This window comes from Cryptomeria japonica, chromosome 7 (assembly GCF_030272615.1).
Source record: "Cryptomeria japonica chromosome 7, Sugi_1.0, whole genome shotgun sequence".
Classification (NCBI taxonomy): domain Eukaryota; kingdom Viridiplantae; phylum Streptophyta; class Pinopsida; order Cupressales; family Cupressaceae; genus Cryptomeria; species Cryptomeria japonica.
The window spans coordinates 488,359,364-488,431,452 of NC_081411.1; the positions used below are offsets into that span (position 1 = coordinate 488,359,364).

The 72,089-nt window shown below is 37.9% G+C and overlaps 1 protein-coding gene across 2 annotated transcripts; it reads left to right on the plus strand.

Moving 5' to 3' along the window:
- Positions 1–1,537: 1,537 nt before the first annotated feature.
- On the plus strand, positions 1,538–58,845 carry LOC131065755 (uncharacterized). Of its 2 annotated transcripts, XM_058000387.2 has the most exons (10): positions 1,538–1,865; positions 1,955–2,080; positions 12,523–12,620; positions 57,251–57,364; positions 57,524–57,579; positions 57,806–57,846; positions 57,949–58,005; positions 58,102–58,188; positions 58,389–58,502; positions 58,629–58,845. In XM_058000387.2, exons 1-10 carry the CDS (start codon positions 1,698–1,700, stop codon positions 58,689–58,691), a joined length of 924 nt encoding a protein of 307 aa, XP_057856370.1. In that variant the 5' UTR covers positions 1,538–1,697; the 3' UTR covers positions 58,692–58,845. The 2 variants fall into 2 exon arrangements, with proteins under 2 accessions (XP_057856370.1, XP_057856369.1); XM_058000386.2 differs by having other exon boundaries at positions 1,539–1,865; positions 57,806–58,005; positions 58,629–58,839.
- The last annotated feature ends 13,244 nt before the right edge of the window (positions 58,846–72,089 follow it).

Below are 72,089 nucleotides of genomic sequence, written 5' to 3' on the forward strand. Positions count from 1 at the left end.
ACAATAACTCCTCTAGGTGATTTCGTATTCCAATATTTGTGTGAAAGTGGATCTTGGTCTTGGTATTGTTGGTTCCATTTTCATCCAAAACAGGTAGGTTTCACCTTCTAAAAGTGCCAATACCAATCTATAGGTAAGTTGAAGGTTCCATTTTGAAGCCTACAAGATTTAAATGGAATACCTATTGATAAGTTAGAGGAATAGCTAAACAACACTAGTAGAAAGGGAGTCCAATTGGCTAATTATGTAATAAAGTTACTTCTATATGTGGATGATGTCATGCTAATTGCTAAAACAACAAATAGCTTGAGGAAACACTTGAAGATGCGTGAAGCCTTTTGTCAAGAAGTAGGGATGCAAGTGAATACTAACAAAATCAACGTGACGATCTTCTCTTTGAGAATAAATAAAAAGATACAAAATAACTTATTTTTTGAAGGCAGTTCGTTGGAAGTGGTGAATGAGTATCAATATCTTGGGCTCAATTTTCACAACAAGCTTAAATAGGAAATGTGTAGAGTAAAAAGAATTCAAGGAGGATGAAAAGCATTGTACTCACTGCAAAATAAGTGTAGAAATGCAAAGCTATGGGATTGGAAAAACAAGATAATGCTTTTCGGTTTGCTGGTCACTCTGGTGATTCTATATTGATGTGAAATTTGGGGTAGATGTATGTCAGATCAGAAATGGAGGCAACTAGAAAGAATTCAAAAACATCTAATCATAAGTAGTTTCAACATAAAATCTGTTGTCGCATATGAGATTCTATTGGCGAAAATTGGGACCTATCATTTGGAGGCTTTAGCGATGGTTCATTTGATCTTGTTATCTAAAGAAGACTCCAAATATTGAAAAACATCGTTGGCCTAAGTTGATTATGGAGGAAAGACTAGATAGAAGGAAGAACGTATGGATGAAACAAAATGACAAATGGGTGAAAAAATGGAACATGAGTATACAAGAATGCCTAGACACCAATGAAGAAATGCAAAAAATTGTGAAGGAAAAATTCAAGAGTATGGACAAAACAAAATAGACATAAAAGCATCTATTATATCACAAAATTCAACCCCATAGGAGACCATGATGAAAAAGCCTACATAGGTGTGAATATTAAATGGAAAGAAAAAATGCTAATGACTTAGTTAAGAACCAACTCTCATTACTTGAGGTGTGAAATAGGTAGATGGATGATATCTAAAGAAGAATAAGAAAGGAGAATATGCCTCTTTTGCAACATAAGAGTAGTAGAGACGGAGCGATATTTTGTCATAGAATGTCCAACATACAATGACATTTGTGCTAGTTATAGAAACATTTTGAAAATAAACAATTTAAACACTTTATTTGAAGAAACAAAACTCAAAAAACAACAAACTTATTGATCGAAATTCCTTAAAAAAAACGAATCTAAAAAAAAATTACATATTATTTAAAATCTTGATACCCTATTTTTTTTTGAAGTCCCATAAACTGCTTTGGCCTCCTTATTAAAATCTTCCATTTCATTTCATTTCTATAAAATGTAAATAATAACATACGCGCGAAAATGTAAAGCATACTTGGCCGTATTAAAGACAGCCCAAAGCCACCACCCTGCAACTACACCACTCATCAATTTGTAGAGGGAACGACGAACCGGTTTAGGGGTTTGGGTTCTACCGTATGGCAGGGAAATCCAAATGCAGGACAAGTAGATGGAAAGGTTCGCTTGGTTGAGTACTCAGAAACGTTGGATTCAACAATGGAAAGGGTGCGAGAAAGTTAAGTGGATATTTGAAGGATTTGCTTCCTTTGATATTGATGAAAGAGACCAAACCCTCTTGTTTGATACAACACTGGCACTCCCTCATCCAGCCCAACTGGTACGTTTGCACTCTGTATGTATGTCCATCGCTTATTTGTTCTTTAATTGGCTTTCACACTTGATGCCCGCTTGTGATTTGGGTTTTAGGCATTACGTGTGGGACTTGTCATGGAAGGGCGGCAGCAGCAGCAGCAGGAGGACTTTTGCAGTGGAATGGAAAAGCTGCTTCTCTCATTTGACAATTCCAATCCCTTTGTGTTAGAAATTCCACAAGTATTCCCTCAAATCTTACTTGGAATTATTGATCTCATTTCCTTTAAACTTCATTCTATTACAAGAACCTCTGGAAATATAAATGTCAAAAGTGAATTTTTATTCGATTCCGTTTATATGCATTGACACAGTAAGCTGAAAATGTAAATAAAATTCAATTACACGGATTCAAAACCCGAAAATATGGAAAATTATGGCAAATTAAAAAATGAAAAAGTGTAAAGCAAATGGCAGAGTTGATTTGTTTTTCGAGAAAAAACGGGAAAAGAAAAGGGGTATAACCCGCATTATAAATGGGTGTTCTTATTCCCTTTTCCTGAAAATCCTGGTTTTTTTAAAAATACCCAGCGAAAGAAAAAAATGGTGTGCCAGTTTGCCCCGTCATGCCTTGACGACCTGTCTATACGTTTGCTCCTGAGTAACTGCGTTCCTTTGGCCGTTATTTTACTTCTGTAATTCATACAATGTGAGATGTGAGTAAGCTTTTTTCGGCTTCAATTCATGTGACCTCACATGGCATTGCTCAATAAGCCATGGACATTGCTCATTCTAAACTTCAATGGGTGTGTGCTGGCCAAAATCTCTAATTTTACTAGAATCTTTTCATTCATTATCATGGACTGAAAATTCCATGCTTTTTAAATCCTATACTGTCGGACATAAATAAATGAATAAGAAGCAGATGGAAAAAACAAATAAAACTGCACTATTACAAAGCAACTTTATGAATGTGGAGAAAACTCTGAAGAAAACCATTCAAAGGCATGTTGCAGTGATTCAGTAGAGGATTTTTTGCCTAGATATGATGGAGGTCCATTCTCTGGGAAATCATCGAGCTTAGGTTCCTTCCAAGATGCATTCTTCAAGACTACAGGGAAATATATAGAAGCTTTTGAAGAGCATCATAAAGATAGGATCCATGGAACAACCTACAAATCTTAGTTTGAGGGCTTCTTCGTAATCAATTCATAAGTTGGTGTTTTCTATTGAGAAAAGCTTTCACCTATCCCATTTGGAAGATGGTTTTTATTTGGAAATGTGAGGTTATGAGGATTTTGCTTTCACCTATAGATTTGGTAATCACCTGTATTTTCAAGATCGAAATGAATGGTCCTTATTAGCCCAGTATTGGGATCATTTCATTCTGAATGACATTCTTATTAGTCCTTTTGTGCAAGTGTTTTTTGTTCTTCTTCTGCCCACAGGTTTTTTTTCTCTTCCTTTTGACTGTTCATCATATCTGAACAAAACCTAAAAAACAATTAAAAAGCAAATGTAGTGAAACGTTATCAAAATTTTGATATGAGAATATTAATTAGTTTTTCTCTCCTTTTTCTAGTGTATATTTTGCTCTATTCCAGCTTAGACGGGGCCTGCAGTTCAAGCCCCAGAGATCCAAGTCTGTACGTTTGAGGTCCCAAGAACTTTGATGGATCTGAATGAGGAGTTATATGGAAAAGGGGCTTCCATTGCAAAATAAATGGGTTGCAATTGCAGTGGATTGGGAGCCTTTGGGTGGGGCATTCGAACCTCAGGGTGGGGCATAGACATTCACGTAGCAATTACAGGCTCCCTTTCTGACCATAAAGATAACTTAGGATCTAATCTCCCTCCATTTTTACTTTATTCTGAAAGGTTCAAGGTGCTCCGAGAGATAGCAGTGCACACAAAGGCAAGAGACATCTCTGCGTATCCAACCACAAATTGTGTAAGAACCTACCAAGGGTTCTCAACTCCGACAACGGGGGTTTAGTTGAACCTGTTGCGTTTTATGTTTTGTATTTTGCAATTTCTAACAACAAGGCTAGTTTTAAACAAATAGTATGCAAAAAGCAACATTGGAAAGAGCTGGAAATTAATTGAACTTCATAAAAATTAGGATTATCAAACCCTTATTACATCCAATTTGCATAAACACCTTCAATAAAGAAATCAGACAAGACCAGGAAGATTTATTGTCGAATACTTCAGATTTAAGAAACCTCTTATTTATCCTTGCTGCCGTACAACAGCAAATAATAACAGCAAAATTATTTATCAGTCCAAACTATCTGGAATGGTGAGTTTAGCAGCTCAAACTGAAGCTACCAGCTAGGCGTCTCCTTTAGGATTTATTTCAGAATTTTTGGACTCCTCCTTCAACAAAATCGTACCCTTTCAAGGAAGAAAGGTACGGCAGATCTGCAGGCTGTACATGCACAAAAACCCCAGCTGTAAACACACTTATTTCTGCCTCTATTCTGACTCTGTGGCTGCAATTAATCCTTTGCATAAAAATTAATAAAACCCTTTCTAATCTGCCCACTCTTGGTTTCTGGATAAAACCAACTGAAAGCAAAATCAACTGATATTTCACAGCCTCCAATGCTGCTGCACAGAAATCTACCGTTTTCCTGTACCGATACCTTCAGATCATCTGCAGGAAGAAACTCCTGCTGAAACCCTCAAGCCAAAGTCTCCTCAGAGCAAACTCAATATCAAATCTTCACATCCCGAAAAGAAGACCTAAAAACTTCTTTTATCTCTTCCCTTTAGGGTTTGGCGCTATTCCCAAGAAAAGTACGATTTGGCAATAAAAGATGTTTTTAACTTTTAATATTTATTTTTGACTATTGAAGCTTCAAAAATAAATCTCTTTTTAGTTTAATATAAAAGTGGTCCCATCCGATGAGAAATAGACCCTCACTTAAGTTATAACTTAAAGTGACTTTAAAATATTAAAACATTAAAGTTTGCCATTTAATATTTAATTAAAGTAATTAAATATTAATCTTTCTAAGTATCCATCAGAATTGTCTGCCGTCAGGACTGGAGATTGCCAAGCCATACTCTGCCACTGCCCAACCCACTGGCTAAAAATAGTGGGATTGCTAAAAATAGAAAGTGTCTCAAATGGAGTCCTAAAGACCTCAAATGAAAGCTAGTCCTGTAATGCTCACTCTGAAGATGAAGAATCAATCTCCGGGAGACCCTCTAACCAACCTCATCAGCCTACGAGGGTCAGTGATTGGCTAATCTACTTAGCTGACAGATGTCAACTAGAAGGGGACATCACAGTCCACCCCTCCTGAAATTGCTTGTCCTCAAGAAATCTCAATTCCGGATGCTGTAAAATTTCCTCGCTCTCCCAAGTAGCATCCTCTACCGGCAAATCCTTCCATTTCACCAAGTACTCTGTGATAGTACGTCTTTTGAAATTCCTCTCCCTGAACTCAATGATAGCCTCAGGTACAAGTATCAACTTCCCCTCATCATCCAGGGGTGGTAAAACTGTAGACAGAACAATTCGGTGTCCCAACGCCTTTTTGAGACGTGACACGTTAAACACATTGTGTACTTTGCCATCTATCGGTAAATCCAACTCATAAGCCACCTCACCTATACGCTTGGCCACTCTGAAAGGGCCATAATATCGTGGCTTGAGCTTCTCTGCTCCACTCCTCTTGAGAGTAGACTGCCGATATGACTGCAACATCAAATACACCATGTCTCCTACCTCAAATGACCTCTCTGTCCTCTTCTGATCAGCATATTGCTTTTGCTGATTCTGTGCCTTCGCTATATTCTCCTTAAGAGTCTTCACAATGTCCTGCCTCTCCTGTAGCATGTCTCCCGCACTAGGCACCCTACTGTCACTCAGCAATAAATCCATGAAACTAGGAGGCTCATGCCCATACAGTGCTGTAAATGGTGTCATCTGAATGGACATGTGGTGTGTGGTATTGTAACAATACTCATAGAGGTAAATCCACTTCACCCACGCCTTTTGCTGCCCTGAAATATAGTTCCTGAGGTATCCCTCCACCCATTTATTAACTATCTCAGTCAAACCATCAGTCTGAGGGTGGTAACTGGTGCTCGATGTAAGCTCGGTCCCACAGAGTTTGAAAAGCTTCTGCCAAAAGTGGCTCAAAAACCAAGTATCCCTATCACTGACAATAGTCCGAGGCAAGCCATGTAGACTGAATACCTCTCTGAAGAACAACTCTGCTACGTGAATAGTTGAATAAGTGGTGGTAATCAGATAGAAGTGGGCATACTTCGTCAAACGATCCACAACCACAAATATGCAATCACGTCCCTGTGCTCTCGGCAACCCTGTGATGAAATCCATAGATAGACATTCCCATTTCCTGTCAGGAATTGAAAGTGGCTGAAGTAAACCAACAGGGTATGTATGCTCCTGTTTATTCTACTGACAAACATGGCACTCTCTAACATACTGTAGAACATTTGCCTTGAGCCCTTTCCAAGTGAAGCGCTCACGAACCTGTCCGTAGGTTTTGAAAAACCTGGGATGTCTAGCGATCGGTTCATCATGAAAGAACCGCAGTACCCTACTCCTCAACTCTGATCCTGGGATCGAGTACACTCTCCCCTTGTAAATGATCAAGTCATTTACAACTGTATACCTGCTGTCCACTACTGATCCCTCTATTACACCTGGAACCCAGCTATCTTTGGCATACTCTGCCAATATAATATGCTGCCAATCCTCTGCTATCTGGACCATAGAACTCAGGTGGGGACGACGTGACAAGGCATCTGCAACTACATTCTGCGTGCCTTTGATATAGGAAATATCAAAGTTATAAGCCTGAAGTTTGCTGACCCACTTTTGTTGCCTGTCATTTAAGTCACGCTGCCCAAGGAAATGTCTCAAACTATTGTGGTCAGTTTTAATTCAGAACTTGCTGCCCACTAAGTACTATCTAAACTTGGCCAGTGCATGCATTATGGCCAACATTTCCTTATCATAAATGCTGTAAATCCTCTCAGGTCCACGGAGTTTCCTACTCTCATATGCAATAGGGTGCTTGTCCTGCATAAGCACCGCCCCAATGCCCTCACTAGAGGCATCACATTGTAACTCAAATGACTTCGAGAAGTCAGGTGTAGCAAGTAGTGGATATGAAGTCGTGAGCTCCTTGAACCTATCAAAACACTCCTGGGCCTCAGGATTCCATAAGAAGGCACCCTTCTTCATCAAGTCTGTCAAAGGTGCTGCATGGCGTGAATAACCGTTAACAAAACGGCAATAGAAACCACATAGGCCCAAGAACCCACGCAACTGAGTAAGGTTCACTGGAGTAGGCCAATCTACAATAGCACAGATCTTCTCTGGATCCATCCGCACTCCCTCTGCATTGATAATATGGCCCAAGTACAATAACTCAGTCATTCCAAGGTCACATTTGTATTCCTTGGCATACAAGGACTCCCTACCCAGAATGCTCAAAACTGTATCTAAGTGACTGAGGTGCTCCTCCCAAGTACGAGTGTAAGCCAGTATATCATCAAAGAACACCAATACTGATTTCCTCAACTGATGTCTGAAGACTTTGTTCATTGTGGACTGGAAAGTAGCAGGTGCATTGGTTAGCCCAAATGGCATAACCACAAACTCAAAATGTTCATAATGACAACGAAAAACAGTCTTTTCAATATCCTGCTCACGGACACTAATCTGGTGATAGCCTGATCTCAAATCAATCTTTGAAAAATAACAGGCACTATGTAACTCATCTATGAGCTCATCAATACGTGGAATGCGATATCTGCTTTTGATAGTTTGCTTATTAAGGACCCTGTAATCAATACACATCCGCAATGTGCCATCCTTCTTCTTCACCAAAACAACTGAAGAAGCAAAGGGGGAATTACTAGGCCGAATATGTCCCATAGCCAGAAGCTCCTGTATGGTTTTCTCTATTTCATCTTTCAGGCGCTTCGGATGTCTGTATGGAGTAATCATTACTGGCTTCGCACCCTCCTCTAGCTCAATGATGTGCTCAAAACCCCTATTTGGTGGCCTCCTTGATGATATGTCGCTGAAAACCTTGTTATGTTTGGTTCTCAGTATCTGAATGTCAGGATGATATTCAACTTTCTGAGCATCCTGTTGTATAGGCATAATCATACACTCTGCTGCCCACTCAGTTTGATCTTGGCGTACAAGCCTCTCCATCCGCCTGAGTGTAATCATCCTAAAGTTGCTATCCTTAATAGCTTTCAGCACATGTGTCTTTTCATCAACAGTGAAAGACATCTCCATCTCCTGCAAGTCAAGTGTAAACTTGCCTAGTTCATGCAACCACCTCATTCCAAGGACCAAATCTGTATCACCCATCTAAACCACATAGAAATCAGTTTTGAACTCATAATTGTTTACACACAATGGGAGTTGTGTAATCGTCCTGTTACTCTTTAAAGTGTAACCATCTGCCACCCTCACACGGATGCCCTCAAACTCCTCTGTTTGGATTCCTCTCTTCTCAACTAACCTGGCATCAATAAAGTTATGTGTGGCTCCGGTATCCAGTAGGGTAATAACTTTTTGACCAACAAGTACTCCTCTCATTCTGAATGACCCTTCCTGCTGAATACTAGTGAGAAGTGCCTCCTTAAGGTGTTCATCTCCTTCTGCATCCATCTTGTCAAGTCTCGGAGGACCTTGTGTGTCATTTTCAGCCCCTAAATCATCATAACCAGCAGGCTGACCGTCTTGATCAGATTCTGAATCTTCATAATATGCCCACATTACTCTGTTTGCCTTGCCCTTAGGCCTCAACGGACAGTCATGGTTGGCATCATATGGACCTTTGCAAAAAAAACATAGTTTTTTCTGCCTCAAATTGTTAAGTGTCTCACGATCGGGGGGGGGGGGGGGGCTACCGTCTTCCCTTTGTAAGCATTTCTAAAGTCTGATTTTTCCTTCCCTTTGCTGTAATTCTTACTATCTTTGAAAGACGTTGATCCTTTTGACCCAAATTTATTCTGTGTGGCTGTCACATCCATACTTCGTGCATTTTTAATGGCAAGTAGAAGTGTTGGGGGATCAAATGCTTTGACCCAACCTCTCAAAGGCTCCATGAGTCCCTCTATAAACAAGACTACTAACCGCTGATTTGACATGTTATTTACCATGCATGATAATTTCAAAAACTCTTAAACATACACCTCCAAGTTCCCTGTTTGTTTCAACTGTGCTAACTCACGAAAGTAAGACTCTGGATCTTTCTTATCAAACCTCTCCACTAACAAATCAACAAACTCCTGATAGGTGGTAATCTCATCATGTTGGAGAGTGATGAGTCCATTATGCCACCACTCATGTGCAGTACCGTCCAATTGTAAGGTTGCAAACTTAATTGCATCCCTTTCAATCATGGGTCTCAGTGTGAAGTATGTATCTAGTTTATGGATCTGGGACCTAGCTGTAACTGCACCGCTGCCATCATAATAAGGAAGAGTGAGCTTGCTTGTGGCAAACTCAAGATCTCTATGTTGGAAACGAGGCCTCCTCTCTTGCCTGTTTCTCTCTACCTCCCGTTTTTGCCTCATGAACTGATCAAAATTCAGATTCTGCCTAACATCAGGTGGAAGAAGACTCCACTCATCATGTACAGTCATGACATTATCAACAAAGACAGGCTTTGCCTTAGCTCTAGCAACATCCTCAAGTTCCTCTACTAAGAAATTAGGCCTTGAAGGCCTGTCAACTGTGTGCGTAGCTGCCTTGTGAGGTCTAGGAATATTGGCTACACTCCTATTATCCTCTGGTTCCTGATTGTTTCGGTTTGGAGGATTCATACGCTCCATCATGGTGGTGAGTGCCTGTAAAGCCTGAGCAACCTGCTGCTGCCCCGTAGCCATAGTCCTAAAAAATTCTCTTGTCTCCTCATCCTCAGCTCTGTGGCCTTTGGGTGGGCTGCCTATATGCCTATCACCCATAGTGTCTGACTGCCTGTTAAGACTGTGTTCTCCTTCAAGGAGGGCTCTTCTGCGTGTGTAATACCTGTGTGAACCCGCTTCTTGTGACTGCATGTAACTTGCAAACTCTTAGGATGGCAGGATTTAGCTCTGATACCACTGTAAGAACCTACCAAGGGTTCTCAACTTAGACAACGGAGGTTTAGTTGAACCTGTTGCATTTTATGTTTTGTATTTTGCAATTTCTAACAACAAGGCTAGTTTTGAACAAATAGTATGCAAAAAGCAACATTGGAAAGAGCTGGAAATTAATTGAACTTCATAAAAATTAGGATTATCAAACCCTTATTACATCCAATTGGCATAAACACCTTCAATAAAGAAATCAAACAAGACCAGGAAGATTTATTGTCAAATACCTCAGATTTAAGAAACCCCTTATTTGTCCTTGCTGCCGTACAACAACAAATAATAACAGCAAAATTATTTATCAGTCCAAACTACCCGTAATGGTGAGTTTAGCAGCTCAAACTGAAGCTACCAGCTAGGTGTCTCCTTTAGGATTTATTTCAGAATTTTTGGACTCCTCCTTCAAGAAAATCGTACCCTTTCAAGGAAGAAAGGTACAACAGATCTGCAGGTTGTACATGCACAAAAACCCCAGCTGTAAACACACTTATTTCTGCCTCTGTTCTGACTCTATGGCTGCAATCAATCCTTTGCATAAAAATTAATAAAACCTTTTCTAATCTGCCCACTCTTGGTTTCTGGATAAAACCAACTGAAAGCAAAATCAACTGATATTTCACAGCCTCTAATGCTGCTGCACAGAAATCCACCGTTTTCCTGTACCGATACCTTCAGATCATCTGCAGGAAGAAACCCCTGCTGAAACCCTCAAGCCAAAGTCTCCTCAGAGCAAACTCAATATCAAATTTTCACATCCTGAAAAGAAGACCTAAAAACTTCTTTTATCTCTTCCCTTCAGGGTTTGGCGCTATTCCCTAGAAAAGTATGATTTGGCAATAAATGATGTTTTTAACTTTTAATATTTATTTCTGACTATTGAAGCTACAAAAATAAATCTCTTGTTAGTTTAATATAAAAGTGGCCCCATCCGATGAGAAATAGACCCTCACTTAAGTTATAACTTAAAGGGACTTAAAAATATTAAAACATTAAAGTTTGCCATTTAATATTTAATTAAAGTAATTAAATATTAATATCTCTCTAAGTATCCATCAGAATTGCCTGCTGTCAGAACTGGAGACTGCCAAGCCATACTCTGCCACTGCCCAACCCACTGGCAAAAAATAGCAGGACTGCTAAAAATAGAAAGTGTCTCAAACAGAGTCCTGGAGACCTCAAATGAAAGCCAGTCCTGTAATGCTCACTCTGAAGATGACGAATCAATCTCCGGGAGACCCTCTAACCAACCTCATTAGCCTACGAGGGTCAGTGATAGGCTAATCTACTTAGCTGACAGATGTCAACTAGAAGGGGACATCACAAATTGATACAACTTAGGTGAGCAGCATAACCTCTAGCTATCGTTGATGAAGAGAGCCTTCAGAGTTAGCATGTAGGCAGTGATATTTGTGACACATCAGGAACTTCACAGTCTTGAATGAGACCAGGGAATATAGGGAAAGTATTTAGACAAGCACAAACAATTTGATTAAGCTCTGGAAGTAGACAAGCTATCCTACACTAGTTGCGAGTTCACAGACAATTGTTGGAGAGGATGGAGATGACAAGGACCCATACAAAAGAATGATAAGTTAGGTGGGATCTTATTAAATACTTGAGGCTCAGAAAGTGAAAGGCTAGCATCCTCCTCTACCCTCAATATTACAAAAGCTTCATCCACAACAGCTATTCCATCTGCTACTACCACAATTTCGGTACACACGACTGTTGTCTTTTCCTCCTTCCACTCTTCTACACAGATTTGTTCCACTTTCACTTCCTCTACTATAGCCACACACTGATTCTTCTTCATCCAAAACTCCCAATTTTTTTCTTCCAACCCATTCAAGATTGTGTTGTCCTTGACATTTTCTTCATATATGCTACTAGATGCCACTGCTCTGTTTTCTGTCACCTCCTTTATAAACATTCCAATTCTACCATTCTTTTCCTCTCATTAAACCACACCTGCACCCATTTTTTCAAACTCACAACCCATTTGCTTCACAACTTCTTTTGTCCACAAGATTCAAGTGCTTACCTTTACTTCTACGGAGTTGCAAACTCCCCCTTCATCCTGTGCATTGATCTCTTCTTAATCTTCCACTCAATTCACTATTGGCATTTCTAATTCCATGGAGTCACAAATGGTCATCAATGGTCAAACATAAGTTTCCACTCCATCAACATCAACACTACCATTACTGAATTTCTTCTTTGATTCCCTGTTTCCTCCCCATCTCCTCCTTTGGCCTGGACCCTACACAAGAAACTTTTGATAATTTCAAATTTAAAAACATCTTATTTTTAATTATTAATTTTATGTATTTTCTTTCTCCTATCAGTATGTACTAATTGCTTCCTTAGTTGTTTTTCCCAGAATCACTTCTGATGCATTCATTATCTACATTTATGCTTAACCATTGAAGCCCTAAACATCAGTTCTTAATCCGGCAGAATGCTTATGAATTTCTATTTTTTTATTGATGACTAATCCGTCTTTTTTTCTGTGTGTTTTTTATCTGATTCTGGCATTGTAGGTCAAGAGTATTTCTGTTAGGTCCGAAGATACTGCTTGCTGTTCTTGCCAAATAAAAGCAGTTTCTAAGAAAGAAATATGCGAGCCTATTCAAGCTTGGTAAGTGCCAAAGTCTATGCATCATATGATTGAGAGGTCTTTGTTTTTATTCATAAGGGATCACGAAAAAAGTTTTTTTAGAAAATTAAATATATTAATAGAAAGGAAACCTTGCTGAGATCTATACAATCAAACAAACAGGAGTTTTGATGACATTTTTTCTATTTTTTTGGATGATGAAATTCATGAATTTCTCCAAAGTACTTGTTTATTTGTGCTACCATTCTTCTTGACACTAGCATTTCATCCATGTAGGATCAAACAAGACTATTTGCACTTGTTTATTATATATGGCTCAAGAGTTAATTGCTTTAGGTTTACCCTCTTGTTATGCGTGCATTTCTTTAGTTTTCACTGTACAACAGTTTTTTCATAACTTAGAGAACTTTTATCCTGTTATTTGCTATTATAATTGAGTGAACTTTTTAAGTCACATTGATATATTCTTGGTCATTTGTGGATATTTACTAAAATGCATTTATTTCCTAACTGAAGTATATCTCAAAACTTCACAAGCTTTTGTTGATCAATGACTATGTCAAAATATTAGCTTAATCATCTGTCTAGTGATAGGTGGCTTTAAAGGGACCAGAATATTCTCTATTTTGAATACATGGTATAAATCATTATGTTTTTGGGTGTATCTATATTATTTGTTTATGATAGACCATACATAGTTTGAAAATGTTGACTTGGCATAGACTCAACAACCCAAAAATTTGACCCAGATTTTGCAAAATGCAGCAAAAAAGAAAAAGAAAAATTACACACACAAGAAATAGAGAACATGAAACTCTAATTTGATTATCAATTTGTCATAATTCAAACATTACATGTATGACTCTCAAATGCTCAAAATTTGAAATTTCAAAGTTTCGAAGTCAAACAATACATTGTGATACAACCAAATTATAAATAATAAGTGCATAAAAGAACTCTAACTATCTATATCTCTTTTTACTTCCCTCTTCTAGTGTAACTTAATTTTTGGGCCTCAAACTAGAAGGTAAGTCGGTATCAAAATGATGATTGATTGTTTCCTAAAAGATGTCTTTGTTTTAGTCCAATTTAAGAAGATCTTCATCTGTAAGCATGGCATCACTATATTCTTCTGTGACAGTCCAATTAGCAAAAGGATTGTTGGCATTCAAGTCAGTGGCATCATGAGGAGGACACTTCACCTTAATTATGTTATTGCTTTCATAATCTAGGTTTTGCAAACAAAGACGAGGTATTTGAGGTGCTCTCGAGTCAACGTATTTCTCTTTTTCATGTGAATACTTTCAAATAAGCTCCATTTGGTATTCACATCAAGAAGCACTACTGGGTTGGGACAAAACATGGATAGCTAGCCTTTAAAGATTTGGTGTGCCAACACTACAATTCTCTCATCATAAATCTACAAAAAGAGTAAAGAACTATAATTATTAAGCAAAAAAATTAGAGTTTGTTCAAACTTTCAAGTTTATTGTTTATAGTTTCTACTTCTAGTATTAAGCTGAAAATTAAAGGATTATTGCTTTATTTGGTTATTGTTTTTTCTTCGTTTGATTGCTTGAGCTAAAGAAAGGAACCTCCCCTTTTCACCCTTGTAGAACTTCATCTTATCAAAAACTTAATCTCGCATCTCATTAGCTGAACCATCTTATCAATGCATGTAACCATGTCTGCCATGACGTCCTCATTAGCTGTAAATTTATCAAAGAACTTTAGGTTCAAGTATTAGTTCAATACATGTATCAGCTGGTGGAGTTAGTTTGTCCATCCGTGATCAATGAGGCACCAAATGATCTCATATTTTCTTTTGTTTCCACCATAGTAATTTAAAATGGCCTTTTTGGCCCTATCCATGGCCTCATAGTGGTAACTCATTGGCATATGATCCCTATCCACCAAATTAAGAACACCAAATAGATAATTTTTATGTTAAATAAAAATCTATTTGCTGGTCTTATGCATATGATCCCTATCTGTTATAATTTAGACAACGTTCTCAACCCCAACCTCCTAGATCACCTTGTCCAATAGATTGCACAAAGTCTCAGCATTTATAACTTAATGTGAGGCATTTATGAACTTCAAGAACACCAATGTGCCATCAGAAGCCACTAAAAAGTTAAGGAGAGTTGTATTCTACCCATCTTTCGATTCATCTAATAAGATGTTGCTCTTTTTCCCTCATAATTTCCTTTGCTCATGAACTAAAAGTTGTGTATTTTTTATGGCTTCTTCTAGCAATGGCCCACTCAAATATTTAGTTGGAGTCTTAAATCTTTTCCCAAAAACTATTAATGCATTCACTGATCCTTCCAAATATGGTCTGTTTGCCACATGGAAGGGTAATTTATTAGAGCACTCTAAAGTTTTCCATTGCCATCCTAGCACCATGGTGTTTTTCTTTATTCCAAGTGGTTCCTTTAAGTGAAGGTTGTGCTTCTATGACATTGTGTGGAATAAGGAAATTGGGTGTTGGTCAAGAAAGAAGATGGCTAGAAGTAGAACTCTTAGGAGTGTCACTAGTAGAGGAAAGTGGATGACTAATGTTTGGGGGCAGCAAAGGAATTTGTAGATGAATTAGGATTGGCATTCATCACCATTGCCATTGCCTCCTTTTCTCTCATCTTTTCTATTTTTTTCATATTGTAACTAGCAAGTAGGGCATCCATTTCTCTTGTATAATCTTTGGACACTTTAATGCATGCCTTCATTTCATTTACAAGTATTTTAGCAAGGTGAAATTTTTATCTATTAATTCCTCGTCATAAAAAGATAGTAAGCATTATAACAAACTTGGCCATTGATAGCACCTAACGCCCCATACTTCCATGTAGGGTTTTTTCTACCAATCATTTGTGTTGAACTTAACATTGCTAATTTTAACATAGAAAATATATTAGTAGGGTTTTGAAAAAATATTATTGTAAAATGAAACATTTATTAGAGAAAATAGATTGCAAATATAATAGAAAAATGTTAGGAAATGAGTGTAGGGTGGGGGGAATGGACAAAATTTTCCCTAGGTTTTTAGATTTTGTAATTTCAAAATCAAAAAAGGAAAAAAAAATAGATGCATATTGGATTGAATCTTTGAAGGCATCTTAAAAATCCTTCCAATATCTTCTCTTAGTGATTTTCATCATGCCAATGTGGAAGGCACCTTGTCTTGAGTGAAATAAGAGCATGTCCAAAAGTGGACTAAAACATTTAAAATCACGTGGGTATTTTAATCTCGTTGCTAGCCAAGTTTGTGACATGAACTTGCATGTCATTGTGGAAAATTTGACCGAGTTATTGATGAAAAATCATTGAGTATTTGGTTGACTTGGTCTCAACTTGGCTCACTTGTAGTGTTGACATGGTGTAGTGTGCGAAAAAACTAGTTAGTTTTTGATTAAAGATAAAATAGGTTTTAAAGGGACTCAAAACCCTTCACAAAGAAATGTTGCCTAAAAGATAAGCATAGCCAACAGACAACCAATCATTAGTGAACCAACACAAAACAAGACAGCAAAAAAGAAACAGAACACACTACGGTAACTCCTTAAGAGTCTTAACTACTTCATTGTCCTATTGAAATAAGCAATTATGAAGGTTGACCACCTCTTGCAACTCTTTCTTCTGAGCTTCAAAGGGTTTCCTGGAATGACTACAAGTGCAAGCACTCGGTCCCTGCTCAGTCGAAGAAGCACCCTGTTTACGTTTAACCAAAAACTCACTAGCATTGTCAACACCCTTAGGCATCCCATCAGATCCTTTGCACTCGATTATTGACCTTTTCATTAAGAATGTGGAGCCCTTCTACGCAGTTCTCAATTGTTGTCTGGCTCACTTTCACAACCTTCTCCAGCTTTTGCTGAACCTTCCGAATTTTATCTTCCAACATTTTGATGCAGCCCTCGTACTCATTCTTCATCAGGCTAACGTCCTTAGTCACATCTTCCATCTTTTTTGCTAATGTACTGCGCCACATCCTCCATCTTTTTTGCTAACGTACTGCGCTACATCCATTCTCAAGAGACTACAGCTTCACATTAATCTGATTAATTTCAAGAAAAAACCACTTGGACAATTTGAATTGGCCCACAACATCCTCCTTAGCCAGACCAAACAAATTGTAAATTTTCTCCTGATTGCTGTTAAGGAAAAACAAAAAAAAACTAGCTAGTTGTTCAAGTGAATTTTTAATCTATGTCATAGACCAAGGGCTTAGGCTGCTCTAGACAAACTTGTTGCGGAGCCCATTTCCTCCAAACAAAATGCTATGTTGGTATAGTGGCACCATGATCATCCCTCTTATAAATAGATAGAGAAATTAGAGATGGTTTCTTTCCGAGTTGATAAATATGCTTTAAACCATAGATGGGTACATGAAACTTTAATCATGTTGATCATCAACACAATTGGTGTTTGTAAATGCCTTAGAATGATTTGTTCTCATAGAATTATGCTTCAAATTATATTGATATGTGTTAGCACTTTAATTTGTCCTTTCTATGAGTACTCAAATTGGAATAGTGTGCGAGGAAGTCCTTTTTTCCAAATTTGAAAGGGAAGTTTCTTGGTCTAATCTACTCGTGAAATATAAAAACAAATGAACTAGATTGTTACTTATACACACTATATAATTATCATATGGTTTTTTGCAGGTGAATAGAATATTGACAAGAAAACTAAAAGTATTTTTTTGATGTTGAAGGTTGGAGCACAAGACTGAAAGAACTTTATCTCTCTATTCTTTAATCATAATTTTGGCATTGTAGGTTGAGAGCATTTCTTTTAGGTATGAAAATATTGCTTTCTCTTCTTTCCAAATAAAACAATTTCTTAAAAAGAAACATGTGAGCCTATTCAAGCTTGGTAAGCTCCAAATTCTATGCATCGTATGATTGAGAGGGCTTCACTTTTATTCTATAATGGATCACAATAACAGATTTTTTCAAGAAAATTAACTATACTGATAGAAAGAAAACCTTGTTGTGATCAATATGATCAAACAAATATGAGTTGGACAATGAAGTTCGTGTATTTCTCTGAAGTACTTGTTTATTTGTGGTATCATTCTTCTTGACACTAGCATTTCTTTCATTTAGGATCTAACAAGACTATTTGCACTTGTTTATAGTCTTGTTTATTTCTTATGGCCCAAGCATTAATTGCTTCAGTTTTGGCCTCTTGTTATGTGTATCCTAGTCTTTGCTATTACAATTGAGAGGAAATATATAGTTACATTGACATATTTTTGGTTATTTGTGGACATATAATAAAATGTCTGTATTTCCTAACTTATCACAAAACTTCAGAAGATTTTGCTGATCAATGACTAGGTCAAAATAGTAGCTTAATCATCTGTCTACTTATAGGTGGCCTTGAAGGGACTAGAGTATACTAAATTTTGAACACATGGTAATTAATTCCCACATGCTTTGATGTAATGCCCCTTTTTGAGTGAAAAATTAATTGCTCAAATAATCGATGTACTTTATTCATGAATATACAACGTATATATAGAGAATTACATGACGGTGTTTTACAAAGAACAAACTGTTTAACTGAAGCTTCAAATTGAAGCTAAAAAGCTAAATATGCTTAAAAAGCAAAAAACTAAAAACGAAAAAGCTACCTACGCCTTCTAATAAAAGAAGCAGTAGTTACACTAAGACGACAACTAAGATGACCATTATAAATATAATATTATTTTAATACCCTCCCTAATGGTCATCGTACTCAATACCCTACAGAAGACATTGCAGGGCTTTTGATCATAGACGCAAAGAAGGCTGCCTCTTCTCTTCAAAACACTCTGCTGTTGTGGAGACCCTCCCAAAATCTGTAGAATGTTAATGATCAAGAATACTAGAACTGTCCAACCTAATGTAATCCTCAGAAGCCTGAAACCACGATTTCGAGGAAAAATCAGCAAATCTTCCGAAGAGCAACAAACACGATCTTGACAAAAACCGCAAAAACTTTTGTAGATGAGCATTGAGCATTGTTCACTCTAGCATCTCCAAAATAGACTGCAAGATACCATAATTGTAGATGTTCGCCCCAACAACGCCAGGTGCGACCGAAAACAGATTGCAACAAACCACAATTTTTGTGGAAAGAAACGTCAAACCCTTAAACAGGAACCCTCTAAAAGAGAATTCACAATTTTTGAGGACAAAATCAACAAACCCATAAACCTAAGGTTACAAATCATCGTTTTTGTGGAAAAAATGGTAAAACCTCAGATTAACAAAATCCCATGCGAACATTGCAAATTACAGATGATTCCAAAAAAACCAACAAACAATTTTTTAGGAAAAAATTGTGAAAACCCTCAAACAATTTTTTAGGAAAAAATCGTGAAAACCCAGAATAATGTTTTTAAGGGAAAAAATTATAAACCCCAGAAATAATTTTTAAGGGAAAAAATTATAAACCCAAGAAATAATTTAAGGAAAAAATTATTAAAACCTAGAAAAATAATTTTTGTGGAAAAAATTATAAAACCCAAGATAATTTTTTTGGAGAAAAATTATAAAACCCAAAATAATTTATTTAGGATTAAAAAATAAAAAAAAACCTCAAATAATTTTAAAAAAATAATAAAAAAACCCTAGTATTTTTTTCGGCGAAAAAAAATCAGAAAACCCTGAATACTCCAATGTGGCGAAAACACAGGAAGAAACAACGCCATCGCACAAAGAGAAAAGCCAAAAACGTGCAACCTGGAAAACGTCAGAAAAATAATGAAATCGCGAACTAAAGCCTGTTCACGCAGGAGATCACGTCTGTAGAAATCGCAAACTGGAACTAGAAATCGCGAATTGAAACCAGAAATTGTGCGGATAAAATTGAAATCTGCTGAAAAATTTCCGTTGCAGAAATAAACCCTTCTCGGCGTCACCAAAAACCCTAGCCATCGATAGAAATCAATCCGTTGTGAAAAATCTGGGATTGTAAAAAAAATTGCGACTGCAGAAATTAACCCAACTATAAAAAAAACCCCACTGCCGCACAGAAACACAAACCTGAAAAATAAATTGCTATCGCCCACAAAATGCAAAAATCGTGCATGGTGAAAAAAATGTACCCTTCTTCAGAAATTCATAGAGAAAAAATTTGTGAACGCTATTTTTCTTGAGAAAAAAAAATCCGCCTAGAAGATTCCACGAATTTGTCCTGCATAAATGTGACCCAGAAATTTTTTCAGAAAACCCACGATAATTTCAGACCAAAAAACTTTCGAAAATTGCACCATTGAAATTTTTTTTGGAAATAAATTCCAGGCAGTAAGACAGGTGAATTTTATTTAAAAAATTCGCCATACCCTAAAATAGCCCATCGACATGCTCTGATACCATGAAAAATTAATTGTTCAAATAATCGATGTACTTCATGAATATACAACACGTATATAGAGATTTACATGACGGTGTTTTAAAAAGAACAAACCGTTTAACTGAAGCTTCAAACTGAAGCTAAAAAGCTAAATATACGTAAAAAGCTAAAAAGCTAAAAATGAAAAAGCTAACTAAGCCTCCTAATAAAAGAAGCAGTAGTTACACTAAGATGACAACTAAGATGACCATTATAGAACAAATATAATATTATTTTTAATACTGAGGAGTAGTTGGAAGTGACCATTTAGCCTATTTTATTCTTGTAGGCTAAAGTTGGGATATAAGCTAAGCTGCTGAATGGTGGGATTTTTCAGGCGATTCCAGGTACGAAACGTACCTGAATTGGATTCTGAAATGAGTCTCTTGTGGTGCATCCAGGGTTCATGTTTTTAGATGCCGAAATGTTTAGTAATTCTAGTTTGATCTTTTTAAAACTAAATTTAAATTAGTATGTTATGTTTCAAAATTTGAAATTTGTAATGGTTTTGTTTAGCATATCTATTGGTATATGACATTCTAAACTTAATTCTATTTGATATATGAACGTACCAAAAACGTATCCAACCCCCCAAAAAACTTTTGCCATACCAACATTTCATACCCACGTATCAGTTCCCGTTCCTGTACCTGATTCGGCGACTAAGGATATACGGGATTAAACTTATTTAATGTTATCCAATAAAGCACATTTCATAGGTAAATTTATTTAATTACTTCAATAAAGTGACTTAAGTGAAAAATTAAAAGGAAATACTAAATTCGCTTTATTAATGGGCTTTAATGATTAATTTTAAAGGAGGAATTTGAAAAGACCTTTGTGAAAGTTCTTTGGGTTATTAAAAAAAGAGATTTTGGAGCTCATTTCTTCATGCTTGGCTTACTTTCTTATTTCTAGATTTTGGGTGAGCTTCTTGTGGAGTAGAAACCCTAGGACAAAAGCCCTAAGGGCAATTGGTTTCAGTATTGAAAGACCTACCTTAGGTGGTTACAGGTGGAGTCATACAGATTTTGCACTTGGATTTAACATTGGGAGATTACGAAATTTGTGAAGTCTTGTTCCAAGACAAATTTTAGAGTTTGGAGTTTGAAGGTTGCTAGGAAAGACTTGGACGCCATGATAAAATGAGCAATAGAATGTTGGGCAATTTATTCCTTGGTACTGGGCGATAGAAAGATATTATTGTGGCGTGAGTCTATGGGAATGTTTGACTGAAAATCTTGGTTGCTGTCCTTTGTATTCGCATTAAGGATTCATCCCTAGTTAGACTTGTAGAATGGAAATAGTTTGCTGGCCATTAATCTCCATTGGTGGTGTGAATAACTTCTAGGCTAGTGATTGGAATTCTATGCTAGCAATGCTAGCATGAGCAGTATGAAGAGCAGGCCGTATGCAATATTGCAGCCTTCATAGTGGGTGATTAAACACTAATGTGCTGGACATGGGGATATATGAGTCAATTTTCATGAGTATGGGAGTCATTTGCTAATTCAACCTTCATTTCTGCTGGAACATGGTAATCTGTAGCATATTCTGTGGTTCGTGGGAAGATTGCAGACTATTCTTCTTGCTGTGACAAACCTGCAGCCCTTTGCCTAGCTGGGCGATAGCATTTTTCTGAACTATTTGACATCACGCAGGCGTCTTACATTATTAACACTGTTGGAAGTGCCAAACCTGCCATTATAAAGGTTGGCAACTGAGTTATCTGCTTCTATTTTGCATTGGATAGTATTTGAACAATATCTCTGTAGTCTGTTTCAAAACAGCAATATGTATTGAATGAAAAGCTCTGTGATCAATATCATCTGTTGAACTACTCTTTACTGAATGTTATATACATTTGTAATACATATCTATGCATGCAATGTTATTTAAATTTAAGCCTGCAACAAACATTTCTATATTTTCAAATCAAACTATTTGAAGGGAATCGTGCTCACTGAGTTTGGAATAAAAAGTGCAAATGCAAAAAAAAATTGGTGCAAAATATGGCAAGGGATATTACATTTGAGTAGGTATGCATCATTATCTTTTATTAGATCATAGTTTGAAGACTTGGTGTAGACTAAACCCAAAATTTTTGACTCAGGCTTGGTGAAATGCAGCAAAAGAAAAATAGAGAACACGAAAGTCTAATTTGATTATCAATGTGTCACAATTCAAACATTACATATTTCATATGACTCTCAAATGCTCAAAATTTCAAATTTCAAAATTTTAAAGTCAAACAATGCTTTTTTAATACAATAAAATTATAAGTAATAATTGTATAAAAGCTCTATAATTGTTTACATATGTTGATATGTCAAAATAGAACGAAATACTTCAATACAAAAAAAAATACAACCAAATACAATCTGCAGCTTTCTCCCCCCCCCCTCTCCAATTGTAACTTGATTTTCGGGCCTCAAACTGGAAGGAAGTAGGAAGCAAAATGATGATTGATTGTTTCCTTACAAATGTTGCTCCTTTCTCTATTTCAGCAAGATTTTCATTACTAAGCATGACATCACTATGTTCTTTGACGGCCCAATCAGAAAAATGATTGATGTCATCTATGTTGATGACACCAAGAGGAGGACCCTTCACCTTTAGTGTGTTATTGCTTTCACAATTTAGGATTTGCAAACAAAGACAGGGTCATCGAGGTGCTCTTGGGTCAAAATATTTCTCTTCTTCATGTGAATGCTTTCAAAAAGGCTCTAATTGTGTTCATACCTAGAAGCACTACTAGGTTGGGACAAAACATAGATAGCTAGCCTTTGAAGATTTGGTGTCTCAATATCTTAATTCTCCCATCTCAAATCTACAGTTTTATTTAAACTATAATAATTAAGTGAAAAATTAGAGCCTGTTCAAACTTACAAGTTTCTACTTGTAGTATTAAGCTAAAAATTGAAGGAATATTATTTTTACCTACCTGTCATTTTTCTTGTCTTTGAATTGCTTGAGGTGAAGAAAACAGCCTCCCTGTGCACCCTTGTAGACCTTCATCTTATTCAGAATTTTTTCTCTCATCTCATCATCTAGCACCAATTTATCAATTCATGAAACAATGTTTGCCACAACCTCCAAATTGCCCTTAAATGTATCAAAGAAGTAGAACTTTGGATCTAGGTAGTAGGCAAAGACATGTACCGGTTGGTGGAGTTGGTTGGTCCATTTATGATCAATGATGCACCAAAGGATCTCATATTTCTTTTGTTTCCATTATAGCAATTCAAAATGGCCTCTTTAGCACTATCCATGGCCTCGTAGAGGTAACCCATCAGCTTGCCATCCCTATCCATCAAATGAAGAACCTTGATCAAAGGTTTTGTCCCCAAAAAATTGGAAACAAATTCAAAATTATTACAAAATTAATGTAATGTCCCCTTCTTCAACTTAGGAGTTCGGAGGGAACCCTTTAGTCTATTTCATTCCAATAGAGGCTGATTTGGGTGTTTGGAGAGGGAATATTGCATTTAATTAAATTTAAATCATCTTACATTATTATTTTATGGACTAATTTAATTTAATCAGTTATTTTATATAAAAGATGACTATTTGTGTTAAAGTGACTTTTCAGGGACCCAAAAGTGAATTAAAAATTAAATGGGGTCACTTTATGCAAAATAAAATTAGTTCTCAAAAGTTCATAGGTGGGATATAAAAGGAGGTTGCAAAAAAGAAATTTAATATCTTTGGTCATTTCATTATTCATATTTTCTCATTGTGAAGTTTGGACTTCTTTGGTCAACTCCACTAGGACAAAGACCCTAAGGAGCTTTAAAGGCTCACAAAATCGCCGCTCCCTTGTTGTGCCTACCAAAGGAATCATACCAAGTGTGAAGGCACAAGGTGAGACATGGGAGACAAACAAAGTGACTTGTAGGGTTCAGCTCTGTCAAGGACAACATTACCAGACCTGCAACATTTATTGCAAATACGTTTATACGTTCAACGTCAATTGTATAAATCTCTTGAACCAGCTGCCTTGTATCAGCAATTTGTTTTTAATTTTATATAAGGTTAGAGATTGTGAATTTAACTCTGGTTTAGTATAAAAATCTGTTCTCTGATAATCATTGGAATCAGAAGATTATAGCAGATATTATATGATATGAACAGCTATATTTCATATTTGCAGTAGTTCGTGTCATTGACATCATTATAGTTTCAATCTATGCATGAAATTTTGTCAAACAATTATGCATCATTCCTGCGAAACTTGCAAACCAAGAAAACAAACATTATATGAACACAAAGGAATCAGTAAGGGTCTTTACAATTAACCTTCCCCTCCCCCCAAAAAAACAACAGGTAGATAATTGTGTATAAAATTTATGTTCATATATGTTATTTGAGTACCTCCTCTGTATTTTTCATTGATAATTCATCAAAAACTGTTCTTGCAGCCTTTTCCCCGTTGTTTTTTTGGCACATGAAGAATTCATCTATGAATTGGATACAAACATTTTCTTGAGAGATGGAATTCTGGTAACATGGATCTTCTTATTTGTGTTCATGTGGTAAGGTTTTTGTTCAAACATTGACACAAATTTAAACATGAACACTTTCAAACATAGATATTCATTATTGCTAACTTTACAAACTCTCATACCTACAACACAATAATCTAACCTCAGCTTGAACGAAAACTTTTGCAACATAAATCTCGCACAAATTCTCATTATAGTCTATGCGCTAAAGGCATTTACGTATAAAGAAAAGCTTTAAAGGAGACAAAAATAATTAAATAATGCCTTTAAAGCTCCTTTAAGTCAACCCTAATCTGTGTCCTTTGAAAAGACGCAATAATCATTCCAAATAGCGTGAAATAGTCTCCTTTCATCTGCTTTATCATTTTCTTCTAAAAATAGGTTGCCTATGTCAAAGAATGGCTATGTTTGACATTTTTTCCTTTAAAACACTTAGGTTTGGTGTTGATACTAAACTTGGGCAATTTTTCTTTGAGTGGCTTTGCTGCAAAAACCAATGTACCCTTTGTTTTGTGTTTTACTTGAGTGCCTCTCACTTAATGTCATGCCCCTTTTTCAGAATTAAATTAATTGGGAGAACGGATATCCTATTTCTTCATTTCCCATAGGCTAAGGCATAAAGTTAGGGAAATGATTGATAATAATATTTTATGTACAAATTTATTATTATTATTATAAGGTCCCTAACTGGGTCATCATAAGGCCTCATATCGTATTTCAATTAAAAAGTGTTTTTTTGAGGGAGTTTTAGGAAAGAAAAGGAAATTCAAATTAAGAGGTCCAAAATGAATTTATAAAAGGAGGGTGAATTGATCAAGTCGATCATCCATTTGTTTTGGTAATAACATTTTTATCCAGACCTTAAGCATATGTCTTCATTTTCTCATCCATGGACAAAAACTCTTGGTGTGTGAGAATTTGAGGATGAAAAGCCTATTGGTTTTCACTTGGCCCTGGATGATGAAAATCTTCTTGGTTTCTAGTTGAGATTAGAGGATGGAAACCTTTTTGTCCAAGTGAGGGATTCCATCTAGGGATCATGTCGGTGTTGAATTTTGTAAGTTTAGTTCTAGATTCAGGTAAATAAGGATCATGCTGGGGGATTTCATTTGCATTGGAAGTTGTGGACAAGTTGCCAAGGAAAATTGTCAAGTTTGCAGAGGAATTGCTGCTTCTGCCATTGTCTTCACCGTACTTCTTTCCAGGTGGCCATAAAGTTTGAAAACCATTCTATTTGTCACCTTTGAACTGCTCTTGCATTCGTACAACAATATGAAACCTATGAGTGGGCATTTTAATATATAATATTCAGGAAATTGTTGTATTAGCTATCTGGTTTAGTATATTAGCATTTGTAATTGTTCCAACAGCTGTAATAAATTAAAAACCAGATTTGCCAAAAGGACTTATCATTTAATTTTAATGTTTTTTGTTATTCTTTATTGTTGCATGGAAAAGGAATCACAAAAAGGCAATTTTGATTAAAATTTGGAAAAAAAATATTATAGTTGTATTAGAGCTTTGATCTTGCTAGGCTATAGGGTTAGTTCTAACTTTTAATGCAGCCAGGGAATGAGAAATTAGATTTTATGAGAGGAAACAAAGAAAGTTACAGAATCAGGGTGATGAAATAGAAGTAGAAATGGGGGAAAGGAGTATGAAGAGAAGGTAGATATCCAATATAATGCCATTGCCAATATGAGCCAAGGGTGAAAACAAATAATATGTCTCATGGCACTTATTACAGGCAATGCAGAATCTTAATATTACAAGGCCAGTTCAAATCCCTACAGGTGAAGGAAGTGCTACTGCAAATAACAAAACCATTGTGGGTTTTGCATCTAGGATTTTTTAGGCTAAATTCTTACAAAGAGAAGTACAAAGAGAAGAGCCAAATGAAGAAGAGAAATATTAAAATAGAGATAATTTTGTAGCTTATTTTGATGATATAGAGATCTTGGACTGAGAATTCATATAGAAACACCTCTCAGCAACTTCTGCACCATGAAAATGAATTGGACAAATGGATGAAAGAAGGCCAAATATAAACCAGCTTCATAGAGATTTGCAACACAGATTGGGTAAGTTAACAATTCTTACTTCTGATGGTTCAAATAAATGTACAACTTGTGTTTTGATTCAGAAATTATATGCGTATTTTTTCACCAAACACTATGTATAAGGAAGAAGTTATAAAATTTGCTACCTTTTATCTGAAATGCATAGCACACACGTGGTGGTGCTACAGATTGGTTACCTAAGGGCATAACTTGATTAACACATATGATGATTTCAGTAAGAGATCAATTGACAGTTTTGATAGAAAAGATTCAGAGACCCATTTCAAAGAGTTGTCTCAGCTGAGGCAGTATAACATTAAGGGCAGTCATGTGGCAAAATTCCAGAGATTATCAGTGATGGTTTAGGATGTCTTGAAAGGAGGCTTACTATGCTTTTTATGTAGAGTTTGACCAAACCTTTTGTTGGTGTAATTATTTATTCATGTTGGATATTATTACACCTTAAGTTTACTTAGGATAACGCATTTCATAATAGTCTGGGTATGAGACACTTGGGTGTTTGTGCCACATTGGGATAGTGTGTGTAGGAGAATTTCCACTTTTTGTGGTCTTGTTGTTACATTCCACCTTTGGTGGGTGATCCACCTCATGTGGAATATTATAATGTTTCTCCTACCTACCACACCTATTTCCTACCTACCCTTGTTTCTTATTGAGCTACATGTCATGTTTGTGTGCTCACATATCTATATAGCCTTGCCTATATAAGTAGGCTCATCTACATTGTATGTAACAACAACTAATTGAACAACAATTGGTCATTTATCTATTGATGAGAATATAGTTTATTCTTGTCCTATATTGTCTCTCTATTTTGTACTTTTCATTGAGCTCTTGATCTTGGCAAAATCTCACATGGTATCAGAGCCATTAGAGCGTCATTGATTTGTCTTTGAGAGACATTGTTGAAGGACGTCAAGAGACAGATCTGAGTAGCATCTTTTGGAGGCGTCCTAGACCAGATCCGACCTTGCCATCGTGTCTGGGTGGCCGTTTCCATAAATTTTGACTGTAAGTTTGACTATATTTGGTGAGGGAAATTTTTTTGCCTATTTGGCTATTGTCGTACGAATTTTGTAAAAAAAAAAAAATAAAATTTTTGCGATTTTAAAAAAAAATTTCTTATTTATTATTTTTCGCACTTTTTTTAATATTCATTTGAAAAAGTTTTTATTATCAAAACATTTTCAAAAAAAAAAAAATTTTTTTGGGGAGGGGTTATTCACCCCCACCCTCGGTACTCCGCATGCTGCAGTTTTGTGTGCAGGGGGTTTCTGTCGGCTGTCGTACTGGCCCAGTCCATCGTATGCTGCAGCATCTCCCGGCCTGTTCCCGGCGAACCGTCCTCTCTCGGCGGTCCCTTCTCTTCCGGCGACCGCCCGTGGTAGCTCCCGCTAGAGCCCATAGTCACTTCAGCGACGCCCATCTCCCCTCGACCAGCGACCCTGCAAACCCGGACCGCCGCTGGCACTTCCTGACGACCCCCGTTTGTCTTCCGACGCCGTGTACGATCCACTGGCAGCGCCGCTGCCGGTTGCATCCTCCCGCCGTCGTCGCCCGAGCCAAACCACCGTCGCTACACTCCTCGGCCGACCCCACGCGGCTTTCCTGACTGCCACATGGACCTCGAAGCATGGAGCCTAGTTACCGGGCAACTCATCTGCCCTGTCAGCAGTCCACGCGCACAAACACATCAGCCCTCCATACCTTGCCACATCAGCGACCGCATCACAGGCCGTACTGCCACCTCGACATCCACGCCGACAGACACGTTAGCAGACTGTACACTTGCCACATCATCATCCGCCAATCCATAACTGACACGTGTCAAGTCCATACTGTACGGACGCACAGTCAACAGGGGAGTGAAGTTTTCTGCGACGGTCATACGACCGTCAAATTTAGGCTTGTGTTTTGCTGATGTCATCATTTTTTTTGAAATTTTTTTACCGCTCACCATTGAACTTTTCAGTTTTGTAGTTCAACTTTGGAAGGCCATATCTTGCTCATTTTTGCTCCTTTTTGGGTGCATTTTTATTTTAAATGGGCTAATTTTTCATGTACTTTCTCGTGGTGGCATTATTTTTTGATTTTGATGGACAGATTTTTCAAAAATATCAGTTTTTGGTGACTGTACCTGTCCAATCCCCGTTTTTGCAACTTCTAGGACTCCGTTTGGGCTCATACGAACTCCTTTTCAGGTGCTATTTTTTTTGAAAGTGCTTAATTTTTTGTCTACTTTCATAATCTGCTATCAGTTTGCAGTGATTTTGAGTAGAAATTGTACTTTCAGCATATGGTCTTTTTTGGCCAATTTGGCACTTGTGTTGCATAGATCTATCTTTCTGGTCTTTTGCATTATAGTTCTTAGCCTATTGGGGCAGTTGTAAAACAAAATCAGAAGTCCACCTTGCCATTGTTTGCAAGTAGCCCATTGTACACACTACATATATAGTGCCAAAATTATCATTTTTTTTTTGGGGGGGGGGGGAACTTTGATTGAGTGAATTTGGGGGGGGTGTGTCTCTTGTGTTCTTTCCATTTTGCTGCTATGGGTTCTTCTAAGTTTCCTCTCTTAACTCCTCATAATTATGCTACTTGGAAAATTGATGCATGGAGTAAACTTATGGAAAAAGGACTAACTCATTACATTGATGGAACTATTGTTGCTCCCACTGATCCTAATGCTGACCTTGTTGCTCACTTGCACTGGCTCACTAAAAATATCATGGCAATTGGTACCTTAAGAAAGTATGTATCAAAGGATCTCGTTTTTCATATTGAGAATTGTACCTTAATCAAGGATGCTTTACAAAAGTTTCAAGACTTGTATGGTCAAGTTGATGAGATTAGGGGATATCAGATTGATAGTGATCTCACCATGTTAGATCCCAAGAACTTTGATACTATACAAGATTATGTCACTAAGGCAAAAGAGTTGAAGGCACAACTCAAAGATTGTGGCATTGATAAAAATGATACTCAATCGATCTTCAATTTGATGGGCAAGCTTCCACAAGAATATGCAGCATTTGTTTCTAGTTTCCAAACCCATAGGATGACAATGGGTTCAAGCTACACAATGCCTACATTTGATGCTTTCGCCGAAATGTTGATGATGGAACAAACTAAGTTGATAAGCATGGGCATTCTTAAGGCTTCTAAGTCTCAAGCATTAGTGGCAAATCAAGGGAACAAAGGAAATCAAGGAAATGACAACTCAAACAAGAAGAAATGGCAATCAAAGCCTAAGGACAAAGCATCACCTTCTCCACACCAAGGAGATTCATCTTCTTCCAAGAAGGACAATTCACCAAAGAGGGAGAGACCTACTTGTGCCTATTGTAAAAATGTTGGTCATGAGCATCGTTGCCATTCTAAGAAGATTGATGAGCTCACACACATCCTCAAAAAGCACAACATTGATTTGCCTAATGCCTACAAGAAGGAGGATTCATCAACTTCCACTTCCTCACATTCAAAAGGGAAAGGGCAAGCACTCATGGCTTCTACAAATGGGAAGATTCACTCTTTTGGGACAAGAAAAGGAAAAGCTCTTTGTGCTACTACAAGTCATGATTTAGGGAGATGGCTTCTAGATTCAGGGGCTTCTCATCATATGGCATCTTCGCAGTCTATGTTTTCTACATTTGAGCCTTGCACCATGCCGCAAATTTTGATGGGCAATAATACATACATGGATGTGATTGGGAAAGGATCTATTGCCATTGGGAATAACTCCTTCAATGATGTGTTGTGTGTACCCCATTTGACAAACAATCTCCTTTCCATCTATCAAATCATACATGGGGCAACTAAGAGAATTGTGGAGTTCACACCTGAGTCAATTTTCATTAGAGACTTGGAGACTAGAGCTATCATTGCGACTGGGGTGGTTGATCATGCATCTCGGTTATACTCCTTTTCAGATTTTGTTGATGAGGATGATTTCACCTATGATGATTCTTCACATGATGATTCTACACATGATGATTCTACATATGATATTTTAGATTTTGAGGATAACTTTGGGTACTTGAACTTGGGGATTTTCACATGTGATCCTGTTCTTGAGCCTTGTGTTTCATCTCCTCCTCTTGATATCACATCACCTATTGCACCTGATGATGCAGATAGTGCGACAGTTTTGCCTTCTTGTGATTCAGTGCAACAGGATATATCTTGTCTTCCAGCTTCAGTTTCATGGGATGATTACTTGACAGACATTGCATGTTTGTTTGTGGAGTCCTACATTGCAGATTTGGGATACATTCTTGATGATATTCATCTTCCCTTTGATGAAGATGATCCTTCTTCAATTGTTGCGAGGGAACACTTTGACCCTCGTGTTCATTCTCTACATGATCATTCTTTTGAGGTTGACATGATTGTGGGTTCTTATGTACAGCAGTTGGAGGAGGTCTCTTTATCTTTAGAGGAGACATGTGAATCTTTGGGACTTGTTCTACATTCTTCTCCACTAGATCTTGGAGTGCCTTTTTCAGCAGTGTGGAGTAGTTCACTACCTTTGGAGGGGGTATCTTTCAGCATCGACATGGGGACACTTGAGCAGTTTTCAAAGACTTCATTCATCATGAGTTTTTTTCTACTTCTTCCCTTCATGATTGGGGAGATTTCATGGATACACCTTTGGTTTTGTTTCTTCCTAAGGGGAGGAACATTGTTCGACGTTCATGGAGCAGTTTCTTCATTCATTCTTGAGCTTCTATCATTGGTGCAGATTCTACATTGAGGGGGGGCTACTTGGCTTCTCTTCTCTAATATGGGGGGGACTTTTTCCTCACATGGGGTTTTGTTCCTCTCACATTTCTATGAGAGTTCTCTTGTATAGTTTTCATCTTTCTTTTTTGGGGGAGGGTTTTTTCCCATTGGGTTTTTCTCTCTTTCCCCGCTTTGTGAGAGATTTCATTGCATTGGTTTGCTTTGCATTTGCATTTGTACATGGGTACCTAACATGGCCTAGTAGCCGGGACCCATCTTGCATTGCTTAGTTGCATTGTAGACTTAAGTGCATTCCCCTAGGTTACACTTAAGGGGGGGTGTTGGTGTAATTATTTATTCATGCTGGATATTATTACAACTTCACAAATTGTTGCACTTGCTGCATGATATTTTGCCTATGCTGAAGAACGAGCAACTGTGGTTTGCTTCTTACTTCCCCAAGAATTAGGTCCTGAACCTAGGAAGAAAACAAATCCAGAAGTGGATTTTCTATCATCAATTGAACCTGCATAGTTTGCATCTGTATATCCTATCAAGAAGGATTGATCACTCTTTTTCCCAAACCATGATCCATTGTACCATGTATATACCTTAAGACCCTTTTTGTTGCATTCCAATGGTACATTTTTTATTCTTGCATGAATCTTGATGGATAATTAACAACAAAACTAATGTCTGGTCTAATATAAGTCAAGTAATTCAAATCTCCAATCATTTGACGATAGAGAGTTGCATTCACCTGAGAAGATGTATCAGGTGTAGATGACTGGAAACCTGATTCCGTAGGAGTAGATACAGGTTTAGAATCCATCATTTTGAATTTCTCAAGTAGTGTCTCGACATATTTCCTCTGTGACACAAAGATATGGTGATATGTTTGTCATACCTCCAAGCCTAGACAATAGTGTAGTAGTCCGAGATCTGTCATATCAAATGCTTTCTTGAGATCATTCTTGGTTGTCTCAACCATTGCTTCTGAGTTGCTTGTGATAACTAAGTCATCAACATATACATTAATGATCACAATATCCCCCCCTTGATCCTTGAGATAGAGATTCGGATCATATAGATGCCTACTAAAACCATGTTTTAACAAATGTTCATCAATTTTGATATACCAGGCTCTAGGAACCTGTTTGAGACCATATAGGGACTTGACAAGTTTGCATGCCTTTTCCTCTTTACCAGGTGCAACGTATCCCCCTGGTTGGGTCATATAGACCTCTTCTTTTAGGTCTCCATTAAGAAAGACACTTTTTACATCTATTTGATTCAATTTCCATCCAAATTGTGCAGCTAGAGCAAAAATCATTCTAATTGTTTTAATCTTTGCTATGGGAGCAAATGTTTCCTCATAGTCTATGCCTTCTTTCTGGGCATAACCCTTGGCTATAAGTCTAGCCTTATATTTATCTATAATACCATCTGCTTTATACTTAGTTTTGAATATCCATTTACATCCAATTTCTTTCTTACCAGGTAGTAGATCAACAAGCTCTCAAGTGTTATTTTTCATCAGAGATTGATACTTTGCATCCATAGCCTCTTTCCAAGGCTTTGATTCAAGTGCTTCCTAAACATTAGATAGCTCAAAGTTTTCAACAACTGTAGTCATTAGAGCGAAGTTTACCTTATTACGATCCATGCCGCGAGTCCTTGGACCTGAAGTGGAAGTATTTGGGACTCCATCTAGCTTTGCATCTCGAATGGTACTAGTATACCACTTTGGTAAAGGTTTTGAGACATTGGTGGGTGTTGATTGACTATCAACATTCTCATCATTTTTTCCATCCATGTTGAATAGAGGAGGACTATTTGAAGTAGGTAAAGATGTAGGAGTACTTGACTCACTTTTTCAATAAAAAATTACATCTCTACTAATGTACATCTTTTTTGTGGTTGGATCCATAAGAGGATAAGCCTTAGATTCATTATTATATCCAAGAAGAATACATTTCATTGATTTTTCATCTAGCTTCTGCCTCTTTTGTTTAGGAATGTGCATACAGGCAGTGCATCCAAAAACACGAAGATGAGAGATAGAAAGCTTTACCCCTGTCCATGATTCTTCTGGTGTGAGCCATCAAGAGCTTTGGTTGGTGCATGATTCAAAAGATAAACTGTTGTGTGAAGAACTTCAACCCAATATGCATGCTATAGTTGAGAATCTTTCAACATATTGGACCATCTCCACGATGATGCGGTTTCTTTGTTCAACAACCCCATTTTGTTGAGGTGTGTATTCTACAGTCAATTGATGTCGAATTCCATGTTCCTTCAAATATGTGGAGAATTCTGCGCTAGTGTATCCCCCCCCCCCCCCCCCCCCCCCTCGATTTGAGCGGAGGACACGAATACGATGATTTGTATCTTTCTCCACAAGAGTGCAAAACTCTTGGAAGTAGGAAAAGGCTTCATCTTTATGTTGTAAATAATATACCCACATTTTTCTTGTGTGATCATCAACAAAGAGTTGAAAATACTTGAATCCATTATGATTAGGTGGCATGGGAGTTGTCATTTTATGACATCCTTGGTCCATCAGTGAGAACCGATCATAGATATGATCCATGGACTAGCGTCAAGGATAAATTCAATGGAATCATGAAATGTTTAGTGTTGTTTTGTCAGGAGGCGGAAGTTCTCAAGCCTTTTTCCCTTCCTTGAACCCGAAACCTCGGAATCTTGAAATTCTCAGTTCTCAAGCCTTTTTTCCTTCCTTGAACCGGGAATCCCGAGATTCCCAATTCTCAAGCCTTTTTCCCTTCCTTGAACCTGGAATCCCGAAATTCCCAATTCTCAAGACTTTCTCCCTTCCTTGAACCCGAAATCCCAGAATCTTGGAATTTCCAGTTCTCAAGCCTTTTTCCCTTCCTTGAATTCGAAATCCTGGAATCCCAAAATTTCTAGTTCTCAAGCCTTTTTCCCTTCCCTTAACTTGGAATCTCGAAATCTCGAAATTCCCAGTTCTCAAGCCTTTTTCCTTCCTTGAATCCAGAATCTCGGAATTCTGAGGTTCTCATTTCCTCTCCCTTTGCATCAAGGACGAACATCTGACTTCCAGTGACATCTACACTTCCAGATGGCGTGATCAACACTCAAGGCTTTTAATGCTCCACCAACCCTTGTGACTTGCCTACTTTCATTCATGGAACTACAGTGGCTCATTTAATGCTTTTTGCAGGATTGCCATCAAGTGGACTCTAAGGCCATGCTCATTTATGTTTACTTGATGGCCTTCATGTCAGGTCTGCTTGCCCCGACTTTGGAATGTCAAACAATCCACTTTCTAGAAGTATTTTTCTTCTTGGGATTGCCTTGTTAGGGTATGGCTAGGTTGCTTACATGCACACCATGTTAGGTCTGTGCACCTCCTTGCCTTCCGTGACTGACATTCCTCTGTGGACACCAGGGTCAAGGCTTCCTCTCCTTGACCATTGGTCTCTCCTCGGTTATATATAGGTTGTTAGGCCTTATTGTAAAGGGTTCTCTCCCTATTGGCTTGAGCTATTCTTTTCTCTTAAACTTCTCTCAAAGACTTGTATATTTCTTGCATTTCTGCCACTGTAAGTTTGGCCATTGGCCTTAGAATGAATTGAAATTATCATTCTTGCCTTCCTTCAACTTATGTATGTTGTGTATGTTTTCTTACCTTCATTGTAAGTGCATGTTTTGTGGCTTTCTCTTACGTATATGCTGTGTTAACTTGTTTCCGAGTTTGACTGGTGGGAAACCTTCTCCCTTTTGACATTTAGCAAATTCTAACCTCCATACATGCATTTGGGGTCATTCATGAAACTGAAGTTGGTGCATTTCCTGGGTATTTCGATTGATTCTGTGTCATTTTTGGGTGGGTAGAGAAACATCTCTTATCTTGGTGCATCACTTCTTTTATTTTAGCATTTCCTTTGCAAGTTGTTAGGATAGGTTTAGAAGTAGAATTTGGAGTGTTTGGTTCAACACCTGCACTTGGATTGAGAAGGAAGCTGGCCTTCTTCGGAGATTCAACCCCCTTGCACAAGGTCCCACACGTTGGGTTTGTTTCCATGTTTCACAAGGTTGCTGAGTTGATAGCTCAGCAAAGGCACAAACTTTTGTCACAATAGTTTTTGGCATGCCTAGTGGGACAGAGTTTCAACTTGCATGCTAAGGATTTGTTCCTCTTCTTAGTATCTTAGCCTTTGGAGGCAGTCATCATTCAAGCACTTGGCGACTCGACTCTCAAATCCAGTCTCTTGTTCATGACCTGTTGCTGATTTCATGCCCAGGATTCATACAAGGGTGTCTTCTAGAGGTAATTTCCAATTTTCAAAACTCTCACTTTCAAGTTCTAGAAGACGGAGAGGTAGACCTTTATTGTCACCAGTCAAGGGTGTCAAGTTTGTAAGCACTCCATCACCTAGGTCTTGTTCTACCCCTCCATTTACAAGATCATTACGGTTTAGAGCTCCCACCACCCATATCAATAGACCATTGTTTCAAATGGCTAGAAATCAGGTTTTTATTACTTTCAATGGGGGAAGTCCTCTCATTTTAACCTAAAGAAATGTAATGCCAATGGCTGCATGAAAGAGTATACCCTATTTCATTTGTGAAAATACTACTATAGAGCACATTCAAGACATTGCAAACATCTAGTTTCTCCATAATGTCACCGAGGTTGATGTTGCTGTTAGGCTCTTGGCCACTTCCTTGAAAGGAAAAGCTTTGCAGTGGTATAGAGGGTTACCACATAGCTCCATTCATAATTGGGACGAATTAGGGGAAAAGTTGTGTGACCATTTTGAAGACAAAAGTGATCACCTATCCCTGGTTGAACAACTAACTACAATCAAGAGGGCACCTCATGAGTTCATGGGAGACTTCAATTTCAGATTCTAAAAGACATAGAATAGAATCCTTGCCTTGGTAAAGCCATCTCCCAATCATGTCTTCTTGTATTATCTAAGAGCTCTCAATAGCGATGTAGCTGTCATGATACAATCAATGGGTGGAACTTCTCTACCAGATGCATATGACATAGCCATAAAGGCAGAAAATTGTTTGATATAGGCTGGGAAGATATCTCCAAGGCCGCCAATGCCTCTATTCCCAAAAGCTCCTACTCAACAGCCCACCTTGGCTCCTATCCCCATGGCGCCCACAAGCCATCCATCCACATCCACTTCATCCTCGAATGAGCTCCACGAGGTCAAGGCTCTGTTGTAGAACTTTGGCAATGAGTTGGTGACACTAAAGAGGCAACATGCTCAACACAACAGGCCTTATCAAGCACAAGATCAGAATTGCTAGTAGAATAGGCCACCTTTTCAATTTTCAAGGGCAAAACCAATGGAGTAATGCTAGCCCCTTGAATAGTTTGAATCCTATAGCTGCAAATAACTCAAAGGCAATAGTTCCAATGCAGAACAATCTCGCCCAAGAGCAATATTAGTGTCAACCATGCAATCTGCCACACAACCAAGGTGCATGCCAAAATGGAGAGTTTGTCCAAGCTCTAGTAGTGTTGAATGAGCCAACCACCTTTGGCCAGCAATATGATCCAAGTCAGCGAAGTGTTGGCAATTAGGCTCACATAAAAGGAGATTCTACTTTTGTCAATTGGCAAGAGGTAGAATTCTGTGGTATAAACCAAACAAATGGTGATGCTATGCTACAATACGCAAGGTCAAAAATGAAAGCGGTAGAGGGTGCCTCACCTTCAACATCCACCCAAGCTCTAACACCCAAGGTAGCTGTCCAGGATACAAGTCAAAATACCATTCAAGGGAGCAGGATGCAAGAGGAGGTCCAAGTTGCCCTAAGAACAAAGATAGACCTTGTAGCTTCAAAGGGGCCTTCAAAATCAGCTGGTGTTCCTTTCAATATAGTTGACCAAATGAAGAAGGCCAATCTCAATGTCACTATGTGGGAGGCCCTTTCCATTCCATCTCAAATGGATTTGCTGAAGGAGGCACCGAGGGACATCAACCAATTGAGTGACAAGGCAACAGTCAGCAAGAAGACAATTCCAACTAGTTTGGTACAGCCTGGGGATGTGTTGATGTGTATTTTGTACACGACCAAACACAGAATAAAATACCTAAAGGTACCTTATCCTCTCTTGAGCAAAGTTTCCCGACTGCTGAAGATCTCGCCGAAGGATCAGTTGAGGCAACTCCAAGGTTCTTGTATGTAGGTTCTCTACTCGTGGATAAGCTCTCTGTGGTATGATGTGATTTTGCTGGAATCACAAGGGGACTTACACTTGATGACTGAACGTCTGATTCGCTTTGATTATTACTGGAACATAGGATTTCACTAGTCTAGATTTTTGAAAAAAAGAAAAAAGAAAAAAAAGGATGAGGGCAAGGGAAGGATCTAATTCTGACACTAAGAATGTAGGAGCAATGATTGATCTTTGATGAAATTCTAACTAAGTCTTGTTTTGACATCCTAGGACCATCTCCACAAGGTTAGTGCGATCTTCGGAGGAAAGCTTTATGATGTTCAAATCATCACTACAGGCATAGACACCATCAGGCTGATGCATGTCAATGAAGAAGCGACAATTGAAGTTAAGCTCAAACTGAATGATTCCAGTTGACTACACAAGGCAAGTCTGCAATCAACAAATATTGCTAGTAGTATGGATATATGAATTTCACCATCAATCCAACACATTTCTTCCATTCATCTAATAACATGAAATCAAACCTAAGAAGTATAAAGACCATGCAAATTGTTGAATCGCCCCATAGATTTCACCATTTCTTCAATGAAGTTTACAAGTCTTTTACGACAACATCTTGGCAACAATCCTTGCCTTCTCTTTCTATTCTACTCTAACTTCTATTCTATTTGCTATTAATCATTAGCTATTCTAACCTCTATGAACTAACTATTAACCTTCTAGCTATTAATGACTAACTATTAGCCTTTACAAATGAAGAGCCAGGGCTTATATAGTGCCCACAATACAATTCAATGGCTTAGATCAATTTGAGATCAATGGCCGAGATTTTACACTGAAAACCCTAATTAGGGTTTGTTACAACAAACTTAATTCTGACCAATGAAATAATTGCATTATTTGGACACATATCTTCTCTGGAATATTCGACCAATGGATAGCCGGGGTAGGTACATCGAAGTTTGTGTCTTTTTTGATGAGTCAGGTACATTGAACCTGGACATGTTGAGGTGGACCAATCCAAATGGAGGGATGATGACTGGGACGCCACCTTGTCTGACACTTGCAACTTGGTATATATTCAATTTGATGATGTTGAGAAGATGACTTTAATTAACTTTTTTGACACCGTCTGCTTCTTCAACGAACCCTTTCTTTAATCCTCTTTTGTCTTTGATGTGCAGGATGGATGGTGTACCTTCCCTTAAAATGCTAGGCTGGAAGAGGTCGTGCCTGTCGATGCTGGACCGGAGAAGGCCGTCCTTGATGATGCTGGGCTGGAGAAGGACGTCCTTGTTGATGTTGGACTGGAGAAGGTCGCCTTTTAACTGCAAGACAAACAAAAAGATGATTAAGGACACATAATAAATTCATTTCAACATAGCATTTTCAACTTAAATCATCAACAAAAAAGATATTAAAATGAAGTTAGTTCAAGACTCTTTCCAGGGACAGGGCCTATAAGAATTTCGCCCTGGACCCTCTGGAAGGGTCAGGAGCGAATTTTGCATTCCTGGCTCATTTAGACCTCCTTTCAACGTTACCTCACAATTAGCTCCTCACCTGGCCCCAACAAGGTGAAAAATAGCAGTTTCAAAGGATTTCGCCCCGGACCCTTTGGAAGGGTCAGGAGCGATTTTCTTGATTAGGCCTCAATTACCCCATTTTTTCACTCCAAAATCCTCCGGAAGGTGAGCATATGCTTGTTTTAGTCCAACAAAGTCTAGGAATCCATCCTTTTAGCTTCTCATATGAGCAAATTAGGTGATAATGAGAATTTCGCTTTGGACCCTTTGGAAGGGTCAGGAGCGAAATTCCTTCTTTAGGCTTTATTTTACACTTCCTTTACTTCACTTCACCCTACAAGGCAATAATATCTCACCCCAGCCTCAACCTTGCCAGAGGTATCAACATTTTAGCTTCACTCAAGGGAAAAATGGTTGATTTGGAGAATTTCGCCCTAGACCCTTTGGAAGGGTCAGGAGCGAATTTCTCTCTTTGCTTGTTTTCCTTCACTTCAACTCATCTTGCAAGGCTTAAACAACCTCTCTCCAGTCTTTTCATGCCTTAGGAATCAAAATCTTGTCTTGACACAATGAGGAAATAGTGACTTTGATGAATTTCGCTTTGGACCCTTTGGAAGGGCCAGGAGCGAAATTCACTTTTTGCTTGCCTATTCACACTAAATTTCACTTTCTTCACTTCACTTCATGTGGAATCCCCCATATTGAACCCACTTCTCAACTTGGCAACATTGGTTCGATCTTCACAAGGCCCAAAAAGGAGAATTCGCTCAAGAAACTAGCCAGGGATAGGACCTATCCAGAATTTTGCTCTGGACCCTTTGGAAGGGTCAGGAGCGAAATTCTCTCTTGAGCTCAAAATTCACATTTTTTGAAGATCCAAATCTTTTCAAGGCATTCCAAATGGCTTCTTTTACTGCAATCTAGGCTTAGTTTTACTCAAACCTTGAAGAAAAAGGTGACTTTAGTGTTTTTCACCTTGGACACTTTGGAAGGGTCAGGAGCGATTTTCTCCTTTTGTAGCTCATTTTTGATCATTCCAACTTCAATCCACCTCACAATGCTAGGAAATATCTTTCTTCTTTCACCCAATCCAAGTTTGATTTTGTTTTGCAAGGCAGAATAGGAGATTTTAGGATTTTCGCCCTGGACCCTCTGGAAGGGTTAGGAGCGAAAATCCTCTTTTGGCCTAAAATCATCACTTTTGGAAACCAACATTAAGTCAAAGGTAGTCTCAAGGGCATTTATTACCTTAATCAAGCCTTGTCTTAGCATAAATTTGAAAGGAATGGGTATGTTTTAGGATTTTCGCTCCGGACCCTTTGGAAGGGTCAGGAGCGAAAATCTTGTTTTAGGGCTATCTTGCCATCCTTTCAACTTCAAATCATTTCCAAGGCATAGAACATCTTGTCTTTCTCCTTCCCATGGTATAAAAACCAAATTCTTATCTTGAATTGCAAGGAAAAAGGGGAATTTTAGAAATTTCGCTCTGGACCCTTTGGAAGGGTCAGGAGCGAAATTTTCATTAGGCTTTCAATCTTGCATTCTTAGCAACCAAAATTCATTCTAAGGCAATCCAAATGCCTTCTCACACCCTTGTCCTAGCTTGGCCTTGCCCAAAATTTTGAAAAAACAATGTTTTCAAGGATTTTCGCTCTGGACCCTTTGGAAGGGTCAGGAGCGAAAATCTTGTCTAGGCTCAATTCCTTCATCATTCATGGTCTTTAACAACTTAAAGTCATTCTTAAGGGCATGCTCTTCTTGATTTTGCCTCATCCCACACTTGACCTAGCAAAAAACTTGATAGCAAAAGAGGTTTTGAGAAAATTCGCTCTGGACCCTTTGGAAGGGTCAGGAGCGAAATTTTCATTTTTGACCCAAAATCATCATTTTCTAAACTTGAAACTTCTTTGCAAGGTAGGATTTCGTCCTTCATCACCCTAGGAATAAGATTTCATGTCCAAGAAAGGTCAAAAGGTAGGTTTATAAGGAATTTCGCCCTGGACCCTTTGGAAGGGTCAGGAGCGAAATTTCCTATCTTGGCTAGAATTCTTCATTTTCACAATCTTCTAATCATCTCCAAGGATTTCAACATGCTCATACTTCATCTCATCATGCCTTGGACACCAAATTTTGGCCAAATAAGGCAAGAAATGTGTTTTGGAGAGATTTTCGCTCTGGACCCTTTCGCCCTGGACCCTTTGGAAGGGTCAGGAGCGAAAATTCCTATCTTGGCTAGAATTCTTCATTTTCACAATCTTCTAATCATCTCCAAGGATTTCAACATGTTCATACTTCATCTCATCATGCCTTGGACACCAAATTTTGGCCAAATAAGGCAAGAAATGTGTTTTGGAGAGATTTTCGCTCTGGACCCTTTGGAAGGGTCAGGAGCGAAAATCTTAACTTGGGCTAGATTCTTCATTTCTCCCTTTCAAAACGACCTCAAGAGGCAAAGACAAGTTATTTCTCTTCCATCCACATCATAACAAATCAATACTTGACCTTTTTCAATGCAAAAATATGAGTTTTTAGGAATTTCGCTTTGGACCCTTTGGAAGGGTCAGGAGCGAAATTTTCATTTTTTGTCCAAAACCCTTCATTTTCAATGCTTTCAAACCTTTCAAAGGCAATAAGAATGTCCCAGCTTCCTTCCAAGGTACCCTGCAAGTCAAAGATTAGCCAAACTTAAGATGAAATGTGCTTTGGGAAGATTTTCGCTCTGGACCCTTTGGAAGGGTCAGGAGTGAAAATCTCATTCTAGGCTAGATTACTCACTTTTCAAACTTCAAACCACTTCAAGAAGCAAACTTAGACCATTTTCCACCCGAGGAAGAAGGTTTCAAGGTCAAACAAGGTAGCAAATGAAGTTTATGATGAATTTCGCTCTGGACCCTTTGGAAGGGTCAGGAGCAAAATTCTCCTTTAGGCCAAAATCTTGTTTTTCAAAATCAATCAAACTCCCTCTCAAGGCAAAAACATACCCATTCATCTCCCATCAAGCCAACGCCTAGCCAAAATAAGGAGGAAAACAAGAGTTATAAAGATTTTCGCTCTGGACCCTTTGGAAGGGTCAGGAGCGAAATTCCTAATCTTGGCCAAGATCCTGACTTCATTTTCACATTTCTTCATTCAAACAAGCGTTTTTTCCTTCATTCAAGCCTAGGAATGCATTAGTTGTAGGTTTTGGTCAAAGTAGAATGCCTTATGGAGAATTTCGCTCTGGACCCTTTGGAAGGGTCAGGAGCGAAATTTGCTTTGGACCCTTTGGAAGGGTCAGGAGCGAAATTTGACATTTTGAACTCTCCGTCAGGATCATTTTATGGAATATAACATTTAAGTATAAGTGTACTTTAAGTTATATTCCATATATACTTTCAGGATGTTTGAGAGTGGTTTCGGACCTCCAGGAGTTATATTGCAAAATCTAGTTTTTGGAGGATTCTTCAGTTTTCCAGACTTAGTCAAATTCCAGGATCAGGACATTCCAGACTTAGCCAAATTTCAGGGCATTTGAAGATCAGGATGACATTCCAGACTTCATCACTCACCAACTCGACCTAACTCAGATCTTCAAGAATGATACCCACTCACAAAGCAAGACACAATTAGCAACGAGAGCAAAACCAGGCCCTAAGGAAGACTCTTAAAGAAACCCTAATTTTGGGGCCCTGTGGACTCACCTTGGCTCAAGCAAAGCCTATAATCCAACGATCCCCTCGACAACACTCATCCTGCAAAGGCTAATAGACAAAACCCTAAAAGACCTAGAAAACAAACCCTAGAAAGCAAAAAAGTAGGGGTCCCCATTTGCAATGGGGCGATGTGTGAATACATCACAACAGGATGAAGGAGATTCAAGCAAAATTAGTAAGTCTCCCCCTTTCTATCTCTCTTTAATCATAGGAGATAACTTGGTTCTCAATTGTATGATAGATTCAGGGGCTAGCGGCTCAGTCATGCCTAAGAAGGTAGCTGACCTTCTTGGTATGGAATATGAACCCGTGATTAAGGGAGTTGTCCAATTGGATGACACTTCTATTAAGACGATAGGGGTTGTTAAAAATTTGAAGTTAACTTTGCATGCATGCCATGGTTGCATTGTCTTACAAGACATCAGTCATTGACATCCCTACCTTCTTTGCCATTTGTCTGTCTAGAGACTTCACAACCAAGATAGGTGGATACCTGTCTTCTGATTGGTCTCACATGCTATTTCAAACAAGGTATGGTACCAAGGTTACCATAAAAGCAGAACCCATTGCACAAAACCACATTGAGCCCTACACTCCTAGCCCCATAAACATGAATTGCACATTGCATGAAGAGGGGGAGGAGTGTATTGTTCGTGAGCTTGCTACTCTTCTAGAAGAGGTTCCTGATTGCTTGCTAGATGAGTGGGGCAACGCTTTCCAGTTTGATCCATTAGTTGAGAATGAGGAGACTGGGCTTGGTACCTATTGTATTCATGAGGAGGATTCTCCTATTCCTAACCTCATCAAGACACAAGAAGATCCGAAGGGGTTATGGAGTATGTTTTTTGATGGTTCAAGAAATAGGAATGGTGCAGGTGCTGGTGTGATGCTTGTTTCTCCTAAGCAGGATAAATATTTCTTCCCTTTTAGGCTTCATTTTGGTTGCACCAACAATGTGGCCGAGTATGAAGCCCTAGTCCATGGTCTCCAACTTGCACAAAAAAGAAAGATCAGATCTTTGCAAGTATTTGGGGATAGTGAGTTTGTTGTTAATCATATTAGAGCTCAAAGCATAACAAAGAACAACTTACTCAAATCGTACAAAGAAAGGGTTTGTGATTTGGTTGAAGGATTTGAGGCCTTCAACATCCAAAGCATTCATAGGAGTCAGAATAAGCATGCTAATAGGTTTGTAGTGGTTGGTGCTCAGTTTGACATATCAGCATATGTTGCAAGCAAGAAGGAACAACACATTAGGCTTGTTGTGAGGCCTACTGTCCCAGACAATCAAGTAAATTTGCAAGTATTTGAAAGTGATCAGCAGATTGTCAATTTCCTGCAAAATGAAGCAGAATTTTTTGCTAAAAATCAGTCTATGCTGCAAGACCAATATGGAGATCAGATTATGCAGCTTAACTCCAAGTTGCCTAAAGGTCTAGTTACCTTGGAAGGCATTTTCAACTTAGATGATCAACTAAAGAAGAAGATGAACCTGGCTGCAAAGAAGGGTGATTATAGGCCAATTGTTGTTTTTTGAGGGTAGGCCACTAAATTTGGGAAAGGTATGTTCCTCAACCGAACAGGTAATATTTGTTATGCTTTGTCAAATATATGATAACATAGTTGCTTGGACCTATGAAGATTTGAAGGGTTTTGACCCTAGCCTAGCCTAGCATACTATAGAACTAAACCTAGATGCAAAACTAGTAAGACAAAAGCAAAGGCCAATAAACCCCAAAATTGAGCCACTAATGAGGAAGGAGTTAACCAAACTCATAGAAGCCAATATCATCTTCCCTATCAAACAATCTTCCTGGGTGGCTAACCTTTTCCTTGTAAGGAAGAAGAATGGGGAAATCAGACTGTGTGTAGACTTTAGGGACCTCAATAGGGTCTCCCTTAAGGATCATTAGCCCCTTCCCTCCATGGAGCAAATTTTACAAAAGATCAGTGACTCAGAAAGATTTTCATTCTTGGATGGGTATTCAGGCTACAATCAGATTTTAGTCCAAGAGTCAGACCAATACAAGATTGCATTTACCACTAAGTGGGGTACCTATGCTTATTGTAAGATGCCTTTTGGGCAAACCAATGTAGGTGCCACGTTTCAAAGAGCAATGGACATGGCTTTCAAGGGTGTATTAGCAAAGTTTGTGCGTATATACCTTGATGATATAACTGTTTAATTGAAGCATGCAAATGATCATTTTGGTCATCTTGAGCTGGTGTTCATGAAATGCAGGGAATATGGTGTGTCTTTGAACCCAAGCAAATGTGTATATGCTACCGATCAAGGAAGATTGTTATGACACATTGTATCTAAGGATGGCTTAGCCATTGATCCAGAGCGAGTGGAGGCTATTTTTTCTCTTCCACTCCCCAATCACAAAAAAGGATTACAAAGTTTCCTTGGTAGGATCAACTTTATGAGGAGGTTCATTCCCAACCTTGCCACCATGGTAAAATCCCTCACCTCCATGGTGAAGAAAAATTTGCCTTTCAGTTGGACCAAGGAAGGGAGGGCTTGTTTTGAAGAAATTAAACAAGCAATTGCTCAGGCCCCTACTCTTGTCAATCTTAACTATGAAAACTATTTTATCCTCTATGCCTTTGGAGGAGAATCCAACATCTTAGCTGTCCTAACGCGTCTAAACAATGATAATTTGGAGCAACCTATTGCCTTCTTTAGTGAGGGATTAAAGGTTATGAGCTTAGGTATAGCTATGTAGAGAAGCAGGTTCTCACTATTGTAAGAGCGTTGAAAAAGTTTAGACACCTGTTGTCTAACAATAGGATCTAGCTCTTAGTTCCACATGCAAGTGTCAAGGATTTCCTTCTAAACAAGGACATCAGTGAGAAGAGGGTTGGGTGGATAACCAAGGTCATGGAATATGACATCAGCATCAAGATCACCAAGCTTGTAAGAGGCAAGGGCCTATGTGATCTAACTCTTAGTTTCACATGCAAGTGTCAAAGGATTTCCTTCTAAATAAGGACATCTATGAGAAGAGGGCTAGGTGGATAACCAAGGTCATGGCATATGACATCAACATCAAGATCACCATGCTTGTAAGAGGCAAGGGCCTATGTGAACAACTTGTCTCATCTTCTGAGACTCCTTCAGAGGTTGCCTTTGTGTTACAAGAGGATCAATCAACTAGCGATGACACTCAGGTCAGTTGGGTGAGTGACATGACCACCTTCTTAATGGAAGGTAGATACCCCCAAGGTCTAGATAGGACCAAAAGAAGACACTTAAGGTTGCAGTCCATCACCTATGTCTTAGTGGATGGTACCCTTTTCCGAAGAGACTCTAATGGACTCTTGTTAAGATGTATTGAGCAAAATCAAGTCAGCAAATTATTAGAAGAATTTTATGATGGCTTTTCAGGGGGCCACTTCTCTACAATGACTATGGCTATCAAAATAATGAGGGCTAGTTATTAGTAGCCAACCTTATTCAGTGACTCACATAGACGGGTGAAGAATTGCAAGAAATGTGCTTTCTTCTTTGGAAAGCAAAGGCTAGCTGCCCTTCCTCTCCGCCCTATTCAAGCAGATCAACCATTCGCACAATGGGGTTTAGACTTCATTGGCATGATAAATCCACCTCTAGTGCTGGCCACAAGTGGATCTTGGTCGCAACATGCTACTTCACCAAGTGGATAGAGGCAGTTGCATTGAAAGACGTCACTGAGGCCTCATTGTTAGGATTCCTTGATGGAATTGTGACAAGATTCGGTGTCCCCTCCACCATCGCCAATGCCTTTGTTACCCAAATCAGTTCCTGGGCAGTTAAGCATGGTACATACTTAAAGACATCATCCAATTACTACCCTCAGGGTGACGGCTTAGCTGAATCTTCCAACAAAAACCTCATTAGGAAAATCAAAAGGACAATTAGAGTTCTTGGCATACTAAGTTGAGGACAACCTTATGGGCTGACATGATCACACCCAAGAGGGCAATTGGTAACTCTCCTTTCATGTTGGTATATGGGAAGGAAGCAAGACTCCCATCTTCCCTAGAGTTACCCTCTCTTGAACTAGCACATCAGCTAGAATTGACAGAGAATAATGCCATGACAATAAGGCTAGTTGAGCTAATGGAGCTGGAAGAGGTTAGAGGTCAGGCTATGCATACGCTTTAGGCTCATCAAGAACAAGTCAAAAGAAGTTTTGACAAGAAGGCTACTAATAGGATCTTCAAAGAGGGAGATATATTTCTCAAGTGGAATGTAGATAGAGCCAAAGCCAGGCGACACTCCAAATGGATGCTATTTGGAGTGGTCCGTATGTCATCACTAGTTGCAAGGAGGCCAATGCATTTCAGCTCTCCAAGCATGATGATGAAGTTCTTCCAATCCTAGTGAATGGGATTCATCTAAAGCTTTGCTTCTAAGTGCTTTTGCACCTGCTGCATTCTCCTTAAGAGAATGTATGCCCTAGTTTATAGCTTCCCTCCAAGTGTTGGCACACACATGTTTTGGGTACTGCCAGTGACTGAGTGCCCAATAGATGCTTAAGGCTTCTGGATTACATGCTTAGCAAGGAAGCATCTGACTGAGGTTGCCAAAATGTTGTCATTTTATGACATCCTTGGTCCATCAGTGAGAAACGATCATATATATGCTCCATGGACTAGCGTTGCTCCAATTGATCAAGGACAAAACCATTGGATTCATGAAATGTTAAGTGTTGTCTTGTTAGAAGGTGGAAGTTCTCAAGTCTTTTTCCCTTGAGCCCGGAATCCCGAGATTCCTAGTTCTCAATCCTTTTTCCCTTACTTGAACTCAGAATCCCAGCATCTCGAAATTCCCAGTTCTCAAGCCTTTTTCCCTTCCTTGAACCCGGAATCCCGAAATTCTTAGTTCTCAAGCCTTTTTCCCTTCCTTGAATTTGAAATCTCGAAATCCCGAAATTCCCAGTTCTCAAGCCTTTTTCCCTTCCTTGAACCCAAAATCTCGAAATTCCCAGTTTTCAAGCTTTTTTCCCTTCCTTGAACCCGAAATCCCGAAATTTCTAGTTCTCAAGCCTTTTTCCCTGTCTTGAACTTGAAATCCTGAAATTCTGAAATTCCTAGCTCTCAAGCCTTTTTCCTTCCTTGAACCCGGAATTTCGGAATGTCGAGGTTCTTGTTTCCTCTCCCCTTGCAGCAGGGCCGGATGTCCGACCTCCATTGACATCTACATTTCCAGATGGCATGATCAACACTCAAGGCTCTTAATACTCCACCAACCCTTGCGACTTGTCTACTTTCATTCATGGAGCTATAGGGGCGCATTTAATGCTTTTTTTAGGATTGCCATCGAGTGGAGTCCAAGGCCATGCTTATTTATGGTTACTTGAAGGCCTTCATGTTAGGTCTTCCTGCCCTTGACTTTGGAATGTCAGACAATCCAGCTTCTAGAAGTATTTTTCTTCTTGGGATTGTCTTGTCAGGGTATGGCCAGGTTGCTTGCACGCACACCATGTCAAGTCTGTGCACATTCCTTTGTGCACGCTGAGGTCAAGCTTCCTCTTCTTGACCATTGGTCTCTCCTTTGCGACCGGTTTGCTATATATAGGTTGTTAAGCCTCATTGTAAAGGGTTCTCTCCCTGCTGGTTTGAGCTATTCTTTGCTCTTTCACTTTTCTTGAAGACTTGTATTTTTCTTGCATTTCTTCAACTGTAAGTTTGGCCATTGGCCTTAGAATGAATTGAAATTATCATTCTTGCCTTCAACTTCTGCATGTTGTGTATGTTTTCTTACCTTAATTGTAAGTGCATGTTTTGTGGCTTTCTCTTACATATATGTTGTGTTAACTCGTTTCTGAGTGTGACTTGTGGGAAACCTTCTGCCCTTTGACATTCAACAAATTCTAACCTCCATACATGCTTTCGGGGTCATTCATGCAACTGAAGTTTGTGCATCTCCTGGGTATTTTGATTGATTCTTTGTGTCATTTTTGGGTGGGAAGAGAAGCATCTCTTATCTTGGTGCATCACTTCCCTTTTCATTTTAGAATTTGGAGTGTTGAGTTAGTTCAACACCTGCACTTGGATTGAGAAGGAAGCTGGACTTCTCCGGAGATTCAACCCCCTTGTTCAAGGCCCCGCACTTTGGGGTTGTTTCCATGTTTCACAAAGTTGCTTAGTTGATAGCTTAGCAAGGGTGCAAGCTTTTGTGACAATAGGACCACACAGATCAGTATGCACCAATTGCAATGGATGACTTGCACGATGCTCACTAGGATAGAAGGGTGCACAATGTTGTTTTTCAGCAATACAACTAGAACAAATAGCACTTGACTTCTCAAGTGAGGGAAGCCTTTTTACCATGCTTTTCTTACTTAGTGTTAGCAAGTAACTAGTGCTCAAATGATCAAATCTGCGATACCATAACATAGCTAGATCACCATCCTTAGTCACCAAGGCTTGATGATTAGCAATTGTATCAAGCCTAAACATTTTTCCAATTTCAGTTGCAATTGCAACAATCTTTTCATTTTTGAGAAAGGATTCTAACTGTTCTTCATTTGAGAAAAGATCCCAACTGTTCTCCATTCTTCATCTTCAGGCCATGCAGCTGACTTTGCAAATTCAAGATCCGATTCTGATTCTTCGCCTCATACACCGTCTTTAGCTTGTCCCATGCATCTTTGGCTGTGGACAAGTTGTGAATAAAGGGTTGAACATCATCAGGCACACTGAACAAAATGATGAACTTTGCCTTTCTATTGGTGTGATCAAACTTCTTTTGCTCATTAGCATTCGTTTTATGTCTTGTTGTGGTGTCACTGACCACATCCCAAACTTCTTCAAACTTGAGTTGAGTTTTGAGTTTGGTCTTCCATGCAGAATAGTTATTTCCGTGCCACAACTGAGAATCTGGGAGAAGAAATTTAGGAGAACTACTGGCTATATTTTGAACAAAAATAAATGTTTTTCTGATTCTATTTCTTGTCACTCATATCAACTATATGCTACAGAAAGGAGGATAATATAGGAATCAGTGAAGTTGAGAAAGAACACCCCTCAACATTAGAATAACCCATTATGAATCTCTCCTAGTCTAGATTTAAAACAATTTGAGGCTATGACATGTTTACATAAATGAATGACAAGTAATAACTTCAAAGAAAAGCACTACGTATTTCAAAGTAAAACTACAACCAATAAAGACTACTATCCTTTTCTCTTTAAAGGACATTACACAACTCAAATTCCCACACTATTATAGACTCACTGACAAAAATCTCTTTATATTTGCTGACACCTTCTCCATTTTGTTGGACTGCAACAACAACAAAATGGTTCATCTTCAACAAACTCGACAAAAATATGGCTCCATTCATCACAGTTGTAATGAAATGCCGCTGTCTCTGCCATGGTGAGGGAGGCTCTGGTTCGCTGTGTTAAGGACTGTAATACCACATCGGCTCTCATCAGCCCTGCCAAAACCAGGCAAGGTTTGCCCAGTCAACTGATCTCACGCCTCTGATCTCAACACAGGTCGATGAATAAAGAATACGTGCTGTGCAAATATGGGTGACCTGTGCATAGAAGAGGCACCAACGTAACACGCCTTATAAATTAACACCTGTGAAGGTCCGCAGTTCAATCCTGCGTGAAGGCACCAATAATATTGCCACAAAAGAGAAAAATGGCACCACAGGCAGTGAAGAACTGAAAATGTTATAGAGCACCTGATCAATAAGGAACAAGGGTACCCACAGGACAGCACTATGCTATACTAATGAGATGCCACTGCCACAAATGAATGAACTTGATTTGCCAATATCAGATCGGCAATGAGGATGGACGGCCTGAGTAATACACCTTCGTTTAAACTCAATGCAGGCGAATGCAACTCGCAAAGCCATGGAGTGCAGTCAAAGACCAACCATAAATATCCTTAATATGCCACAACAATGCTCACCTTCCAACACAGATACACATTGTGTGTATACACCTCATGCTAATACACAATGTGACTCTTTGCAGATCGAAGACCACACCTAAGTCAAATAGAATATGTCACAGTGACTGGATAATTCAATCGCATGAGTCAGGTACAAATTAGCAGAGCCACATGATCTCTTATGAATATTAGCTGATTAATGAGAGATCGCCTGCACAAAACCAGAATAAGGATGGCAAATCAAATTGCCAAAAACACTATCTATTTGGAAAAATACGCCAAAGTGAAGGAGCCAAGGAATGATATCGAGCCCAATCACATCCACCCTCTACAAACAACTTATGCAGATCTGTGGAAGAAATACGGGCACTGGAAAATCGTAGACCATGGACTGATATTTGTAGCACAGAGTTTTGACAAAGCGATAAACACACCCCGTCTGAAACAAATCTTTAGACCCCCTGCCGAAACAGAGACCATAAACTGGTCAGAATTTTAAATGGCAAATCCTTTCCTAATCTGATGGCACAATATATGGCCTTTCGCCAAAAATAGGACTGAATCGATTTTAGCTCATTATCACTAATGAATTGGCACAGAGAACGATGTAGCTCTGATACCATAACAGAAGCGCTAAGCTCAAATTACCTTCTTGTATTATGAATCATATATTTATACAATAAGATTGGATAAAACTGGCATATTTTCCAATAGAATTGGGTTCAACAAATTAATAACAAATTCCTAAATTTGCTATCAAACTATAACAGACTTAAAACAAACAAACAGCAAAACAAACCATACGGGTAACATGATGGAATATCCAACATAACCTTGGAAACCTATGTACCCAAGAATAAATTCTAGAGATTTATTAGCGATCATTTTGGTTGTCTTTGCAAGGAGGCTTTCTCTTCTTTTTATGTAGGGTTTGAATAAACCTCTCAAAGGTTGGATGAAAGCATTCAATTGACTATCTTGTAAGCAGCCATCAAGAGAACTCTAACCCTGGAAAACTTTGTATCCAAGAATGTTATGCAAAAAGAACATAATGAATATGCCTTGTTGTAGAGTTATCAATTGGTTTGCCTGCCTTCCTAAATGAGACGTTTGATTTGGTGAATTCTAATTAAGCTCACTTGATATACCTTGTTAATGACTAAAGTGGAAAGGTTTGGAGGTTTAGTCATTAAATAATAATATGGTTCCTAAGACGTGCAGAAATGGGGAGAAGATTGGCACATGCAACCTTCGTGACAACAGGCACACGAGAAAGATATGCAAAAAGAACATAATGTATGTGCCTTGTTGTGTAGAGTTATCAATTGGTTTAGCTATCTTCCTAGGTGACACATTTGATTTGGTGAATTATAATTGAGCTCAATTCCAAAGTAACATTAGGGTCTTTAAGGCATTATAGGTGAATCCTATGGAGACAAAGCCTCAACTCGAGGTGAACTTTGTATTGGCTAAATCTTAGCCAGAATGAAGAAACTTTTAGTTTTGCCTTGTCTATGCAAAGTGGAGAAGAACCGCCCAAAGTTCACTGCATTGGAATAAAATATAATAAATTACACCAAAATAACAACATAAAAATTGAAGCTGGCAAGAACCACCAAAAATATAGTAAAATATTTACCACTAAAATATCAAGAGAAATATAATATTCTGGAAATGCTTTGGAATAAATTAAAATAAATCTATAAACTCACTGTGAATCTCACTTGTAGATTGAAATATTGTGACCTTTCTGCACAAATTTGACTTCTAAAGGGAACAACCTCAACTAAAAACTGAGAGGGCTTCTGTTCTTTAGATTTTTGCACCAAAGGGTTTTCATCTTTGGGTGTGGAGATGAACAAAATACAGCTCTGTGAAAAGGGCTTGATAACAATAACAAAATGAATGCCTTTCCCCCTTTCCAACCCTCCTTTTATTTTCTTCCTTCTCAACTTCAAATTTTCTTTTTCTGCTCAAAATCATCTCCAAAGGTGTTTGAAAACACTTTTTAAATAAAATATTTCATTTAGCCCAGTTTAGCGAACAATAATAATACTTACGTTATCCCTTTACAAAATTATAAAAAATAGTTACTGGACCTCTTAAATTGTTATTATTAACTTATTTTCCTAATTTTATCCCTTACCTAAGGGAAATATTTATAGGCTATAGTTCTTCCAGACAACTTAATTGAAAAGGGGATATGACATCCCATATTAGTGGGTCTTTCCAAGTGTTGGTGGTCACATAATCGCATTGATCTAGACCAAGAACAAAGACCAAATCAACAATTTGTTTGGCCTGCCTAGTGGGACTTGAACTCAAACCTTTCGAACCTTTAGCTTTGTTCTAAAGTTCAAACCCACATAATGCCAAGTTTAGGTGAGACCTTCACCACTCAGCTTCTTTATCACCTAGCAATTTTGTTCATTAAACTCACACTAAGGAAAACCTATAACACCTACGACCCTAGAAGCACCACAAGATCTGCAACTAGAGCTTACCAACATATCCTGGTGCAACCCTTTGTGCTCATCTCAAGAAGAGCTTGAACCACACAGAAGCCACAAACTTAAAAACCCAACAAGCTAATCCACCAATGGTCGATTAACAACCACCAAGGATTTTTCTAGCATGGAATACCAGAGGCCTGTTTATTTGTTCAATACCACTTGTTGTATGGGGAGCCATCCCAGATGCTGCATTGTGCTCCCTTCCACACTTCACAGAAGAAGACTCAGTCACTCCTATGGAAAATTTGCATGATATTGTGAATCGCTGCACAGTTCACAACATCCAGGAGGAAAGAATTGCACATAGACTTCTTGCCGCTTCATTCAAAGGCAAGGTGTTTGACTGCTACCAATCCTTGGCTCCATTATCAATAACGATCGGGATTAGTTAGACCAAGCATTGATCAATAAATTCAAAGAAAAGGGAGATGCTACCTTTGTTAGCTGAGCAACTTACTACAATGAGGTAGCTTCATATATATATATATATATATATATTCAAGAATAGGTTTTAGAATTCATTATCAGCTCCCTATAGAGGTAGATCCTCCATTAGGTATGGCATACATTTACTATTTTAAGGCAATAAATTCCAAGATTGTTGTGGTGGTTATCAAAAGCAGAGAACTTTCTCCCAGATCTATTTGATATTGCCATTACCACTGAAAATGATTTGATCCAGATCAGAAAGTTGGCATCTTGCCCATGCATGCCATTGTTTCCTCACATTCGTCCCCAATGTAAGCTTTTGCTATTTAAATCATAATTATGAGACTCGGACTCGGCGCAAGCTCGGCAAGCTGATTTTCAACTCGGACTCACAAAGACTCGACAAATTGAAAAACCCAAGAAATTTAGAGATTTTTAAGGATTTAAAAATTGTTTCATGCACCCTTTAATAAATAAACCTTAAAGACACAATAACATCATCAAATAGAAGCTAATTTGATCACATAAATAAGTATACTTTAATCACATAAATATAAATGCAAATTGTGTGAAGGAAATAACACACTTAGATTTATAAACAGAACTCATGGAATATGAAATCCATGACATCAAAACAAATATCAATATTAAAATTATTAGACTATGGCCCAAAGGAGGTTGCATTCACTTATCCCAACATCATGACATGTCATGCACTGGCGTCTAAGATGGGTTTTGGATGACAATCTAGCCATGCTATTTGCTTGTGTTTCAATGACCAGTGTGTATATTCAAGTGGAATTTATTAGTAATTTTTTTGAAGCCTTCAATATTGCATGTTTTATTGACAAGCTCATTAACAAAGAGGAGTGGTTAAGCAAAAAGATAAATTTTTATGTTTTATATTGAGTTTAGCTAGGATACTAATAAATGGTTTTCTTTTATGAATTGTCTATGCAAGGCATGATTGATACTTTTTGCATTATGAAAATGACATTTCTTGCCAACTATGACTTGTATTTACTATTACAAGGACTGTAGCTTGCCAACTTTCCCTATGGCGGTCCTTGTGTACTAAACAAGTTGTCCAATATATGAAACAAGATAATCCTTGATTGTGGCTTTGACTGTGAATATGCAGAGATTTGCAACAAGGGATATGTATTTTGTAGATTTTTATGATCATGATTCATCATTGGCCTATTACTTGCTTAGACTTATAGTTTGGTGGGGGTTTGAGGGCAACACCAAAGCAAGGTTGAGGGTAGCACCCCAAGCACAAATGAAGACCTTCAAAACAACACAAACCTTTGTGGCACAAATCATTTTCATAATTTTTTTTTAAATCCTAGATGGGCATGTCATAAACTAAAAAACATTCAAATTTTGTGAGTTTTCTTTTTTAAATTAAAATGGCTGAGTCTTAGCCTTGGGCTTGCTAAGACTTAGCGAGTCTCTATACTCGGCAAGTTTGGGAAAGACTTGGCTAGGCTGGTTTGTCTCAGACTCGTTGAGTCGTAGTGATACCGAGCGAGTCTCATTACTATGATTAACAAAAACATATAATTGTGTATAGAAAATGCCTATTTTAGGACCATTTTGCCACTCATCATAAAATTTTATCCAAGCAACCATATGCTTTTTTTTTTTTTGAGTTTGGTCCACCCATAGTTCAAAAACTCGAACTTTGACTTGACTCAAAAGCCCAGCATTTTGACTCGGAATCAGACGCGTAAAAAAAACCCCATAGAATTGCACAAAAAAATAAGAAATTAGTTGACAACTTTAACCTCATTTGTATAATTCCACTCCTAGACCCCCTTATTGTAATCAAATTTTTTATATGACAAGAGATTACAATAACTAATGGGGGTTTGGGAGTGGAGACCCTAATGGGTTTGAGGGGTAGCAATGATAAACAAGGTGTTAGATGTGAAAAACAATGATAGAGGGGGTTCGAAGCTATGCTCCCGATTTTTTATTTTTTGGATGATTGAAAAGATGAAGCAGAAACGAAAAAAATGCATTTATAGGGCAAGATTTATGACTTCTTTTCCATTTTTTTTTGGTTCAATGCCCTTTTATTCCTGCCCAAATGCTTGCCTTCTCCGCTCCTTCCCTTGCTATTTTGCTGTTCAGACTTGAAATGGATGAGTTTGATCCAAAATTGGAAAAAAAAAACTCAATTTTTGCTGTTTAGTGCACCCAAACAAACTTGAGAGTTCGAGCCTAGGACTTAGACGAGTACTTGTTAGGACTTCAATCGTGATCCTTGGCGAGTTGACTTTGCGAGCTCCCAGACTTGCAAGTTCCACGAGTCTTGGCGCTCAAAGAAGCAAAAGTGAGCAAAAATATTGAGACTTCTAGAACCCCAATTTTTACTCCCAAAAAATCACAATTTTGTATAAAATTGTTGAGCAACGACATTGACCATTTTCCTGACTAATTTTGACGATATGCAGATTTGAACATAATGATTTTAGGTTGATTTCAAACTTCAGTCATTGATTTCTTGTCTTTGGTCAGTGAAAAACCCTAAACGAATCTTGAGCTGACTCTTCCATTTGTAGCTTGTGATTTCATCAATTAGTCAATTAGATGTTCTAGTTCATTTTCAGGACCAAACCAAACTGAGCCGACTCTTCCACCTCCTGCTGAATGCCCTCAATAATGAAGGGGACAGGATCTGCAAATTTTGGTAAGGTTTTTTGGCAATATGATATGATTTTTACTTGCTATTTTTGCCAGCATTCTTTGTTGATTTTTTAATCTTTGATATTTAATATAATCATTAAAATGTTATATTATTATAGTATAATGATTATAATATAAAATTGTAATTATAATATAATAATATATATATTATTAAAAGAAGTGCCTAGTAAACTTTTTAACGTGACCGATGATGCTGGCACGACACACTCTCTGGCTCTACGTGAAACACTTTTGACCCGAAGCTATGAATCGTTGAGGTCACAAACAGGGGACTTCATCCCCATTTATCAAAGCTAAGGCTCAAACCTGCAAGCACATTGGATCAGCAAAGGTACAAGCCTGCAATCACAATGTCCTAGTGGGGTTTCAACTATGGCAGCCACAATAGCAACACCATCTCTTAACCAACACACTATGGGAAGAACCCTACAATAATATATTATTATATTATATTATAGTATAATAAATCAAATTTATTTGAAATATTATTATATTAATATATTATAAGATAATAATAATACGAATAACAATAATTATTATTTTATTGAATATAGTATCATAATATAATAATAAATTATAATAATATATGCTTTTTCTTAAATCCAATTTTTAAAAAAAATCTTGTACTTCTGGTTTTCCAATTTTTTCCCCAAAAGATTTTTTTCAAACTATGGGTCCACCAATTTGTATGTTATTATATTTCCCATGGTAGCATTACACTTGAAAACCTAATGATTAGTCCCATAAAATCATGACCTGTTTGCATTTTCTGTGCTATTTCTGGTGGTTTTCAAAAGTGATTTTGATTTATAATCATTCTTGTCTCATTTTTACACTTAGAGATAAATAGCATGCCATTATTTTCTTTGCTAAGGACAGTATATAATTGCTTCATTATACAAGTCATCTTTTCTTTCTTACGTGCATCTATAAGTTTTTGATATTTTATTTGGCATTCTCATTTCTTTTGGTGGAAAATCATTCAGTGACTGCAAAAATGTGCCTGGCCATATTAGCCTAAAATTGCAACATGTCACACTCAATTTATATGCTGGTTTGCAATTCAGTGAAACATGTCGGAGTACAATTTCATTGCCCCAGTAAGTACCTCAGTTAATCAACTATGGCTCCTTTGAATTATATTATTTGTTATAATTCTCTATTTTTGAAGTTATAAGTACCCTGAAAATCATAACCATAATCTCTATGAAGATCCTATTTAGAGAAATTAGCATACCTTGTTTCTATTCTTGTTGCAGACTTATGGAGGTACTCAATAAGCTTTTTCTAGAGCAACAACATCTATGCTTGATTGGTGAGCTAAAACATTTATCCTTATACATTTGATGGATCCATGAATTTCCTTATTTGACATTTTCATTTTTACATTATTTGGTTTTATATTATGCAATGGTCGGATTTAAACTCTAAAGCAATGGTAAATGGCAGAGCCACAACGTTTGTGTTGTGAATTTTCTAATGTGAAGCTATATTTTGATTTCAATGCAGTATGATTGAAGTTTTCTATGCTGTAACTGCAGACAAGAATGCTGGCCAGGTTGAAGAAAATTGTGTGGAGCAGGTAGAATTACCAACTAAAGCAAGTGAAGCTATAAATGAGAGCTCTATGCTTCTTCACAAGTACTTGAATGGCATTGACTGTTTGAATGACTGTGCGATGAAGGCTATCGAAACATGCAGTGCAGATCCTCCATGGATGGGGAGGATGTTAGACATTATGGTTTGTATTTGCACAAATGTTTATCAGAGGAAAGGTCTATTGCATTGATTATTGACTTAATTCTACAATTAATTATATACCATCCTTGAATTCCAGGTTCATCATGCTGGTAATCAGAGTCTCGAGCTTTATAGACTTGAAACATTGAGACAAGTACTGTCCCAACAATTGGAAGAATTGATGGTAAACTTTTTAAAAGATTTTCTACTTTTTGCATTGGCAATAATTGATGTGGGTTTAGCAGATAACCTTATAATTAATGTTCATTTTGCTCCACTAATGACCCATTTTACATATTTTTCTTCCTAACATATAGAGCACCAGTTACATGGTAATTTTGAGCTCCATATATCTCCATCAATTTCACAATATGCTTGTTATAGGAAAGAGAAAAGTTTGAGATCGAGAAGACCTGGGGAGCAAATCCTCAACATGTCATCAAACAACAGCAATTGAAAGACTCCTCGACATCTGCATTAGAATCTTTAAATCAAGAGGTGTGGATGGCTTGCTAAATTTTGTTTTTCTTCTTTTCCTTCGAAATTAAGGGTGTAATCATTTAAGTGAAGTTGGATCTCTACTATATTTTTTATCTTCTGATTATTTCCTTTTTTTCCTTACAGAGAAAATATGTAGAAGCAGCTTTATTACGGGTGGAGCTTTTGTGCATGGGACTGGTACTATGAATTTATTTCAAATCGACCAATAATTAAGCATTGCCTTTTAATTTTGCACAACCATTATTGTTTAATGACCCAATTGACTGTTTAAAGGGTATGAATATTACATATAATTTAATGTTGAATACTATTTATGTTAATTCATTGATGTATGTCAATGATATAATAACATTATTTAGTTATATCTAAAAGTTAATTTACAAATAGTTAACTATAAATTTTTACAGTATAAAACCTCAGTCGTTATTAAAATTTGAATGCAATCCTATTGTTTTTTATTAAAGCAAAAACAGGTTTTGAAGGGACCCGAAACCCTTTACAAACAGATTTTGAAAGGATTTGTAACCCACAACCAGAAAGTTGCCCAAACATAAGGAATATGAAAGTACGAACAACCAAGAAGAAAAAGACTACTAAAAGAGCGGCATGCAACCATCCACCCCAAAACAATGCTACAAAAAGAACAGCTTGCAGCCAGCCAGCCAGCCCCCGAACAAGAACCATCAAGATTTACATTTAGAGTTACTTTTGCGGGAGCAGAGAGTCATGCCAAAAGAAGGCTCGGAAAACTTAGCCTTTTTGCCCTTGACAGAAATCCAACCCTCCTCCACTTGTGCCGCCTTATCATGCCAAACTAGTGCACTATTATCCTGTGAATGAAAGCCAGCAGCCACAATCTCAGAAATATCATCTGTGTACCTCCCTGCTGGCTTGGCCTTATCCAAAAGGCCACCAAAATTAGTAGCCGAAACACTATCACCAGAAATAGTATTCTGAGGCCCTCTCGTTCTCACATTAGGGGTTTAAGCAGGAGACTCTTGCACAGTTTCAACAACCCCACCATTTGTGACATCCGAAGAGGATGCCCCAAGATCCTAAGATTCCATAGCAACCACCTCAAAAAAACTCCTAGGTTGTTCAGATTTTTTAATAACTGTATAATGTTGATTGGAAGTGCCTTTCCACCATGTGGCTGATGTTGTATTTTTCTCAAAACCACATTGCATTGTCGCATGACTAGTTTTCAAACATCTTCTGCATCGGAAGGGAACCCATTCATAGTCCAAAGATTGGACTCAAGAATTTTTAGAAGATTTAAGTAAAATCTCAGCAGGCAACCCTTTTGAAACATCCAAATCAACCAATATGTGTGCAAAGGTGAAATGGAAAATATCAAAGGATTCATCATCCATCATCAAAAAATTTCCAAGGGCATTACCAACTTCTTCTAAAAGGGAATCATTCTTTAAATGAAGGGGGAGGTCAGGGAGCTGAACCCAAATTAGAATCTTATTAAACATTTTAGTAGAAGGGTTGAAATCAGAGTACCGAGGCTTAATCATTAACAAAAAATTGTCCTCCCAACTAAAATCATTGGGTAGGCGTGCGAGACATGGAAGTAGAGCAATTGAATTCCGAAAGCGTCTCCCACGCTTTGTGCCTTCTTGAGAGATAAGCCTCTGAAAATATGTTTGTTCTAGTTGGCGAAGAGTATTTCTGAACGCATGGGGATTGGTGTGTGAACTGCATTGCCAGGATTTGGTTAAAGTCCGTGTTAGCACATATTTTTACAAAATATTTTTGTGCTATATATGGATGCTTTTGCATATAGTTTCATTAGAAGAGCATTTATTGCTGGATTGTATGTGCAGGTGATATGTTGCAGTGTCTTCATGAAAAGGCATCACTTGGGCATATTCAAGGGAAGTGTTGAGTATGATGGCATTCTAGCAATCCTCATCTTCAAAATTAGTTTCATTACAGAAGCACTTTTTGGAAGGTCAGCATAGAGCAGGGTTGAGAGCATGTTCAGAGATGTAAATGGCGTGGGAGATATCTTTTAGTATGGTTATTAAAAGTTGCATCCATGGAGAAGGGCTTTTTTTGTAAAAAATGAAATTTTTGCTTATTGGCATAAGTTACCTCGATGAGATCACACAAGGAGAACGGAGTATGTTGATCAAAGTAACTCATGCCGACGGTGTTTCCAAAAGCGTGAGCGGCGGGAAAAGGTGCGACTAAGTGGAAATCCATCAGGGCGAGTTACGACGATGATATGATAGGAAGTTAGAGTCATCGGAGTAACATAAACTATCGGCAACAAGGAAAAAATGTTATCCCGATACCCAATGGGGTTATTGGTGGAGCTCTTGTCGAAAACCAATGGGGTGATGTATTCATAGCGATGACATTGGGTTATCGGGAGGTCCTAATTTATGTTACCCCGATACACGATGCACTAAATGGAGAAGGAGGCTCTATCGGAGAGACTTTCTCTAATAAAGTGGTACAAAGGAAGAAAGGGAGCAAGACTCATCGCGATAACATACATTATCGGTGAGATGTGTTTTGAGTTATCTCGATTCCCGATAAGGAAGATGAGCTCGTCACAAACAAAGTGACTACATTGGGAAAAACTACGTCGATAGACCGAAGCAACCCGATAAGGAGAGTAAGGTGCAAGAATACTCATCGGGATAGCTTACGCTACTAGAGAAACATTTCTAGAGTTGTGCCGATGGCTGATGGGCAAAATGCCATAGAGGGCTGATCTATCGGGGAGACTATAACTATCGGAAGCAAGGAAAATATGCTACGCCGACGCTCGATTAAGATATCGGTGAAAGTTACGCCAATCAAAAATAAAGTTAGATGTAATGGGACCATCGGATGAAGTATTACGTGACTTCATTCCGAAGTCTGATGGATCGACTAGAGGGATAAACAAAAGGAGGTTTAATCAAAGAGACATACCTTGATGTAACATAAAGAAAAGCTGACTAATAGAAAGGAAAGGTGGATCCATTGGGATAAGTCAAGACTTGAGGAAAAAAGTGAAAGGGCCGGGGCGAGATCCGATGGATTGATCGGAGTGACCTATGCTGATAGACAAGACAAAAAGGTAATTGAAGGAACACAAAATTTGGGTGGCGCCAAGTAATTGAATTATCGGGTAGGGTTATGCCGATTAGTCATTAGAATGTTTGATACGACAACCATTATTTAAAGCTCGCGATCAGGTGAATTGCATCCGCACGAAGCAAATCTGATGAGTTTTTCATTACAGTCTCTAGCTGTTGCATATCCAACATAAAGAAAGAGTTTTCGTGCTAGAATTATTCACAGTTTCTTCAGCCATCAACATTGAAGTTACAGACAAGTAGCACGAGCAATTTGAGAATTCAAGCATTTAATCATGGAGGCTTCTGGTTCACAAGGAAAAAGGAAAGACAGATATTTTAGACACACAACCTGCTAAATCAAAAAGGACAAAGTTTGTAGAGGGTGTGCAAAAGCGAAAACTGAACCAAGACATGATTGACCAAATGGAGTCATCTGGTGTTAAGTCAAGGAGGTCTAAATCTTATTTGACGCCCAAGGATCAATTGGAGGAAAAGTACAAAGGGGTTGGAGATATCTGGACAACCATAAGGGGCCACGCGTTATTTCTGTATTACTACTTGAGGCGAAACAAGGAGATGCCATTGTTGAACCCTTGGACGACAAATTGCTTACCAGGAAGTACAACAAAGAAAAAAGATGCATCCAATTGCCCAGTGGGGATCCATTCATCCAGATATCTGTCGGGTCTATTCAGGAAGTTTTCAGCATGTCTTATGAGCCCTACATGCCCCTATCCTTTACAGACCTAGAAGGACAGTATACCCAAATGGACACCGCTCACACAGTGTAGAAGTTAGCAATTCACAAAAAGGAGAAGGGATGGCTCATAGAGAAGGATGGTCCTCCTTTCAAAATTACTCTGTTTAGACAATACTTGCAGTACACATATTGGGCATGCGACCGGGTCTGCGGGGAAGAAGTTCCTGATGTTACAAGAATAGGCCCATTGATGTTGGCTGCAGACATTCAAATGCATTAGCCAAGGCCATTTGATTATGCAACTTACTTGTCAGAGAAGATGCATGAAGGATTTATGAGTTTGCAAACAGAGCCTAACCCTACTTTCAAATTTTACTCATTGCTAATGCATATGGTTTTGTTTCATGGCTAATTGCAAGGTTTGTGGCCAGGAGAAGTAAAGGTGACTTCCAGGAACAAAGAGGGACAAAACCAACCAATTCAATTATGGGTATCCCTATGGGACTCGAGGTTCGACAAATCACACTATGTGTTGTTTGAAGGATATTTTGTCAAGCCCTTGTATAGATTGTTTGGAGTGGACTCTGATAGGTCTATCTCACCGGAGATTAAGAGATTCTTGAGACCCCATGCTTTTTGAGACACTAGGGTCAACCACAATTGGGGTGACTGGTTTGTATGTCAGAATTTCACTTTTTTCAGGGTTTATGGTTTTGAGGCTGTTCCATATATGTTGCCTACATTAGGTCCTGACAGGATTGCCTATTTAGAGATCGTTAGGCAACTTAGTATTTCAAATACAGAGCATTTGGGTGGTGCACACAAGCAGGTATTTATGCTTGGCACTTTGCATTTTGGAGACTTCATCATTGTATCTACCAAGGCTTATGAGACGATAGAAAAGAAGCTGGTAGAGGAGTGCAATTTGTATGGACACCAGGCTCGGAAAAATTATGATCTCGATGGGTATATCCACCATTGCAGGAAGAGCCAGAACCTGGGAGAATATTTGCTTATACCCATGGAGGCTGAAGATTTATTTAGAAACAAGGAATAGAAGAGCGGAAGTAGAGGCTTCAAGAACTAAAAGAAGAAGGTGATTCTGAGAGTGGATCTGGTGAGAATATAGCTGTATCAACCCTTCGTGAACCTAAAATAGAAGAAGTGGCAAAGAGCCAGGAGCAAGCCATGGTGAAAATAAACGCCAACACAGATGTGAGAACGGAAGAGCATGCAACTTTCATTGCAGATGAAGTTTTTGTACAGTCCAAAGAGTTTAAGTCATTCTTGTACCATTACAAAGGGAAAAAGTTGAGGGAAAGCATCCCAAATGTTACCCCAGAAAATGAAGCAGAGATGCTTAAAAAATTGAAAGAAGACATTGATGCAGAAGTGGCCACAATGACACCACAGAGAGGGAGACAACTTCTCAGTGAGGCAGGCATCATTTTGTTCCCAGGATGGGACTTAAGTGCTTCTTTCATTTTTGACAGCTTGTTGCATTCTGATAGAAAGGATGTAAAGTTAGACATATAGGGTGTTAATAACATTTTTATTGCATCGAGAGATGATCCAAATGAAGAGGAAATGTTGCTTTGGGCCCTATACACTCCAAATAAAAGACCCAAGATCATAAATGTAGATAAGGCATTTGGGCACATGATGAAGCTGAAAGTGGGAGAAGTTAATCCAATTGTCACCGCAGATTTGAAGATTGACATTGCAAAACTGAATAAGGCCCAAATGCAGTGGGTGTTAAAAGAGGGTAAAAAATATAAGAATTTATATGAAGACCCGTGGAGAAGTCGTGGTCATGAAGTACCACAGCTAACTCATATTAGTGTGTAATAGAAAAAGAAATATGAAGACCAAATGAAAGAAAACATTAATCTAAGAAGGCAAATAATGACTGCCAAGGTTGATGGTGCTTGTGTTTTGTTGACAAACAGGTTTGAGCATTTGTTGGAAGTTCTTAAAAAATTCTGGACAAATTGTCAGAAGACCCAGGATAATATGGCTTCTCATGAAAGAACTTTGAAAAGGCTAAAGGCATTGTTGAAAGAGAAGAGTGCCGATGAGAAATTTTTTGAGAAGATCCAGAGAAGGTTGAACAAGCATAAAACATTTGGTGTAGACATTGAGCAGGAATTTATCGATTGTAAAGATATTGTTAGGTATGGTGTACCAGATATTGTGGATGATGCAGAGCAGTTAAAGGACAAAGGGATTTGGATTTCAGAATGCCAGGATGTACTTAACAGATCCTTTAATGTTACCCGGGCATATGTTTTTGGATATGAAGGAGACAGGTGAGTAGGTGAAGAGATTGGTTACCATGGAGATTGATGTCAGGGATACTGTATTCAACACCAGCACTCACAAGGACAACAAGTATTTGGAGCACATACAAAAGTGTGATACAATATTGGACGACCAAAACTAATTTTTGTTATATTTTGTGTCTAGTAGGTAAGCAGTTAGGTGTTAGGTTTTAGTTAAGTTTAGTTTAACAAGATGAAAGGGTGTGTCCTTTCATTTGAATCCTTTGGCTCACATATATGTAGTGAGTCATTTTTGTATCATAAGGGAGAAAAAACAAATTATGCTGCTGGTTGGGTTGCAAGTGTTATGTTTTAGAAGGGTCTAATAGAAATGAGGATTTTATTCTATGCAAACTGAATATACTGGAGTATTTGTATGTGCAGTTTTTTTGTTCATTCTTATTTCAAAAGTTAATATACAAGGTTTCATGTTTTTATCTTCAGATCATTGTGTGTAATTTGGTGTTTGATAAAATCATGTCCTCTTGATAAATCTTTTGGATTTGCTATGATGTGCCATCACATGATGTTGTATTGAATGTAAAATGGGGTTTTATTGTTCGTGCAACACATAATGAAACCTTCACAGTGATGGTCTTATAACTGTATCTTGAGTTCATAGTAATTCTTGTCCACAAAGTTATTCATTAAATGTGAGATAAAGGCACTAGTATGTTATTAATCTTTGTTGAATAAGTTTGTATGCATTAGGTCCCTATCAAAGAAACAAATCTTCTAATTTCTATAAGTACTGCTCTTATTCATAATGGCTTAAAGTCCTAACAGTAATCTTTTACATAACACAACTATATTCACACTTATTTTGTCAGTTTTAAAGGCATTCAACAAAAAGCACTTCTGTTAGCATAGTTGCAGGAAAACCTTTTTTGCCATCCTTGCAATTGCTAGTTCCCATAGTTTAAATTCACTCAAAACAAACCTCTTTTGTGCTTGAGAGTGTAAGGTACACCCACCTAGGTTTAGTGGAGCCTAAAGTGCAGAGGGATTTGGTCTTCGACCATCCCTGTTCATTGGCCAAGGCTGATTGGATCAACTGAGGATTAGGCAAGTCTTTGGTTTCCCAATCTATGGTTTTGGGCACCAACAGATTGGCGACTCTACTGGTGAGTTGTCTTATGAAGTATTCAGAGTCTTTGGTGGTTTGTTTCAGACTCTACTGGAGGAAAGAGCCTAGAAGATTAATAAAAGATATTGTTCCTCTTAGGAGGTGGCGACTCTACATTTAATACATGAATAATAGTTGATATTTTGAGAAAGTAAGAGAAACCCCTAGGCATTTATCAATAAAATTGAAAAATCTTGTTCAGTTGAGTCCAAAGAAAAGATACAAAGAAAATAAATCAACAAGAAGTATGGCATTTGGGGTTATAAGAAGTTTCCTAGTAGAGAGGATGTGTCTTCATCTGGTGATAAGTTTGAAAATTTGGAGAAAAATCCTTTCTATACCTTAAATGCAAAAGATAATAATGGTGGCCATGACGAAACCCTGGCTGCTGAGGAATAGGAGGAGAGGCAATGGGATGAAATCATACTTAAAATGGCTGACTTAAATGGAGATGAATCCAAAATGGCAAAGGCTCTTAGGAGACAACCAAATTGGGTATTGCAAAAATTATGATTAAAAAGAGATACAATTCAAAGCTCTAGGTCAGAGGGGATAGAAGACAAAAGTAAAGGTGAGGGAAGTAGGCCAACAACTCCTAAATATAGCCCCCCTCATATGAGAAGAATAGAACAACCTTTTGTAACTTTTGATAAACAGTTTTTAAATGGAAGTAGAAGATGGAGGGATGTGCATAGGGATCAAAGTGAAGAAAGGCAGAGAAACATCCTAGATAATGGAAGAAGAAATGGAAATGGGGGAAATGATGGGAACTGGAATAACAACAATAGGGGTAACAATATAAATAGAGGAAGTAATGGGTGTCGCAACAACCAAAATAATGGAAATAATAGAGGTAACAATGATAATTATGGAAATGGTAATGGTGGAGATAGAAATAACAATAATGGCAATGGAGGTAATAATGGAAATAATGGCAATAATAATGGTGGTGGAAACAATGGGAACAATGGTAATTATGGCAGCAATAGTGGATTCAACAGAGGAAATATGAACAATCAAAACAACAATCAGGTTGGCAGACAACCTATGATCATTGAAAGATACAAACAGTTGGATTTCATTGGCATTATTGGTTATCCAAATTAGATCACTAATGATTTAAGATTAGCTATCCTTAAATTCTCAGGAAATGGAATAGATTCAGCAGAACAACATGTAGTTAATGCAAAAAATATCATTGAAGAATTTTAGGTTCCTCATGAGGATGTATTCATGAAATTGTTTGTTCAATGTTTGACAAAAGATGCAGGAGAATGGTATAGAAGCCTTCCTGATGGATGTATTGGCAACTGCCAAGAATTTGTAACATTGTTCCTGGAAAAATTTGGAGATCACAATGATCCTTCATTTGCATCCCATGAATTAACAAGTATAAGGAAGAATCAAAATGAATCAGTTGTTGAATTTAATAAAAGATTTAATAAAGTGCTAAATAGAATACCTAAAGATGTCAGACCCGTTGATTCATTTCTGATTAACTTTTATTTGAGTGCTTTTGACAGCAAAACCCATTAAGAGATATTGTCTCATAGACTTGATACTTTACAACAAGCATTCAAGACAATTGCTACTATTGAGAATAACAAGAAAGTTGCCGGGAAGGTTGCCAAGAGAGATGATCCAAAGTTGTACAATTCTAGGGTTCCCAAGAAAGATGAACTTACTCAGATCATGGACATTCTTAAGGACCTAAAGGGTAAACAAAACCCTAATGAAAAGCCACCATATAAAAACAATAAGCAAATGAATTACAATAGGCCAAGGCTACATGATATGCCATATAACACAAACTGGAAGGATGGGAAGCCAGTGAAGCCTAATGTAAGCAAAGAAACTCCCGATCTACTGAAGAAGGCCACAAATTTTGTAGATGAATATCTATGGTGTGATGTTTGTAATTTACCTCATGTTGCAGAACAATGCATGATTGCCCAAGGTTTGATAGAGGAGGAAAATAATAATGAGGATTGTGTACGTACTGTAAATGTACTTTCATCTAATCCATATTGGGGAAGGGATGAATACTCATTTGAGGGGGAACATTTTTCTGATGTGCAGCAAATGAGAGAAAACCAACATTACAATATACAACAGGTCTTTTTAGATGATGATGATGAAGACATTCCATCTTTGAGAAGATTGTTTCAGGATGATACACTGCCTTCATTAAGGAACTTAACTCAAGAAGAAAAGAAAGCCTTCACTATTGCAGTAGTAGAACAAGTAAAGAGAAATTATCAGCTGAGAAATAGGAATGTAAATAATGAGTAGGGCAAGCCAGCAAGTGTGTTTGCCAAAATTAAAAAACCAGATGGGAACAAAGACAACACTTTCAAAAGAAAATATGCAAATGCCAAAAGGGGAAAAGAAGCAATACCAGAACAGGCCAAGAAAGAAGAAATGCCAAAACTAATTAAGCCTATGCAGAAGAAGCAAGTAAGTAAGCCCATTTCAAATAGTAATTCATTCATGTCCCAGACATTATCTGAAGTAAAGATATCTATGCCTCTTCTAGAAGTAATGAAATTCCCAGATTACAAGAATGAGACGTTAAAAATTATATCTAATGTTGGAGAAGTAAGTAGGGAAGATCCTAAATCAAAATAAGATCCTCCTGTGGTGTATCTTGGCACGTCTATTACCAAAAATCTCACATAGGTAGATCCTTTCTATCTAACACTGTTGATAAACACAAAAATGCTAAAAAAATGCATGATAGATTCAGGAGCAACAGTAAATATCATGCTAGAGGACGTCATGAAAGAATTGGGAATGCATGTTGATACACCTTACAGTAAGTGCTATGCCATGAACAATAGGTCAGTTCCTATAGTAGGATTTATGAAGGATGTTGAGTTTAGATTCCCAGCCTGCCCAGACACTGCATACAAGACAAATATCACATTTGTACAAGTGCCTGTGAACTATGGGATGTTGCTGTCCAGACAGTGGTCTAACTTGGTGGTTGGACATGTCCAGCTTGACTTGTCATATGCCACTATTCCAGTAAAAGGGATAGAGGTGAGGATAAAAAGAGAACCAAGATCTCCCTACCTCATAGAAGAGGTTGATCCTAATGAAGTGACTTTCTTTTGTCACTCAGATATGGACAATTTTCAGGTAAGTATTTCTAAACTCGTAAAAGTTGATAAAATTACAGAAATAGTTAAACAAAATGAAAATTTGTTTTGGAAATTTTATGTTGATGGTGCCTGTAGTAAGGATGGAAATGGAGCAGGAGTTGTACTTATTTCACCTAATGGAAAATCTTTTAAATACTCTTTCTTGTTAGCTTTTGAGTGTACTAATAATATTGCTGAATATGAGGCCCTTTTATTAGGACTTAAAATAGCAAATAAACATGGCATTAAGTTACTAACAGTTTATGGTGATTCAGAATTAGCTGTTTCACAAATTAGAGACAAATTTGCTACAAAAATGCAAAATTAAGAAGCTACAAAAAATGCAAAATTAAGAAGCTACATGAATGAGGTTTGGGATTACATTGAACTCTTTGATGCTTTCTCCATAAATTAGATTGAAAGGTCCAATAACATTTTGGCAGACTTCATGGCTAATCTGGAAATCAAACATAATGATATCCCTTTTGATGATATTACCCAAGTAGAAATCAAGACTAGACCATTAGTTCTTGACAATATAAAGAGTTGGCAAGTATTTGATGATGACAAGGATTTGATAAAGTTTTTGTTTTGTGAGAATTAGTATGAGTACCAGTGGATTGATTGGAATAGACTTGTGGAGGACAAGGATGGCAAGGGGATTGTACTTGGGCAAGAGGTGTTGTAGCTAAAAACAAATAAAATCCCAAAGGGATTGATAGAGATTGAAATAATGTTTGATGATAAAGATATAGCAAGTTTTAGACCTAATTCAGGAGGATGTGAGGATGTTGAAAAAATAAACTTGGGAAGTGAAAGCAATCCAAGAGAAGTATATACTGGAAAAAAGCTCACACCGAAAATCAGAACAATATTGATTAATCTGCTAAGGAAGTACAGGCATGTCTTCGCTTGGTCATATGATGACCTTAAAGCATATAGGGAAGACTTGTTCCAGCATGAGTTACCCTTGAAGCTTGATGCAGAGCCTTTCAGACAGAAGCAAAGGCCAATAAACCCTACTCTGGCTCCCAAGATGAAATAAGAGCTGATGAAAATGAGAAATGCCAGTATTATTGAGCCCATAAGGCACTCAACATGGGTGTCCAATTTGGTCCCAGTCAGAAAAAGGAATGGTGATATCAGACTATGTGTGGACATTAGGAATTTAAATGTTTCATCTTTAAAAGATAATTATGCTTTACCTAACATGGAGGCTCTTTTGCAGAAAGTCACTGGAAATGAATTGTTATCTATGGTGGATGGCTTCTCAGGCTATAATCAAGTCAAAGTTAGGGAAGCAGAAAAGTTCAAAACTACTTTCACCTTGGAGCACATATGTCTATGCTAGGATGCCTTTTGGACTGACAAATGTAGGAGCTACATTCCAGAGGGCCATGGATGAAGCCTTTGAGGGGCTGATTGATTATATCTTAGCAGTTTACCAGGATGATATAACTGCTTATTCTAAAAATGCAGAAGACCATTGTAATGACCTAGAAAAAATCTTTATTAGAGAATTAGATTATGGCATATCTTTAAATCCCAAAAAGTGTCATTTTGGAGTTACTGAAGAGAAATTGTTAGGTCACATTGTTTCAAAAGATGGTGTGAGAATTGATCCAGAAAGGATTGCTGCTATTGATAAGATTCAAATCCCTAAAACAGTTAAGGCAATTCAATCTTTTTTCAGTCAAATTAACTTTGTAAGAAGATTTGTTTCAAACTTCTCCGAGATTGTAAAACCTATTGCTAAAATGTTGAAAAAGGGTGCTGAAATAAAGTGGACTAATGAAGCCCTTGAAGCTTTTGTAAACATCAAAAGAGCCATCAAGGAAGCCCCTGTATTAAAGTCCCCTGATTTCTCTAAGCCTTTCCAAGTGTTTTCATTTGCTTCATTCCATACTATTGTTGTTGTCATGTTACAAAAGAATGATGAGGGATATGAACAACCAGCGACATTCTTTAGCAAAACATTGCAAGCATATGAATTGAACTATGATTTAAATGAAAAAAAAGCTTATGCTCTTGTGAAAGCTGTAAAAGCTTTCAGACCCTATCTGGTTAGTGCCACTGTTATTACATATGTACCAAATGCTGTTGTTAAAGACATCTTCAGACAATCAGAGACAACTGGAAGGAGGTGCAGATGGATAAATCAGATCCAAGAATTCAATATTGATATATAGATCACAAAGTTGGTGAGGGGACAAGGTTTAGCAAAATTGATGGCAGAATCCAATCTTGAAGCAACACAGGTAAATCAAATACAATTGGAGGATGCACAAATGAGCATTGAGAGGTGCCCTTGGTATAAAAATATTGTTTATTACTTGAAATACATGAAGTGTCTTGATAGTTTAAATGATAGTCAGAAAAGAACTTTAAAGCTTCAAACATCTAGGTATGTATTACTTAAAGGAGATCTATACTGGAAAAATAGAGATGTTATTCTTTTATTGTGTGTAGATGAGTATCAAGAATCTGCTATTTTAAAAGACTTACATGAAGGTGTATGTGGAGGCCATTTCTTAGCCAAAACTACTGCTCATAAAATTCTTAATGCTGGTTATTATTGGCCCCAAGTTTTCAAGGATTGTCATGCTTATATCAGAAAATGTGAAGCGTGTCAAAGGTTTTCAGGAAAGCTTAAATATAATGGAGCTATTCCTCTCACACCCATGCATAAAGAGGAACCATTCCAGATGTGGGGTATTGACTTCATAGGGGAAATAGCAAAAAAATCTAGTGGTGGGCATAAATGGATTTTGGTGGCTATTGATTATTTTACTAAGTGGGTTGAAGCCATTCCCACAAGACATGCTACAAGCAAAGTGGTGACAAAGTTTCTCTTCGAAAACATTCTAGCCGGATTTGGAGTACCTCAGAAGATTGTGGTGGACAATGAGATGTGTTTTAGATCCAAGGAGTTCTCTGATTTCTTTGAAAATTATGGCATCACTTTGTCCTATTCATCACCCTACCATCCCCAAGGAAATGGACAAGCAGAATCAAGCAATAAGAACTTGTTGAATATTATTAAAAGGATGTTGGGTGATAATAAAAGAGCTTGGGATTCAAAATTGATCCTAGTAGTATGGGTTGATTGAGTAACAGTAAAGAAGTCCACAGGATTTGCTCCATATGAGCTTGCATATGGAAAAGAAGCAAGATTACCCTTGAATAATTTTCTTCAAGTTTATAAATTTGT

Excerpts from the sequence above, each read along its gene's own strand:
- LOC131065755 (XM_058000386.2), top strand. The coding sequence starts at position 1,698 with ATGGAAAGGTTCGCTTGGTTGAGTACTCAGAAACGTTGGATTCAACAA. Across the intron at positions 2,081-12,522 it reads TTGTGTTAGAAATTCCACAA|GTCAAGAGTATTTCTGTTAG; the intron begins GTATTCCCTCAA and ends CTGGCATTGTAG. Across the intron at positions 57,365-57,523 it reads AGTACAATTTCATTGCCCCA|ACTTATGGAGGTACTCAATA; the intron begins GTAAGTACCTCA and ends TTCTTGTTGCAG.